Raw genomic sequence first — 72,089 nt, forward strand, 5'->3', positions numbered from 1 at the left:
ATTGTCCATACGTGCCCCCGTAATAATAAATTATTGAATGCATTCGTTGTACGGTGTGACAAGCTCAACTAACTTCTACTATGTTAGCGTGTGGATAAAGTAACTTAAAAGTTAGTATATGTCACTTCATAAAGCGTGCAACCTTTTCTCAATTTTTCTGCTTTTTCGTTTGATATTTTGGTGTGGCACGTTGATTTGTCATACTTATTTTTAGTAGTACTTTGGAATTCAAATCAACTCATATAGAAATCCAATCATGTCTGGCTTGACTATTGAGAAAGAGAAAAAAATATGAGTAAATGATGCGAAAAATTGACCCAAATTTCTTTTGGATAAAACCAAATCCTCTTGAAGGAGATAAACAGACAGAGAGCAAAGAAATTGGTAGTTGCTTTGACCCGCTATCGCACAACAAAATATCATTTTTAGATCATTTTTTATTTTATTGTATATATTCTTCTACATTGCATTTGACAATGGAGTTCTTTTATTTTTGTCTACTTTGTTGAATAAATTTTTTTTTTGGAATGATAATTTTGAGATTTTCTCTTGTGGTAATGTTATTTCAGAATATGGATATAAATGGCAGGTTTTATTTATTTTTTTTTCTTTTAGAAATTTTTAGTTTAATTTTTGAATTTTCATGTTCGTTATTAATTTTTTGTGGAGTTGAGACGAGCACTACAATTATTTGTCCAAGTGAAAAAATATAAGAATTTTAGACTTTTATTGATTATTATTTTGTTTCAAAATTTAATGAAAATTGGATTTTTTTTTATTTTTTATTTCCAAATAACAAAGCAGAAAGGGTTACAAAGACCGAAGACCGAGAGATACAATCAAAATCCAAGGTTTGACTTTGCCAAGGAGGCTTAGATTTCCAAACAAAGAGAAGATCCTCTGAGAGCCCAACGAGCAATAATACCAAATCGAAGAGAGAGAAAAGCTGAACTAAAACAATTCAATCATTGTTTGACCACTACTTTATTTAGACACAATATTATTTAGACACAATATTATTTGTTTTTACCTTTTTTGAACCAGTGATTTTTCAAATGATCACCCACTTGGACAAGAGACTTTTCAGATGTAACCCATTATGGTACTATTATAAAGTAAGCAAGGTTAACTTTGTAGTACTAATAAGTTATGACCATCACGACTTTAAAACATGTTGTATCATAAAAGGGTGTTAAATTTTACATAAATATAGCACTTCACCTTTCCCAGGTAATGTGAAATTATGACACCCTGTAATTTGTAACGTGATAACTCGTCTAGTATCTCACACCCACCCACAAAGATCGTCACACACCCCCACCACAGTTGACAATGATGATGATTGACAATCTCCCTTAGCCACAAATGACTGAAACCCCAATTTTTCATAAACTATAGGCCTTGTCTAAGAACAAGGGCCTTAGCAAACCCCCCTCCATAAAATTTTTAGAAAAATTGGCAACTTAGCTTTGATCAATGAGCCCAGGTGGATTCACTTCGAATATAGCCCAACAGTTTACTCGTTAGACTTTTTTTTTTTCGCTGAACTTTAGAATTTAACAAGCCCAAGATCTAAGGTTCGAGTCTTGTTAGGTTTTCTTTATGACTTGCTTTCGCTGCTCTTACAGTGACTTATCTGGCCCGGGTGGGGAGGAACCCTTCTAAGTACTCGGAAATTAGACGGATTATTGAGGGACCTTAAGAGTTGGTACCATCCCGAATACTATGAGTTAATTAGAAAAAAAAATAAATGAGCCCAGGTGGATCCTCAAAATAATGCCCCTGCCACGTCACTTTCGAGTGTGATAAAATGCAGCATTGAAATTAAGTGGCCTCCTATGAATTTTAATAATAAAGGGTTAATTACAATGACACCCTCTGAAGTTTGCCTTATTGACAGCTATATACAAGTTAATCATTTTTCAGACAATGACACCCCTTGTCACTATTTTGATCCAAACAAACCCTTTAAAAGTTTGAAAAGACAATATTACCCATCAATATATGATTGATTTTAATTGTAAAATATAAAAGGTTTGAACAGACACTTTTGCCCTTTCTCACCTAAGCCATTAATTTAATCTCTTTCTCAAACTTTCAGAACCAAATGTCTATTCATTTCTCTCTCCAACTTCTGCAATAACATAATGAAACCCTAATCCCTAGTTTTTAACCCGAGTCGCACTGATGGTGGACGAACCTGATTAATACAGAATCTAGTTATGGGGTTTTTCATTGGCAGTGGAGCACGGACTGGATTGTGACTCCGAGGAGTCCTCTGTTTTTGGGTAGTTGTTCACCGCCGGTGATCTTCAACCTGGCCAGCAGCTGCGTATTTCAGATTCCAATCGTTGTTGTTATTAGGGTTTCATTTTAAAATTTTTGGTTTGACTTTGTAGATCCATTGGGTTTTATATATATATATATATATATATATATATATATATATATATATATATATATATATGTTCATATATGTACATAACAGAGATGATCAGTTTACAGTTCTTGTTCAGTTTAGATTTATATTACATATATATAATATAAATCCATTGGGTTATATATATATAAATGAGTAGATCCATTGGGTATAAACGCTGCCCCTTTGTGCTCACCATGCACACACAGCAGTTATTATACCCTCCACCTTCACCACCGTGGTCTTCTTCTTCCTCCTCCTCCTCCTCCGCCTCCATTTCCATTATTTCATCATCATGCATCATATATGCCAAACCATCTAACCCCATTTCTCTGTCTATCTCCGCCAACAATGCCATCAATGACACCCTCACCGGCGACTCCCCACCCCCCTCCACCGCCACCGCCTCTATCGATGACTCGCCATCCTTTGTTATTCGGAACTGAATTTGTTTCCACCAATCCGTTGTTAATTGCCGGGGACGTTGACATTTGGGGTTGAATTTGATTTTGCATGTTCACAAAACTAGTTGAGTTTTGCCGAGATACTATCACTCTGTTCTGAACCCGAACGTCGGAGCGCGGAACTGGAAGGGTGGAGATCCAGGCAGCGCCGGCGCGGCGGAGTCGGAGCTTGTTCCTAAAGACTTTCCAGCTCTTCTTGTTGTTCTTGAAACCGCCGTTGGGGTAGTCTCGGATGATGTCGAGGAGCGTCCGGTTAACCGGCGCCGCTCTCTTCTCGCTCTCCAGGATTGTGCTTAGAGTTAGTCCGGCCAGCGAATTACGGCTTTCTTCTTCGTCTCTCACTCGAAAGTTCAATGAGTCGATTCCTTCGCCCAAGTGCGATCTCATTCTTCGACCACCATTGGGTTATATATATATATATATATATATGTATATATATATATGTACATAACAGAGATGATCAGTTTACATTATATATATATATATATATTTATATATGTTCATATATGTACATAACAGAGATGATCAGTTTACATTGGGCCTTGTTCAGTTTGGATTTCTCGCCCGTCCAATATCCATTGGGTTATATATATATAAAATTTCACAGTTCTTGTTCAGTTTGGATTTATATTATATGGGTATGGCGAACTATGATACAAAGAGAAAGGTCTATATATATGGGTCATTTTTTTTGCATGAAAGGTTTACATAGGGTTATTTTTGTCCATACATATAGTTTGAAAAAGGTTAAAAGAGTAATTATATTATTCAATTAGGTCAATTAACAAGTCAAAGGGTAATAGTGTCAATTCACTATGTGTCAAAGGTAATTGGGGTGTCTTTGTTAACTTTATAAAACTTAAGGGGTGTTTTTGTTAAAAAATAGGTTAACTTATATATGACTGTAAATAGAATAAATTTCAGAAGGTGTTATTGTAATTAACTCAATAATAAAAGTACCTTACTAGACGGGGAAATTTTAGAGATTTTAGAGAAAAACAACCTAAGTTTCGACAAGTGTCAATTTGAGGATTTAATGGTGATGATAAGATGGTGATTGGTTAAATCGAGAACCAATGCGGGTCGCGAAGTCTAATCGTGCAACTAGTCGAGCTTTGGCCAACCGTTTGAGTCCATTTGAAATTAAATTGATAAGAACAACCATTTTGGTTTGACCAAATGGTACTTCATTCCCATTTTCTATTCCACGTAAATTCTCTTTTTTGTTTTATTTTTTCTGTCACTTTATATACATATATAGTATTAACAGAAAATGAAAAAAAGAAAAAAAGAAAAAAAAAAAAGAAGACAATGTATTAAATGATCAAAAGAGGAAAAAATTAAAATCTTAAAATTCAACGATCAAAAGAGGAAAAAGTAGCATCAAGAAAGACATCATTGGTTGACAGAGAAATAAGTTTTAATTATAACATGATAGGGTGAGATTTTTAATTTTTGAAAATTTTCCAATGAACCATGATATTTATTTAGAATTGTTTGGCCGAAGGTTTTGACAACCATTGGATATTCTCTCAAAATTTTATTTGTTCAATATTGATATGCTTTTGTATGTACGGAAACTGATCATTGAATTTATAGTTGCAAGTTCATCTTTGTTTACATTTTTGTCATGATTTTTTTATTCCAAAAAAATAAAAAAAGGCAGTCCAATGCACAGAATTTTGTTAATGTGAAATCTAATCTATGCATGTGAAAAGATTATTTTCTATTTCAAACTCGATGACTTCAATATTATCTTTGTGCGGTGGTGATATAATACATTTGGGCCATGATTTTTTCGGAAATTGAATTGAATTTTTTTTTTTGGGAAATTATTTTGGCTATGATTTGTGTACATCTTACTGATTGAATTAATGCCCATAAAAGGAATTCGTATGACTCTTGTTCAATGGTAGTTTTGTATCCAATTTCTTAGAAATAGATAGGAATTTGTGTCCATATTTTAATTGGTTATCATTTGTGCTAAACTATAATTTGTTGTTAATGTACAACGTAGTTATTAGAAGATAGGCACATTAGAGCATTTCCAACAATTGTGTATATTTTATTTTATTTATTTATTTATTTTTGTGTAAATCTAATGTGTCATGATAAATTTACACAAATTTTGGATTATTTATTTTTAACTCCAGCGATTATTTTATACATTTTGTGTATAAATATATCCTTAATAATAACCAACCATGTGTCATTTCAGGACCCATATAACTTTTATAATCCTACTTAATATAGGGTTGATTCTTAGCATCCATTGTACATATGCTTTGATACTTACCTAATATATATGTATGCATATATATATATATAAGGGGTCAAGTATATAAAATATCTTTATAGTACGCTTGCTATGCATATCACACTCCTCATTTATAGAAAACACCTAAAAGTTTCAATTTGGTGCAAATAGGGTTTTTTTTTTTTTTTTGAAAGGTAAATAAATTTTATAAAAGCAATAGAATTACAACTGAGTAGTTAGCCTGGGCTAACCCAACATACAAGCCCAAAGGTATGAGGCACACCACAGAGGCAGCCTATACAGGAGCAACAAAAAGTAAGGATTGCCCAAAGCAGGACACAAGCACTATGAGGTGAGCATGGAGACAAGATCTCGCCCTTCAAGGTTTAGTTGTTGTTTGGAGGCTTCGCCGGTGGCCGTATAACAGAGGCTGGAAGTTCCCACTCTTCAATGATGCGTCTAGAAACTGGAGAATCTGAGAGTGAAGATGATAAAAGCTTCTGTCTAATTGTATCTAAGACTTGCTGCAGAAGTGCATTTTGGGATAAAAAGTTCTTCTTGAATATTCTCCTATTATGCTCCATCCAAATGTTGTAGACAAGTGAGCTTAGAGCAAGCTTTGCCACTGAGTTGCTATAGAACCCTCTGTTATTTCTCCAATGGTGAGAAGCCCAAGTGATGGGGGATTGCCATGAGTTGGGATGGATATGGAAGCCATACCTTGATTGGATGAAAGACCACACGGGCCTTGTGTAGTCACACTGGAGAAAAATATGGTCATGGGCCTCCAAGTGAGAGTTGCACAGTTGGCAAATGGTGGCATTGATGTGGGATGTGCATTTTCGATTCAGTGTAGGTAATTTCTGTTGTATGGCCACCCATAGGGTAAATGATTGTTTAGGGATTGAGTTCTTAAACCAAACAAGGTGAGTCCATGGTGGACTTGGCAGATGGAGATTGAAATGCTTAAGGGTTTGTGCTATTGAGAAAGCTCCATTGGGAGAAGGGATCCACAACACTCTATTTTGTTTCTCTGGACATGGCAGTGTCAAATTATTGGCTTGCAAAAGTTGAGGGATTAATGTGGTAATGGCAGGAGGGAAATACCAATTGGAGTTTGATATAAATGAGCATAGCTTTGTTTTTGTATCAAAGCAAGTATCTCTGAGCTGCTGTAGGTTGATTAATTGATGAAGAGGTCCAAGACTGCACCAGTTGTCAAACCAAAAATTGGTGATTGAACCATTACCAATTTCATGTTTGACAAAAGGCTTAATTGAACTTCTTAAGCTGAGAAGCCTTCTCCAGTTCCAAGAGTATTGACCTGGGATCTTGATTTCCCAAATGCTCCTCCCTTTGAGCAAGTATTGATTGATCCATTTAACCCATAACATCTGTTTGGAGTTGATGATGTGCCAGAAATGCTTCATTACAGCAACTTCATTCCACAGTTGTAGGTTTGGAATACCAAGACCTCCAGCCCTCTTAGGCAGACAGCATAGATACCAAGCCACCTTTGAACCTGTTTTCTTGAGAGAGGGACCTGACCACAAGAAAGATCTAAATAGGGAGTCCATTTCATGGATGACACTCATTGTAGTATGAACTTTGAGCTCCAGTAGAGTTGGGTAGAAAATAGCACTGCTTTAATAAGTTGTAGCTTGCCAGCAAAGGAAAGGTCTCTACTTGTCTAGTGAGCAATCATCTTGGTGATCTTGTCAATTAAGGATCTGCAGTCATTTGCTTTCAGCATTGTAGTGATCAGAGGCACACCTAAGTACCTTACAGGGAGAGTCCTTTTTTCAAAGCCAAGAAGAGATAAGATGTTGGACTCCAAATTTTCATTAACACCTGATAAAAAACATTGGCTCTTGTTGTAGTTGATTTGAAGTCCAGAGAGGGCACTGAATGATTCAATAGTGTGCTTAAGAGTTGTAATGGATGGAATACTTGCATGCGTGAAGAGCATAAGGTCATCTGCAAAGATGAGGTGTGTGAGCTTCAAGTGTTTACATCTTCAATGGTATTTAAATGGCAAGGTAGATGTAGATTTGTTCACCATCAAAGAGAAGACCTGCATAACAATCACAAAGAGGAATGGTGACAAGGGGTCACCTTGTCTTAGCCCCTTGACACTATTAAAAAACCCATTAAATTCACCAATGATAGAAATGGTGAAGGAAGGGGAGGTAACACAAGATTTAATCCAGCCAATGAACACCTGAGGAAATCCCATTAGCATTATAGCTTGGAAAAGGAAATCCCAAGACACTAAGTCGAAGGCTCTTCTAAGGTCAATTTTAAGAGCACATCTTGGTGAAGCTGTGTGCCTGTGATACCCATTCAAAAGCTCCTGAGCCAAGAGCATACCATCATCAATTTGTCTTCCAAGGATGAAAGCTGATTGGGCCTGGTCAATGATTAGAGGAAGAGTAGGCTTGAGCTTGTTTGCTATAAGCTTGGATATGCACTTGTATATAGTTGACAATAGGAAATTGGCCTGAAGTCACTAATGGTTATAGGTTTTGGAACCTTAGGAACAAGTGAAATGTATGTGCTGTTAACCTCTTTAAGCAACTTCCCAGTGGAAAAAAATTGACTGATAGCCCTTGTAACATCATGACCTATTACTGCCTAGGACTTCTTGAAGAAATGAGGGTTGAAACCATCAGGGCCTAGAGCCTTGTCACAGCTTAGGGAGAACATGCAATCTTTGATCTCAGCATAAGTAGGGATGGAGCAGAGTGATTCAGTTAAAAATGCATCATTTTATGAAATAACGAAAATGATCATTTGTTACATGAGGGGTGTAATACACAATGTAAGCATATTATAAGGGTGTTTTCAACACTTTGTCAACTATTGTTGTTTTGAATATTTTGATCTTAACGTCTAAATTTAATTGAGAACGTAATTTTATCGCGATTTGAATAGTATGATGACACTATATAATTGAACACCCAATTTTTATTTTATTTTATTATTTATTTATTTCAATAGCAATAAATTCTAAAGTGTGAAAAATTAATATTGTTTATATATAATAAATAAGTATCTTTAATTTAATTTCTTAATTATATATTTAATGAAAACTGGATAATTATATTAAAAAATAAATTGTAAATAATTTTTTTTTCTTATTTATAATTATAAAAGGAATTGAAGTTTTCTTTACATATGATAGACTTTATATTAATCTGACAATTGTGATATATATATCTTTTTAGAGATAATACATTGTTAGCGTAAATATATAGAGACAAATTATTTTTCAAAAAGGTGAATGAAAATCTTTAAAAGTGGATTAAATATAGTTAACGTGCACATAACACCTCTATACTATGAGATTATTAGGATATATACCTCCTTGGACATTTTAGGAAGAGTAAAAGGACAAAACAAGTATTATTGCACTATTTTATATATGTCCGGTTTCTGATTGAAGGGTGTTTTTGCATAATTTTAAAAAGATTAAAAGTGTTACGTAAAATATATATTAGATATATTTTTTGCACTAGGCCCATAAATATATATACAGAGAGAGAATCTATATATATATATATAGAGAGAGAGAGAGAGAGAGAGAGAGAGGATTTGGTGGTACTTGAAGAAATGACAATCTGTTGAGATGTTTCTTATACCACTTGCATATGAGACTGAGAAGAAGCTCCAAATCGATAGAGGCATTCGTATCCGGAAACTAAAAGATGACTTGAAAATTGAAGTAATGATGTATGTGTTGAAAAATTTACATGATTTTGGTGTACTATGTGGACTCTTCCGTGTACTTGGCCATTTTGAACCGGTTCAAGAAATGTTAAGATTGAAAAACAAATTGCAACATTCTCTTATATATATAGAATGTGACAACACACACAAAAATATATATATATATATATATATATATATATATATTTTTGTGTGTGTTGTCACATTCTGTCAAGAATGAGACAGTGAATTAGGCACTTCGATGTGGTCCTAAGCTTGTGATGGTCTTAACTTGAGTGTCTGAAAATCGCATAGATGCTTTAATGGTCATTAAAGTAGTTCATGGTATATTAGTAATTCTCTTTTCTTTTAATTAACTATGATTGTTAACCACCACCTTTATAATACACACACAAACTATTACCTTATTAGAAAGTTTTGGTGATGTCAACATTGATGTTAATCATGTAATAAAATATTTCCATGTCTCTGTCACGCGTGCACACACGGAATGGGTAATGCTTTTTTCTCCTAACGGTATCATGTTTCTTTTTAGAATATTCAATGGGGGAGTGGGGGAGGGGGCTCCAGACGTAACATTTTTTTTTTTTTTTTTTGATGATAAAGAAAACACAGACACATTTTTTTTACCTACGTTGGGACTTGAACCCCTCCCTTCTTTTTCAAAGATATAAATGGATGAAACAGTAAATATTTTTCTTTGGGTGAACTATACCCACTGTGTGGTCATGAGTTCGAATCCTTTTAACTATACAAGTTTGTGATTTAACCCTAAAAGTATTGAGGAGTCAGATGTAATTTACCTTATAAATATAAGTCTAAAGTGGACAATGGTAGAATAAGAAGGCAGTCAAAAAATAGAATAAAATAAAACTCCCACGGACTTAAATCGTCCACCTTTTACTTTGAAATGAAAAGAATGAGTTACAAACTTGGTTGAAATCATTATTACAGCATGAAGTTGATAACTACGCCACAATTTATCATTATTATAATTATTACCACAATTACTATTAAACCTTGTTTCACTTCCCCTTATTTATTTGCTTCGTAATTTATTAATTAATCAATGTATGTAACACTGATAGCAACCCTCAAAATAGTTATCATCATATAAATTTACAAGAGTAACGTTATGTCTTATTCTTTAACTCTGAACTTGTTCAGTTGACATCCCTATTTTTTTTCAATTTACGAAGTTCTCTTCGATCCTTTCTTCCTTGATTGTATCTTTACCCCCTAGCAACCAAACATACCCTTACAATTAATTATACATATTAGGTTGATGAAGTTCAACACCAAATTCATATAATTAATCGTCATCTCCAATTGCATGCATATTATAACATTGAATGTGATATATTCATATATATATAACAGGCGATCAAAACAATGTCGTTGTGATGGAACTAATATATACCATTGCGTTTAAAAAACTCATGACAACTTTTCCAAGCCTCAATAATAGAAAATCACCTATTTCAATAAATTGACAACCAGAACAATCAAAAAGATGAAACACTAACTACAAGATATGACAACACCTAGGTTGTCCACATGATTGCTGCACTATATTTTTTTTTCTAGAATTAGGTTGATTAGCACCAAGATAATGTTATTAAATTTCTATTCACCTGTCATTAGCATTTAAACATTCTTCTAATCTTTCACTAAATCTAATGTAATATATATATAGCGATTAGGTTCCTCCCCATGGAATTCAATTCTATACCGTATACACTTGGTGTTGTATTGTCTTGTACGCATCTAACACACTTAGTTGAAATATGTAACACAATTATTTTAAAAAATGCAACACACTAGTTCGAAGAGTGAAATATTTTCTTAGTTGAATAAGTAAGCTTGTGTAAGATAAAAGAAAATATGTATAATTAATTGTATTACAACTTTGATTTAGTCGTCTTCCATCATTAAAATAATTGAATATTTTTGAAGTTTTTTATTTTTATTTTTTATTGTATGCTCAAAATAAGTGTGTTGCACATAGGGTGGCAATTTTTACCGCCCAGTCCCGTCCCGTTAATAACAGATATGGAAACAATTTTTATACCGTTGGGACGGGTATGTAAACAAATTTTGAACCAGTCACAGGACGGGAACGAGTTTTGATACATACCCGCCCCACTCCGCCGCGCTAACATATAATTCTATTTAATATATATATTATATTTAATATTAATAACTTATGTGTACATATATATATATATACATATATATATATATATATATATATATATATATATATAAGTGTTATAAGCAGTGACAGACCCAGAAAATTTGGTGAGGGGGGGCGAATTTTTAATTTGTGGGTACAAAATTATATGATGGGTTTATTTTTGTAATTTTAGTAGGGTTTTTTTCATAAATTTTAAAAAAATTTAAGTATAAAATGAAAAAAAAAAAAATCAGTGGGGCAAATTATAATTATAGTGGGGGCATCTTCATAAATTATCAAAATTTGAAGTATAAAATGCTAAAAAAAAAAGAATCCAGTGGGGGCGAATTGTAATTTTAGGGGGTCATTTTCATAAATTTTAAAAACATTAGGGTATAAAATGAAAATATTAAAAATTTAGGGGGGGCATCTGCCCCCCCTAGTCCCTGCTGGGTCCGTCCCTGGTTATAAGTTACAACCCTAACTGAAGTGATACTATACTATAGCAAGAGTCGCATCAAGGTAATCTGTCCTCTCTCTCTCATGACTTGTGGTTCTAATATTGTAATTGGTCACGCAATCTTTGTGGTTGCCCTTACCTTAACATATTATTTGGTTGGCAGTGAAACGAAAACTTGGAACGAAGTTAGGTAGTACTGTTTAAGCAATCTTTCTTCATCTTCCAACGCTAAGCCCTAATTATATATCTTTTTGGCTTTTCAAGTTGCAATCTTCAAACTATTCATTAATTTGTAATGTAAATTATGCATTTTTGGTTCATTAATTTTATAGATGAAGATCTGTTCTTGTGATATATAACAGTATGCATATATAGTTATTCCTAATTTTTCTGCTTGTATTAAATATCAAATTTAAACAAAATACGCCTATCTTTTTTTTTTTAAAAAAAATTATAAATCTATAAATCTTGAAATTTCATGTTTTATTTAGCAGATTTATTCATTAAAAAAATAAAAAAGTTAGTGAAAATTTTTGTTAGCGGGACGGGCACGAAGCACAACATTTCCAACGGGGCGGGGATGAATATGAAAATCCAACCTGTCGTGAAGCACGGGACGGACATGAACTTGTCAATAATTAAATAGGACGGGAATAAATTTAAGTAAACCCGTTATAAATTCGCCCCATTACCATTTCTAATGGTGAACTACACCATTATAATGCATGGTAAATAATTTTTAGCTGTGTCTTACAAACTTCATATTGTCTTTGCCGTCTCTTTATCAGTACTCTATCTCTCTATTTTTTCTCACTCTTTATATATATATATATATATATATATATATATATATATATATAGTACTATAGATACATATAATATTATATATAGGCATGAGCTGAGAATTGCCTATTGGCCTGCGGGCTATCGTTGTCCGTAACCAACAGGGCTCACCACAAAAGAACCGTTTGATTTGGATCCGGACAAAAGCCCCCAACATGGACCTTGCTGATCTGGCTAGTGTGGGGGCCACCTGTCCCCTGCTGTTAAGCCATGCTGACGTGTTGTGGATCCCACGTGTCCCCCCTTCACCATACCTATAAAATAAAAAAATTCATATGTCAACACCAAAAACAATGCTTTGTCAATGTCCTTCCAAGGAGATATATATTCGTCCGGCCCTCCACGTGTGATGGTGACGTGGCAAATTGGTAAACAAAGTTGAAAAATGTGAAAAACAAAACCCTAGTTGAGCTCTCTCTCATTTTTCTATATAAACCATGCTGGTTCTCATATGCTAAGCCACACTACTCTTCAACAAAACCATTTGATCTTTCAATAGCTAGCTCTCTCCTCCATCTTCTTCAAGTTTCAATCATGACCGTTGATTCCGGTCTTGCTTCGCCTCTCGGACCTCCGGCATGTGAGAAGGATGCCAAAGCTCTTCAGTTCATTGAAGATATGACTAGAAATGTAGACTCGGTGCAGGAGAAGCTTTTGGCTGAAATATTGAGCCGAAACGCCAAGACCGAGTACCTCGGCCGGTTTGAACTTGGTAGTTCAACCGATCGAGGCAAGTTCAAGTCCAAAGTACCGGTTGTCACTTATGAAGATCTCCAGCCTGATATCCAACGTGTTGCTAATGGCGACCGCACTCCTATTTTCTCCTCTCACCCCATTTCGGAGTTCCTCACTAGGTAACTAACCTATATTCTTTATGTATACATACATACATACATACATATATATATATGATTAAGAAAATAGCCTCTCCGAAGTTAAGGCTGTGTATATCTGGACCTTTCAAAACCATTTTAATATTGGAAGTCTCAAGCACTGAGTTTGTCCTTTTTATGATGATTAACATGGCACTACAAACAAGCTTCTGAATTCAAATTTCACCATTTCTTGATAGTTATAGTACTTCTAATTAGTTCATACACAAACTGAATTTAATTGGTGACAAGTGGAGGAAACTAAATTTTTTAGAGCACATGTTGGTTAGCATATATAGAACTGCATTTATAGTTTTGCAGCTGTCAATATTTTGTGTGTGTAATGTGTATGTGTGTGTGTATATATGTGAATGTGTCTTTGCATGAGTTGACTATGGAGTTTTGATCATCTGCAGTTCCGGGACATCAGCTGGTGAAAGAAAACTCATGCCAACAATTCATGAAGAGTTGGACAGAAGACAGAAACTATACAGCCTTCTCATGCCTGTGATGAATCTGTAAGCAATTTTTTTTTTCAATACATAGTGTACATTATGTTACTTATAATTTGACTGCCATCTAATCTACACACCCTTTTCATGCTTGTGTTAAGCCTTGTAAGTTTTTTTTTTTTTCCTAAAACCTTGTAAGTTGATCAGCCTTCGTTTAATCTATACATTTTACTACTAATTACCTCAAAAAAAAAAAATAGAGGACTATTTGATGATTAAATTAATCATGAGTATATATGACTGCAGTTATGTACCTGGTCTGGACAAAGGGAAGGGTCTATATTTCCTATTTGTGAAGGCAGAGAGCAAGACCCCAAGCGGCCTAGTTGCGCGGCCGGTCCTCACCAGTTACTACAACAGTGACCATTTCAAGACCAGGCCATATGACCCTTACATGGTCTACACTAGCCCTAATGAGGCCATTCTCTGTGTTGACTCTTTCCAGAGCATGTACTCTCAAATGCTCTGTGGCCTCCTCATGCGCGAAGAAGTCCTCCGAGTTGGTGCTGTGTTCGCCTCAGGCCTTCTCCGCGCCATCCGGTTCCTTCAGCTCAACTGGAAGCAACTGGCGGACGACATTGAATCAGGGACCCTAAACTCTAGGGTGACTGACCCTTCGGTCCGGGAATGCATCTCCAACATCCTCAAACCCAATCAAGAACTTGCTAAGTTCATCACCAAGGAGTGTGAAGGTGAGAATTGGGAGGGCATTATCTTAAGAATTTGGCCAAACACTAAGTACCTCGACGTGATCGTCACCGGAGCAATGGCTCAGTACATTCCCACATTGGATTACTATAGCAATGGCTTACCACAAGCTTGCACTATGTATGCTTCTTCTGAGTGCTATTTTGGGCTTAACCTAAAACCAATGGTTAAGCCCTCTGAAGTTTCTTACACCATCATGCCAAACATGGCCTACTTCGAGTTCCTCCCTTATGACCCCTCAGCTCCCCCTCCGTCCCGTGATTCGCCTCCCCGGCTCGTTGACCTAGCCGACGTTGAAGTGGGGAAAGAATACGAGCTCGTGATCAGCACCTACTCCGGTCTGTGCCGGTACAGAGTCGGTGACATCCTCCTTGTCACCGGATTCCACAACGCAGCCCCACAGTTCAAGTTCATAAGGAGGAAGAACGTGTTGTTGAGCATTGACTCGGATAAAACCGACGAGTCCGAGCTGCAAAAGGCCATTGACAATGCTTCTCTACTTCTGCGTGAATTCAATGCCAGCATAGTCGAGTACACTAGCTATGGTGATACCAAAACCATCCCGGGACACTATGTGATCTATTGGGAGCTGATGATTAAAGATCCAGCTAATTTGCCGAGTCACGAGGTGTTGGAGCAATGCTGCCTAGCTATGGAGGAGTCAATGAACTCAGTGTACCGGCAAGGCCGAGTCGCGGACAACTCAATTGGACCGCTGGAGATTAGGGTTGTGAAAAATGGCACATTTGAGGAGCTCATGGACTATGCCATCTCTAGGGGTGCTTCTATCAATCAGTACAAGGTCCCAAGGTGTGTGAACTTCACACCCATCACAGAACTACTCGACTCGAGAATGGTCTCGGCGCATTTTAGCCCCTCGGCACCACACTGGACACCGGGACGCCGACATTGACAGTAACTTGGAAGGAAAGGAAAGGAAAGGAATAAAGATCTGAAAGATCTGGTTAACATGTTTCTTGACTATGGATCGACCAAAAAAAAAAAGGTCTAGGTATTTTCTGTATCTGTGTCTCTCTTGATTGTGATCGATCTTGTAGCTGTGGAAAGTGTCTTTGGATTTCTTTTGAAATTTGCAGTGTTTGTTTTTGTGTAGGTTCAAGTAATCTGTGTACGCATGTTGTAGTTGTCATTTGTCACTAATGATATTGTTGTCGATTGTATTGTTGTCTTTGTTTTCAACTTTTGAGAAAGTTGGGGAAAAGACTTGGAAGTGTAATAATAATGAACATATATATATATACTGTTCCTCTCGAGTGGATTTTGGTGGGAGGTTGTAAATAAGTGCAAGTTTGGAGTGTATCGTTGTCTACTTAATTGGCAAAAGACATGTGTGTTTCATATGTCTGCATAACGTGCTACAAATTAGGTCTTTAGTTTGTTTTTCTCTAATTTAGGGTTTCATTATTTCTTGAATTGAAATGCTAAGTAGCAAGTTAACAAAAATTAATGAATACTTAGTTACTTGGGTAGTGTCTAATATACTAAATGCATATAGGCGCACATATAACAATGTATGTAAAAATAGCTAGAAATAATTGATTATTTTAATGTTTAAGGAGATGAGAAAAAATCTAGACTCCTCGACACGGTAAGAGGGGATGTAAGGTCAATAGCTCATGCCTCCTCCGTCATTGTCAATGTCGAGTCATCATAGCATGGGTATCATTACTCTTTAAAAAAAAATTATAAAAAATAAAAAGTTATTCGAAATCATTTACTGTTTTATACTTGATAAGGGATTTTGTGACAACTATAGGTCACTCAACTTCTTATGGTTATTGGTGTATATCAATTCAAGAGGTGAATTTTCTTTTCCTTTTTCTATTTATTTAATTTAAATTAATTTTTTAGTCAAAAACTGACAAACGAGAAAATTGAGCCATAATCTATCACATCGATCTTTGTTGAAAATTTACGCTTGAAGATTAATTTAATTAATATATGCCATAAAACTAATTTAGTGTTGAGATCTCATTGGTTTACCAGTTATATGAACCAAAATCCTCTCCGCTAAATACAAAGACGGTGAAGGCGCGATCATTCAATTTATTAGCAATGTAGGGTTTACTATGGGAGTGATCTCCACCATTACATTTCACTAGATCGATGTTGTAAATGATTATGTTCCAAACCACATCAACATCGATTTTTTCACAAAGAGGAATCGCTTTCGGGTGGATCTAGAAGTAAGAAGGGTGAACATCTAGTAAGAAAATATTCAATTTCCCGGATCACTCGTACCAGATTAATTATATGCCCCAAGAATATTTGTAAAGTTTTTTCTTCTACTACACAATTATTTACCAAAAATTAAAATTTAAAAAATAAAAACTTCTCTTTCAATAGCCGTTACTAGCCGTTACTAATGGCAATTCAAAAGGAGATACTGGTTTGGGCCTTTAAGATTTGGGCCATGTCCTTCTCAATTGTCCGGGCTTAAGCCGGGTCTCAAAGAACTGTTAATGTTTTGGGTCTCCCCTTGTGGGCTATTCTGTACTTTGGCCTTATTAAATCTAGTGCCCTTGTAATTACGTCTTCAATTGTTAACCTTTTGGGAAATGAAAAATGCATGCTATTTACAATGTGACATTTGCACTTGATTGATCTATGAACTAGAATCTTTTCTACTAATTAACATAAAGTGCTATATTATATATTTGCTAATGAGTGAATAAAAAAATGTGGCTGGATAATATATTTGAGTTTTATTATTGCACGAGATTAAGCGCCCGTTTGGATCACGATAACAATATATATTATGGTTTGGTATAATATGAAAACAACCGTTTTAGTATTGGTATGTTTTTAAGTAGAAATTGGAACCAAGTTTGGTAACGACTGTTTTGTTTTTGATAATTATATATCAAAAATTCAAAAACAAAATACGTTTGGGAAATTAGTTTTGTTGTCAAAAATTCTAAATCAATAACAAGATACCTATTTGGTAAAGACTGTTTTGTTTTTGTTTTGCATAATTATATATATGAATACAATTATAAGTTTATATGTAATAGTCCATTTTTTTTTTTTTTTTTTTATATAATTTGGGATAGTTTGTTAAAATAAAAAAAATATTCTCCATTAAAAAGTTGGAAAAAAAAATAATGAATAAATAAGATCATGTGGGATATTTATGAGGCATAAACATGATTAATGGCAACCAAACCACAAATTTAACTTTGTAATAATCTTTTAATGAGAGGAAATCTTTGCACTCCATTTATCTTTTTCTTTTGGCTTGCACTCCATTTAACTTTGTTTTGTTTCATATATATATATATATATATATATATATATATAAATTCATTATGAATAAGAGAGAGATCTTTGTAATTGAAACTAAGAAGAAACAAAGGCAAAACGTTGATCTTCTTGAATTGGTCAATGTTGAGGTTTACTTATGGTCGACATTAAAGCTTGTGAATGGTTTTACTTCACTGATATTAGTTCGAAATTTTCTGGTGGAGATCCTTCAAAGTGCTAATATTTTGATTGTTAACTCATGAGACCATTTCCCCTTTTGTTGAGTATTAATTTTGATAACTAACTTCTGAATATTTCGTACAATCTCCCACCATAACCAGAATTGATAAATAGGAAAAAAGATTAAAAGCAAGCAATCAAGAAAGATCCCTCTCTTACAAGACTGAACAATAAATCACCCCGAAAAAAATAAAAAAATAAAAAGAGAGGCATGCCATCAAACAACCTGCTAGAAAAATTATTGCCATCCAAACAAGTACTTGAAAATATTTGGTAGGATTTTAATCAATCCTAAATAACACACCAAACCACAAGTTTTTTTGTACATCACAAACTTCATAAATTGTTGTTGCACCATTCACATATATAGTTGCACATATAGGGAGCTAGACATTCCTTTGTACACACACACTTCATTATACTTGCATAAATGTACACACAATTGGAGATCACTAAAATTCATTTCATAAAATGTACACACATTTCTTTATACTTGCATTGGCCTCCATTTGATTAACTTGGGGATCACTAGCTTCCTGGAGTTGCAGCAATTGGAGAATGCTTCCTATAAATCCCACTGGTGCCACTACCCATAACTTACTGCCATGTCCTTCAATCTACTGCTAGTTGATGACTAGCGTCAGGATCCTCCCCAAAACAGCAATCCACACAAAAAAGAACTACCTTAAGGAGGACCTTGGAATGCCAAATAGCCTTCCATGGGCCCTAGATCCTGACATCAAAGGTCCTCCTTAAGGTAGGTGAAATTGACTCACGAAAAAAAAAACATATATTTTTTAATAGTTAGGTGAAATTGATTCACGAAAAAAAACATAATAGAAGTGGAACAAATAATAATGTCAACAACGACAATAATAGCAACTTGTGACATGTGCTTAATAACATTTTTTAAGTTTTCAAACAATAGTTCAGATGTCATACAATTTTTACAAAAAATTAATAATTGGTCTCATCATTCCATTTCCAAATCTTATGACATATATTTTATTCGTTGCAAGTGAGGAAGAGGGGTAAAAAAGGTATTAATAATTTCATTGCATAATATCTTCTTGTCATTACAAATAACAAAGAAAAGTATGTCAATATCAAGGTCATACCTTCTCTTGCTATTCGCATTATACAATCAAAATTGATTTGCAAGAACCATAGTGAAGCACATCATAACATTAAGATATCTAAATAATTTTGGACAATCATTATAATGCAACAATTGCAAGAAGGCATCCAAAAGCTGTTTCCACAACAAATAAATTTATAAGGGAGATTAAGTTTATAACGAGGCTTGATCAAAATAAAATAAAATAAAATAAACTTGGTATTGCTGAATTTGGGACGCAAACATACTGCATGTACAAACTCTCACATACAACATTGGGAAAAAAAAGTTCCCTGTTCAAGTGAAATTTCTGTACTTAATGGTTTAAGAAGGCATAATCTGATTTCAGTTAAAGAGGGAGAGACAGAGAACTAATACTGAATTTTTACAATCTATATTGTTTTGCCTTTTTGCTTTTTAAAATGATATTCTCCATAGGATTTCATTTTCATCAATGCAATATCAGACCAGTGTGATTTTAATTTTGCCCTCTTAATTTAGGGAAAATTTTATACCAGAACAAAACTAATAATAGACAATCAAGCATAATATATGAGCATGAAAGATGCAACTCTATTAGTGAAATCAACACTCCACTCAATAATTAATTACCAATAGCGATTGTTATCGATCCATTATTGCATCCAATGTCTAGACAATCCTTGCCTTCAAAAAGTTCCTTTCTAAAAACCTTTAACCTAGGATCTTCCTTCAAGTCCTGACAAACCTGAAATTTCAAGACACCAGTAAAAATTAATCCCCATAAAATTAACACATACTTAGAAAAAGAAATTTGAAGTTAAGTTCGTTCTTAATGCGAAGGCCGAATAAGAATATATATATATATATATATATATATATATAACTCAGTTCCAACATGGAGAAAATACACCAATCCCAGATTATGTCAAAATTTATCCTGAAGATTTACTTACAAACTTAGACAAGTATCCAAAAACACTTTTATACACATGAACAAATACACTAATATATATTAGATATTTTCAGAAAGGAGTAGGAGAAGAAAAACTTACACGATAACCATAGTAGTTTCTGTAATTGCCGAAAATAGCAACCTCTTTTCGTTTTCTCTTCTGAACTGATCGTTCACTTGTCAATTCGTATTCTCCGTTGAGAGAGATGAAATTGGTGTTTGCTTTTGAAATATTTGCAGACAAAAAGGCTTGATCTGCAATTATCCAACCCCGATCTGCAACAATAGAGAAAAATGAGAGGCGCAAATGAAATCGCCTCAACCGACCTGCGAGAAGACAGACAACCGAGAGGCGAAAATGGAAGGAGGTAGTTGGTGGAGGAGATCTGCCAGATCGATGGTGGAAGAGTTTGTGTATGGAGTTATCGCCTCTGAAATCGCCTCCAAGGAGCTGCGCGAAGAGAGAGAAAGTGAGGCTGAAAAATGGACTAATTCTGATATGCGAATCTTTTATAGTTGATATCAAACGAGGGTGATATATTTTTGGTTTGGGTTGATATCGCGGCTACAGGATATCATATCACCCAATATTACCAATTCTTTGATTTGGGTTTTGTCCCAACTCTAATAATGTTTTGATACTATTCAATACCACATCAGCCCACTCCAAACATGATATTGGCCCAAAATTAAAACCAAAACATCAAAACAATATCAGATATGAACTTCTAAATAGGCCCTAAATGTTAACAGATAATGATTATGTTTTGCTTTATGTATTACAGTATATGAGAGAATCTACAATGCCAATGGTCCAAGCCATAAAATACAATACATAGGCCCATATAAGCTCCCAACCTTTGAATAAAATTTTGTTTTGATAACAAGCAAGAGTCATTCAGACTAAAATTTATGAGATATATTTTATTATTGGCTAATTTCATTTTCAAAATAAGTCCAATCGAGTTGTAATTTTTCAGTTCAAAATTTCAAATATTGAAGATCGGATGCGGATTTGAAGAAGTTCAAGTGTTCATGGGTTGCTACACTCCGAGATGATGAGAACAATGCTTTAAAAAGTTATGTGAGTGAGTGAGAACACTTTAGAGAGTTTAGGAGGGTGAATGAAACAGAGAATACGTTTCTGGGCATTGGGAATCGATAGCATAAACTTTGAACCGGTAGCAAACTTGGTTCAAAACAGGTTTTGTTCACTGCCAATATAGAACCGATACCACATTTAGGAACCAGTACCAAATTAGCGTTGGATACCATTCTGATCGTTGGGAACTGGTACCAAGGTCTGGGAACTGGTTCCAAGAGTCCTAACAGCATCAGGTTTTAAGTTTCCTTGTTCTGTTGGTTTCCTTTTTGATCCCAATTTCTTTCCAAGTCCTATGCACGAAATTTTTCATATTTTCAGAGGGATTAGGACATTCTAAACTCTATATAAACCTTATTAGACTTCTAGGTTTATTCATGACTTTAGGGAAAATCAATTCTATATTTTGAGAAAGCCTTTTAGAGAGAGAAAATTCTGAAAGTCAAATCTGATTATTCTAAATTTATTTTTGAAAGTACACATATATATTCATGAGTGATTTAGTTGTGTTGTTCTCTATCTCATCGAAATTGGAGCTATATTGAAGATTCAGATATTCCATATGAAGAGCAGGATTTAATTCTTCTACATCGAGTTCAGATCTTGAAGAACTGAAGTAAAAGCGATCACACTTTGAAAGGGTTGGAGCATTTGAGAAGTGTTGTCTGATCTACCTGTTACTCTTTTTCAAATATCAAGCATAAGCCTGAGGTCAAGTTGCTGTTGGACGGGGAGTCGTAAAGCTAGAGATTGTCAGCAATTGGTGTTTGGTAAAACGATAGGGTGTGAGCCAGGGTCGAAGTTCAGTGTACTTTGTTTCAAACATAGTGGATCAGTTTACTTTGGACTGAATAGTCCACGAGATTTTTCCTATGCAAACAGTTGACGTATTTTATCAACTAGGGTTTCCTCACTAAAAATCCTGGTGCAATCTCTCTAAACTTTTACTTGCTTTACTTTATATATATTTGTGATTGTGGATGTTTAAATTGATCATATAATTTTAATCAATCATAAATTGAGCAAGTTGACCTAATAATCAAATCTAGGTTATTAAAGGAGGTAATGACAATTAAAATCAACTAACTATTTTCGCACCCCGCGTAACTCTATTTTCACAATTTGGTATCAGAGCTGGTTACTCGATATATAGAGTAGATCATATTTGTTGATTTATTGTTGATTATTTTTGCATCATGTCTGAAAATTCATCTGTTGTTGCTTTACCTCCTGTTTTTGATTCTGTTACAAGCATGCAAATTGAGTGGTCAAAGTTTAAAAAGGATTTTGAAAATCTATTAGAGAAATTGAATCTTGCAGAACTTGATAGAGATATTTATAAGTTAAGAAGTTTCTATCTCTAATAAGAATTTGGAAGAAATTGGCCATAAGAATTTGAATCTTCTTCATAAAATTGATTTTTTGGAAAAAATGAGCTTAAGAAGGTAAATTTGTTTGATAAATCACTGGAACTTAAAATTGATAATTTGAGTAGTGAATTTGTTAAGTCAAAACAGTCTTTTCAGAAAGTTAATATTGACACTTGCAAAATTGATAAGTTGAAAGTATTGTTTGAGAATATTAGTCATAATAAAGAATTGGTTTCAACTTCAAAGGATTTGTATTTTCAAAAACCTAAAGATATTTTGTGAAAGTTGAAACCAAACCTTGTGTTGTTTCTAATTCTCCTAAACTTATTTCGACACGTCATTTTTGTGGTAAAAAAAGGCATATCAAGTATAAGTGTCAGAAAAAAAAAAAAAAAATTAAACTAGGACAGAAATTGAAAAATTTAGAAGGTTCAAATTTTAGGAAGAAGAGGATATGAACAGTTGAGCCTTGTGACATTTTGCCTAGAACAATAGGGAAATCATTGCATAATGAATCTAAAACTGTTTGGGTAAAGAGAGAATTTTAAATGCCTTGCCATGCACACTGTATTTAGAGCACTTGGTCCATGTGGTTGGTACTTTGATAGTGGTTGCTCTAGGCATATGACAGGGGATAAAATATTGTTTACCACTTTTAAGGAATATTGTTCAGTTGGTACTGTTACTTTTGGTGATGGTAATGCTTCTACTGTATGTGGTAAACGTAAGATCAAATTTTCAGGAATTGGAGAGTTAAAGAATGTTTTATATGTTAAAGGTTTAACTGCTAATCTGTTGAGTATTAGTTAAATCTGTGATGAGGAGTTTCAAGTCAATTTTACTCAACAAGGGTGTTTTGTAACTAATGAAAAAGGTAAATGCATCTTGAAAGGAACTAGAACTTCTGATAATTGTTATGTTGTTTTTTTCAGATCCTTCACTAATGTGTTTTTCTGCAGTTACTGATGAGGCTGTTTTATGGCATAAAAGATTTGGACATATAAATTATAATGATTTAGTGAATTTGTCTAACAATGATCTTGTTTGAGGTTTGCCTAAAGTGAAGATGCCTAAGAATGAAATATGTGGTCCATGTCAATTAAGAAAATAAACTAGGGTGTCACATAAGAGACTTATTCAAAAAGTCACTTCTCGACCTTTAGAATTGATTCATATGGATTTGATGGGTCGCATAACACCTGATAGCATTGGAGGAAAAAGAAATATGCTTATTATGGTTGATAATTTTTCTAGATTTACTTTTGTTGCTTATTTGAGAGAAAAATCTGATACTTTTGCGAATTTCAGGTCTATTTGCTAACTTATTTAGAATGAGAAGGGATATCGAATTAATCGGATTAGGAGCAACAATGGAGGTGAATTCGAACCTAAGGAGTTTATTGAATATTGTGATAAGACTGACATTAAGTATGAATTTTTAGCACCTAAAACACCATAATAGAATGGTGTAGTGGAAAGGAAAAATAGGACAATTGCGGGTATGGCACGTACTATGCTTCATGAGAATAAAATTGCAAGTCATTTTTGGGCTGAATCGGTACGTACTGCTTGTTATATCTTAAATAGAGTTTATCTTAGGCCTGGAACTAACAAGACTTCATATGAATTGTGGTATGATAGAAAGCCCACTGTTAAATACTTTAGAGTTTTTGGAAGTAAATGTTATATCCTTATAGATAAGGAACACTTGGGAAAATTTGACTCTAGAAGTGATGAAGGTGTGTTTTTGGGTTATTCACAAACAAGTCAGGCTTATAGGGTTTTTAATCTTAGAACCAAAGTAGTCATGGTGTGACGACCCTAGATTTTTCAACCCAGTGTGTCCTATGATGACCTAAAACTGGTCCAAGATACAGAAGCAGAAGAAGCAAAATGGCCTCAAGGGATGTACGTTATCCCTAAGGCACCAAGATGACTCCCCATGAAGTCACGGAACTCAAATGAGTCAAGCAATGAAGTAAGAATGCTAAACCCAAAAAGAAATGAACTAAGGGCAAAATGATCATTTCACATTGAAATAGGTGCCACCGTGCACACCATTGGAAATACAATAAAAAATGAACGAAGTTAGACTTAAAAATCGCTTGATTTTGAGTCCGGATGAAAAAAATATGAAATTAAAACAAAGTAGCCTTCTCCGTTTAAGAGTTACCACGAACCTATCTCACTAAAACTGGAATACCTCACACTATAGATGAAGTTTTGATGAGTGGTCGGTACCATTGGGAAGCTAACTTCAAGATTTTGAATTTAGACTCAAGAACGAACCAATTTGGATTAGAAATGAAAGAGATATGACCCTCTGAAGTCAAAACAACTAAGCTATCCAAAGAAAGCTGAAAAGGAAGGGTTCTAGGGAGGTTTGGTCGACCGACAACAAGGGTCAGCCAGCTGAAACTTAATCATCAGCTGACCAAACCCCAATGATTAGCTGGCTGAAATGATGTTTTTCAATAAAAGGTTATTGGAATGGTCTCGAAGGCCTTGTCAGCCGGCTGATGGATCCTCATCAGCCGACCGACACATCTGCTGTAGCTTAGAAAAACTGCTGCAATGTGTGTGTGTGATGCCCGGTCCATCTCTAAGGCTCTACATGCATTTTATATGATTCGAACAAGTTTGAAAACATTCCCTAGCGTCATACAAGGATCCAAAACATGCCAAAGCAAAGAGGAACTCAAAATGATACCCCAATGCATGAATTTTTCATAAAAAATCATAAAATCTCCCAAAAATAGGTCAAAAGTTGAAACTTTAGAGTTTTGTGAAATGTAGACATGCATGCAAACGTAAAAAGACATTTAAGACGCGTCCGAATGGTCCGCGGCATCAAAATGTCCTAGATGCAAAATATGACCTCTCAACGGCCAAAAATACCTTAAAACGTAATAAATGAAACCAAAATGCAAAGCCTAAAACAAAATGGTGTTTGGTCCTTGGCCACACCTCATTCATGATCATGGAGACCCTATGAAAGAAAAAAAAGAATGGAATTCACACAGCCGATGCAAACATGGTGAAGCAAAGACTTAACATTTTTCAATATTTTCATAGTGAACCTTGAAAACGAAAGTACATAGAATACATATTTGATGCCATTGGCCTACAGCCTCAACTCATACATATCAAATACATTAAAAAGAGTGTACTTACGTACATGTTACATATATGGAATCAAAGATACAAGTTTTAATATATAAGGTTACAAAATGACATTTCATGCTATCATTTGCATGAAATGGAAATTTAAAAGCTACAAATCATTCAAGGAATGATGAGCATCACGAATCAAGTCTTCATACCTGAAACAAATCCCCAGTAATTTCGAGGTGAGTAATATAAAACTACTCATAGAAATGAGCATGCATAGATATAACATTTTACAATAATATCACCTTAAGGTGAAACATGTTAAAGAGCTCATGCCACCTAACGTCTATGTCAAGATGAGACTTAGGGAGCATCCTAAGCTACCTTAGAGTGTAATCAACAAGAATCATGATACATATACATATATGATGAAACGAATCAAGGTTGGGATAATCCAAGGAACATGATAGGAAGGATACTTGAATATAGATCAATATGAATTGCATTATCAACACAATTTAGCAAGGTTTGGAATAATCCAAACAACATGGCAAGAAGGGTACTTGGATATAAGTTAATAAAAATTACATTATCAATGCAATTAACATGATTGGAGCATTCCAATTAACACGATAGGAATAATATATGAAATCAAGGATATGGCATAATATCTATACAATTAACAAGATTGGGGCATTTCACATAACACGACAAGTTTTAAAATTTCAAGGAATAACAACTTGAAATTTAAAGAGTGAAATCAACCAATGTGGAAACTCGAATATCGCCCGGATTAAAACCGTACTCTTGGGATCACTTTAGGGCTACTAACCCATGGGTACCTTCCCCTAGTGCGCACTACATTGTAGGGAGCTCTCTATCTCCCATACTAGAAACAAGTCCTAGCCATGTTAAATCTTGATTAATATCCTAAGTCCCAAAATCAACAAGTTGTGCAACCAAGAGTGTATTAAAATACAAGTAATGCATTAAACCACTTTTCATGCACAACCAATATTTTGGAACACACAAGTCATGCCCTAAGTTCTCAATTATGATGGCATGTGAAATGTTACGAAATCATAGTGTGCATCTATATAGATTAGAACCAAGATATATAACACATGAAATCCATTGATGTAAATATACTACAAGTATAAGATTAATGATTTAATTATTTTATTAAGCAACACATGAGTAATCAAACTATTCCAAGACAATCGTGTAAGTTCATTAAGTACATTAATGAAACCAAGTTACAAGGGGTCATGATGCTTGATAAAAAGATACAAGTCCATGTAATACGAGTCCGATTCATAAGTTTAACAAGGATTCAAAATCAAGGCATGATTAACTCGATGCAAGCATAAAAGGGAATCTAATCTACTTAAGGGATTAAGTTCTTAAGATTACAAGCAAGTCCAACATTCTACGAACAAATTATATCAAGGATCATGTCATGGACAAGTTCAATATCAAGTTACAAGTTCATTTTATACAAGACACAACAATGTGAATTAAGTTCCATACAAAGGAAATAAATAAATGTAAGTCTCAAAACTTATCCATTCATTCTCAAACTAATACACGTGAAGGAACTTGTCAAGAAAATCATGAATACCAAGTTAGAACTTAATCAAGTTCATAGAACTATTGAATGGATTTTAATTAATTCATTTAATCAAAATCTCTAGATTTTGAAACTCATCTAAATGATCTCAAATTAATATATGTTATACATTATGTCAAGACTTGATTTAAAAATATGATACAAGTGAATTCCATGCAAGATACGACCATGAGTATTAAACTTTAATACTAGAAAATAATTAAATGAAAGGTTTCAAAACTTAATCAAATATTCCCGATTTAATATATATGAAAGTATATGGCATGCACATCAATAAAATGAAGTCGAAAATCCAATGGAGTGAATACTGCACTTGGAATAAAATTAATTAATCTAATTAATTAATTATTACTAGATTTTTAAAACACCTCCGATTACTCTCAAATTCATATATGTTGAAGAGTATACTAGGGCCTAATATAATATGATATCTCATATTAATTTCAAACTAGATAAGGCCACATGAATTAAATTTTTCATTCAAGAAAAATATTAATTAAAATCTTTAATACTTGTTCAAATGCTCTCAATTTAATATATGTCAATAAACATATCAAGGGGTAATATAATTCCTTGCCACATATTTAAACCAAGCTATAATCAACCGGAAAAATCAAATCTCATACAAGAAAAAAATAATAAAATTTCTAAATTTGATACCAAAGCATATAAATAAGTTGCATAAACATCAATAGCATGCAATACTTCAAGAACATAAACTATAACACCCCCTACCTCAATTTGAGATGGAAATCTGAAATCCCCACCAAAAGAAAAGTGCTCCGAATCCGATGATACTTCGGGGTTTCGTCGGGGACAACATGATGATCATTAACCCCAAGAAAGCCCCATGAAAATCACAACTTGACTTCAAACTTGAACTCACAAAATGGTTAGAAATGGGTTCTAATAAGGGGGAAAGGTGTGCGTCGTCAAGGCGAACACAAAACACTAAGGCACTACGGCAATTTACACGAGGGAAGATCTTCAAAGGAGGAGTGAGAAGGTGGCAGCCATGGCTGCCATGGAATCCGGCCAAGAAAGGGGAGGAAGATGATGAAATCTGATTTTTTGACTTAAGACCCCCTATTTATAGAAAAACTCAAAAAAATGCCCCGAACGGGTCTTGTCGGGTTCAGAAAAGTGGAATTTGAGCAGACGCGCTCAAACGGTGAAACTTTGTGAATGAAAAAGAACCAAGATGATAAAATATGAACAACGGAAGAAACAACATTAAAAACCGAGTCCCGAACAGAGAGATATGCTCCAAACAAGTTTGGCAGCAACTAGGGCCAAAAACTCTGAAATTGGAGAAAAATGACCAGAAGGAAATTCTAAGAGTACATGACTTGATGAAATATGAAAATAAATCTTGTACGAGGATCCAAGCTCAAGACGAGGTATTTTGTAATAACTTTCGTTAATTGCACAATGGCCCCTCCAAAAAGGGTTAACTGCACTAATGACCCAGAATGAAAATATCTTCCAAAAATATTTTCTTAAAAACCTCTGAAATAAAATATCTTCAAAAGATATTTATGAAAAACACCCCAAGAAAAGAAAAAGATTTTGAAGAACTGTGCATTCATGCCCCTATGGACACCAGGAGCAACCAAAGTACTTTTTTGCAAAAGTAAAGATACGTATTTCATGGAAACCACTTAAAATGAAGATACGTGAAGTCAAAAATCAACTCTGAGCACGAAAAGTGAGGTTATGCCAAAAAGTGACAAACGGGGAAAAAACAAAATAGGAAAAATGACGAAAAGTGAATAGTATCCAAAAAGTGAAAATGCGGAAATGACTCGGTCCTTAAAGACAGTTGTCAATCCAAAGGAAAGAGTCTCGGAAACCATTTCCAAACACTCGAGATGACTCCCAGTGATGAGAAACAAAACTCGGAAAAGAAAATTAATTGGAAAAAATTTATCCATAAAATTTAAGAAAAATGAAAGAGAGGAAAATGACCGGGTCATTATAACCTACCCTCTTTAAAGGAATTTCGTCCCCGAAATTAGGAACATACAGGAACAAACAGAACATGGATAGAACAAATGGTCAAACCAAAGGACAGCTCATAAAGCACTGAAGGACAACTCCAGATGGCTCAAGATCAACAGAAGGAACACGAAACCACGAACTGAGACAACATCTCATACGAATTGGCACGTTAACTCAACGTCAACCACCGACAGAATCCCAAGACAATGAAACGTTGAAACACGATAAAAGAAAAGAGTGACAAGGCAATACGAACAACGACCAAAACCCGTCCACACTTACTCGTTAGTAAGGTAGCATGACAGTATAAGGCACTAGTTCATAATCTGCCCCGACCAGGTCAACTCGGAAAACCTATCGATACGAAGACATCAATGTCAAAAATGATCATTACCAAAAGCACTATGAGAACCAGACATCTACGAGAATTGGGGTAGCTAATCCCAAAACTCTGACAACAATGCCATAGGCACTGCTATGCTTAAGGCCTTAAATCCTCAGTGCAAGTAAAGGTAATGGCTCCTACATTGCAAAACACCCATGACACTCCCCGACCACGTCGTGAAGCCACGAAGGAAGAAGAAATGAAACGGTACCTCCCTGGCCCGCGTCTCACTCTACCAGATAAGGACTGTGATTCTACGCTCACATGAGCTTTACTCGCATCAACCGTCAGACTAAGGTTTCGAAACATCCAACCAACAAAACAGGTTCCCGACATGGGTCCTTACAGAATAAATTTCTCCTATCCAAGGAAGAACTTCGTAAAACAAGAATGCACCCAAGGGATATGATAGACCCTAAGTGACAATATCAAAACCAGACATGAACAGGAAACAACTAGCATGCAACATAGTAATGGACTATCTACTCACACAAGTAGTAAGATCATACAAAACATGTTAATGTATACAGGAGAAGAAGGTAAAGCATGACAATATGCTGCATACAATCATGTCAAAATGAACCAACGTATATAATGTACTCAGGTAGATAAGCATATACTAGATGCTAAAATAACAAGCAGGTACTATGTGCTAAGGTAAGCAAGCATATATTTTATGCTAAGACAGTCAAGGTAAACTTCTAAATAAGTTGCCACATAAGCAAACAGACATGTTATCAAGTCAAAACATGTTATCAAGAAGCACGTAAGTATATGGTACTACAATACACGTGAATGAAAAGCGTAAGGTATGCCTACATACATCGCATACGGTCATGTTAGCATAAGTACGCAGACATGATATCACACCAGGACATAATAGTAACCCAGACCATATTATCAGGAAGCATATATACACATAAAGTATGCTTGACAAATAATAGATATCTCAAAATACCTGAATATGTGAATATGTTATCATACAAGACATGTTATAAAAAAAAGACATGTTATCAAGATACTGATGACATATCAAAGTAAAACACCGTGAGCATGATATGCACCCAAAACCCGTCGTCCAAGGTATTTGAACCCGGACGCTCTGACACCACTTGTGACGACCTTGGATTTTTCAACCTAGTGTGTCTTGTGATGACCCGAAACAAGTCCAAGATGCAGAAACAGAAGAAACAAAATGGCTTCAAGGGATATACGTTATCCCTAAGGCACCAAGATGACTCCCCATGAAGTCACGGAACTCAAATGAGCAAAGCAATGAAGCAAGAATACCAAACTTGAAAAGAAATGAACTAAGGGCAAAATGGTCATTTCACACTAAAATGGGTGCCACCGTGCATGCCATTGGAAATACAACGAAAAATGAAAGAAGTTAGACTCAAGAATCGCCTAATTTTGAGTCCGGATGAAAAAGATATGAAATTAAAACAAAGTAGCCTTCTTCGTTTAAGAGTTACCATGAACTTATCTCACTAAAACTGGAATACCTCATAGTATAGATGGAGTTTTGATGATTGGTTGGTACCATTAGAAAGCTAACTTCAAGCTCTTGAATTTAGACTCAAGAATGAACCAATTTGGATTAGAAATGAAAGAGATATGACCCTCTAAAGTCGTAGCAACCAAGCTATCCAAGGAAAACTGAAAAGGAAGGGTTCCAGGGAGGTTCGGTTGACCAACGGCAAGGGTCAGTCGGCTGAAGCTTAATCATCAGCCAACCAAACCATAATGATTAGCAGGCCGAAACGATGTTTTTCTATAAAAGGCTACTGGAATGATCTCGAGGGCCTTGTCAGCCGGCTGATAGATCCTCATCAGCCGACCGACACATCTGCTGCAGCTTAGAAAAGCTGCTGTAATGTGTGTGTGTGATGCCCGGTCTGTCTCTAAGGCTCTACATACATTTTATATGATCCGAACAAGTTTAAAAACATTCTCTAATGTCATGCAAGCATCCAAAACATGCAAAAACAAAGAGGAACTCAAAATGATACCCAATGCATTAATTTTTCATAAAATTTCATAAAATCACCCAAAAATAGGTCAAAAGTTGAAACTTTAGAGTTTTGTGAAATGTAGACATGCATGCAAATGTAAAAAGACATTTAAGACGGGTCTGAATAATCTGCGGCCTCAAAATGTCTTAAATGCCAAATATGACCTCTCAACGGCCAAAAATGCCTTAAAACGTAATAAATGAAACCAAAATGCAAAGCCTAAAACAAAATGGTGTTTGGTCCTTGGCCACACTTGATTCATGATTATGGAGACCTTATGAAAGAAAAAAAGAATGGAATTCCTACACCCGATGCAAACATGGTGAAGCAAAGACTTAACATTTTTTTATATTTTCATAGTGAACCTTGAAAACGAAAGTACATAGAATACATATTTGATGCCATTGGCCTATGGCCTCAACTCATACATGCCAAATACATTGAAAAGACTGTACTTATATACACATTACATATATGGAATCAAAGATACAAGTTTTAATATACAAGACTACAAAATGACATTTCATGCTATCATTTGCATGAAATGGAAATTTAAAAGGTATAAGTCATCCAAGGAATGATGAGCATCACGAACCAAGCCTTCGTACCTGAAACAAATCCCCAGTAATTTCGGGGTGAGTAACATAAAGCTACTCGTAGGAAATGAGCATGCATAGACCTAGCATTTTACAATAATATCACCTTAAGGTGAAACATGTTAAATGGGCTCATGCCACCTAACGTTTATGTCAAGATGAGATTCAGGGAACATCCTAAGCTACCTTAGGGCCTGTTTGTTATGTGTTTTACTTTGGTGTTTTTTTTGCAGAGCTTCATTTTAGGCCCAAAAACATGTTTGGTAACACTTATTTTGTTTTAAACAGTACAAAAATATTGTTTTAAACAGTGCTGAATTTGGGTCCAAAAGTGAAACACCAAAATGGTGTTTTTAGTTGTTTCAGTACTGTAGCCCAATAAAAAACACTATAGCGGATGAAGTAAGTTGGTCCAATACTGTAGCGGATGAAGTAGCTTTAAAACGGATTTGCAACATTTTGGCCCGATGTTTTCTCTCTCCTCTGAAACCCTAGAGAAGCGATTTGGGAGGCGATTGGCGACAAAAAGGAATTGCGATATACTGTGAGTACTGTCTTCTATTTCCCTTTCTTTGTTGTTTCCTTTGATGTTGTTTCCAATTCTGCAAGCACGAAGTCCATATCTGTAAGCTTGCACGCAGTCCACGAGATGATCTAATTCCACACCCTCGTCTCGTCTTGTCCCCCCACTCATCGTGCCCACTCTCTCTCTCTAAAACCCATACTCTAAACAAACAATTTCTCTCTCTATAAGACAGCTCTGCGACTGCCCATTACTCCAAACCACAAAATAATCCTATATCATATTTCAGTCTCTATATATATATATCATTGTCACTGTTTATCCATATATAATTTTTCTTTTTTGTTTCATTTTGAATTTGAGAATCAGAAATTCGTTCAAAGTGGGGCTATGATGGCTCTGAATTTACTCTCTCCAACAGAAATCAAGACCATTTTGTTTCTGGACTCCTCTAAATCCAATCTTCACCTCTTCAAGCTTCAAGGTTCCCCCCCCTCTCTCTCTCTCTCTCATGTCTCTCTATTTTGAGTTAGTGAATGATTAACATTCCACTACATTATGACTACTTGCACTCTTAGAATAATTTAATTTCTGTACCTTCTGTAATTATTATTATTTTTTTTTATTTTATGATTTTCTGTTTATACCCACTAAAGAAAGATTATGTTTTTGTTGTTTGTAGGAGCACTAAATTAGTTGCTGTTTTATGGATTAATTCAAAGTGGGTGCTTAACAGCTGTTGATTTTTATGTTTTGTGGTTATGTTTTGAATATATATGCTGCTAAAATAATGGGTTGCCAGAATTTTTTGATTCCCTGATGTCACTGTTATATCTTGGTATTTTGATACCACTTTGGTGGTTTTGGTCTGCAAATATATTGGATAAACTACATTTTTTTTATCATGTGGAGAGGTGGGAGTACACTGGCTTTTGCATTTGATTCTTGTTTTGTTTATTGGTTTCTTACATATGAGAGGAGGTGAAACAAGGACTTCTCGAGACTTTCTTGAGTTCACTCAATAGATTTTCATAAATACAATCAATCTCTATTCATCAATAATAATAATAATAATAATAATAATAATAAATCAATCTCAGGAATATCAAAGTACAATCTTATGATTTTTGAACTCTGTATATTTTAAAGTTTTCTTCACAGTATACAATAACCTGAATTTTAGAGTTTTATAAAATTAGTTTTCTAATATTTTCATATACTTTAAAGCTTAATTGTGTATATCACCTTTTTTATTGGTATTATTCAATTCTGCTTGGTTCTAGGGATTCAAGTCTTTTAGTTTGTTGGGTGGAGCTGGGTACAATCATAATATATTATGTACAATTCTAACATGTAACAATGATTGTATTTGCTTCTTTATGTTCCTCTGTTGCAAGATTTGATTGTGGGAATTCTGAAGTATGACTGGTAATTTTCTCCTTTCACTTAGTAATTTAAGTTTATCTCATCATGTATAATTTAAAATGTGTGCATGATGCAATCTGTCTTACCAAGAAAGGACGATCAAAACATTGTTTACAACAAGATTGAAATTGAAAAGTAAAGAAAACAGCCAAAAAAAAGAGAGGAATTAAATGAATCTAAAAACTGAACCAGAAAACTGATTTAATAATGATTCTCCAAGCCTTAGGTAGCTTAATATATAAGAATTTTTCTATGTTACATGGACTTGGATATATGTACCCGTGCAAGTGTGTGTCCATGTGTTGGACCTCCCTAAATCCCAAATCTTAGGATATATGGAGCTGCCTTGAAATGGGTCCAAAATTTGGATACATTACATGGACACATCTTGTATATTTAAATACATAATTTTCTATATAATAGCGTAATATATGATGCAGTTTATTATTTAAAATTATACTCCATCGTATTCAAGTTAAATAGAATATGGTGAAAAATGGAGGATTCCATCTATCCCAAAATTAGGGAAGACGTTTTTGCATGTTCGATTTGAATACGTGTGTTGGACACATCCTATACTCATATCATGTCCTATTGTGTCGGTGCTGAGGGTGCGACTGTTTGTCCTGGTGTTGGACCTCTCTAAATCCCAAATCTTAGGGTACATAGAACTGGCTTGAAATGGTCCAAAATTTGGATATGATACATAGGCATTAGAATTACAATTATTTGGTTTGCTTTGCAGAGTAAAGAGGAGGAACAAGAGGTGCACAATAACGCAAATCATGTATTCAGTTTACAGAAGGATACATTACATAACAATATATAATAAGCCCTAAACTAATAAACTAAGGAAAAGACAATAGTAACCTTAAATACTAAAATAAATCGTACTTTAACCCCCTTAAACTCACGATGTAACAGAGAGAAGCATTGCGAGTTTGCCTAGAAGAAAACGAAAACACATGATAGTGTGGGACTTTGTGAAGAAGTCAGCCAACTGCATAGTAAAAGAAACAAAGGGCAGAGAAATAGTGCTAAGTTGAAGGTGTTGGCGCACAAAATGACAAGCAATCTCTACATGCTTCATGCGCTCATGAAAGACAATTGTGTGCAATCTGAATTGCAATCTTGTTTTCACAATACATAGGAATAGGAACAGAAAGAGTAATACCCATATCACCAAGCAACCATTGAAGCCAAACTATCTCTGTTGCCATGGCATTATACTCAGCAAGGAGCGAGCAACAACTGTCTGCTTCTTGCTTTTCCAAGATATGAGAGAGTCACGTAGAAAAATACAAAAGCCAGTAGCGGACTTACGATCGGTTGGAAATCCGGCCCAGTCAAAATCAGAAAAAGCTCGAAGTTCCAAAGCAAAAGTGGAGGAAAACAACAAACTCTGATTTAAAGTACCCCGAAGATAACGCAAAACTTGGAGAACTGCAGCCCAGTGAAGTGTAGTAACAATGTGCACTGCATATGTAAGATCAGCATCAGCCTGATGACATATTTGATGGTAATGATCCTCCTCAAAGTGATGGTGAAGATGATGAGATTGTTGAGCATGTGCCTTCGGCTCAGCTTCGAGAAATGGATCAGTTGCGTAATACTATTGCTGATCAAATTTGGAATTCTCTTCAGCACTCTTGATCCTTCTGAAAGTGATGGTATATTTTTTCTTTTATATGTAATATATTTGTTGCTATTGTGAGCTTGCAATATATATATGTAATATAAATATTTTTTACAGATATATAATTCAACTTAAATGCTATTATTGCAGATATGAAGTGTGTTGATGCTCTCTTGAAGGCCACATGTGCTGTTATGAAGATGATGTGTCGTTGCCATTGTTATCCACTTTATGAACTTCTTATCAATTTTTAGTGACAACTATGTATTGTTAATGCTTTGTTCCAAACATTTTATGTACAACTTAAACTTGTTTAATTTGTTGGTTGAATATTTAAGGACTTGTAAATGTTATACACTCTATTTCAATTATGCTTTCAATTGAGTTTGTTTTTATTTTAATGCTGTGTTGGACTATACAGGTATCAGGATAATAAAATTGAAGCAGGTTATTGCAAAGAACTTGTAAATAGGTTATTGCAAATTTTTTTTACAAATATTGACTCTCATGTAGTATTGTAAAATGTGACTAGAGATTATTTATTTTTAATGTTGAGTTGGACTATACAGGTATAATCATAATAAAATTGAAGCAGGTTATTGTAAAGAACTTGTAAATAGGTTATTGCAAATTTTTTTACAAATGTTGACTCTCATGTAGTATAGTAAAATGTGACTAGAGATTATTTATTTTTAATATTGAGTTGGACTATACATGTATAATGATAATAAAATTGAAGTAGGTTATTACAAATAACTTGTAAATAGGTTATTACAAAAATTAATATATATATAATTTGGTGGGGGTTTACATTTTTTTTACAAAAGAGAAGGCAAGAATCTGTATTTTGGAGTTAAATTCCCACCAATGCAGACTTATAAGAGTCGAAAATTATTATCAGAGCTGTGTAGTATTTTTTTTTTCTTCTTTCGCTAATGCGAAAAATGAGCAAAATGAATGAAACACAAACCTATGGACAATCATCACCAAAGGAACAAACTATACCAGGAAATTTCAAATAACTTAAAGTGTAGTTTCAGATCAAGATAACATGCTGTGTGTGTGTGTGTGTGTGTGTGTGTGTGTGTGTGTGTGTGTGTTTGTGTGTTCAAATTTTAATATATTTATTAAAAATATATAGACTATTTAGAAATAAATTTATAAATAAATTTAAAATTTATAAAAATAAATTAAAAACAATGATAACCAAACATGTTTTTTGTTTCTGTTTTATTTTGTTTACAACAGTTGGAGCTACCAAACATGTTTTGTTTTTAAAATTCTTGAAACGCATGACTTACCAAACATGTTTTGCATGTTTTTGTTTTCGACATTTTTACAGCAAAAGATCGTTCCCAAACGTGCTTCCGATTTTTGCCAAAACACTCCAATAGTAAAATTGCTATTTCTGTTTTAGCCAAAAACAAAACGCCTAAAGTAAAACGCATGCCAAACGGGCCCTTAGAGTGTAATTAACAAGAATCATGATACATATACATATATGAAACGAATCAAGGTTGGGATAATCCAAGGAATATGATAGGAAGGATATTTGAATGTAGATCAACATGAATTGCATTATCAACACAATTAAGCAAGGTTTGGAATGATCCAAACAACATGACAAGAAGGATACTTGGATATAAGTTAACAAAAATTACATTATCAATGCAATTAACATAATTGGAGCATTCCAATTAACACGATAGGAATAAAAACATGAAATCAAGGATATGACATAATATCTATGTAATTAACAAGATTGGGGAATTTCATATAACACGACAAGTTTTAAATCTTCAAGGAATAGCAATGATGAGCGCTGAAAAGTGCGCATTTAAACTCCTTAAGCTTGAACATTCTAGGACCTTTATCTATCTTATTTTTCTGTTTTATTATAATTTTGTGTTATTTCCCCTTTCAGGTTAATAAAGTTAAAACGGGCTAAAAATGGTTTCTTAAGGCCTTTTTGGAGTTAAACTAAGTCTTGGTGAGAATCTGGAGCAAAAAGGAGGCTGATGCTGAAAACTGCCAAGTGAGATCGATCGCAGAAAAGTGAGATCGATCGAACCCAGATCGATTGAAGAAAAGTGAGATCGATCAAACTGTTCGCGAAAGTTATTAAAAAGCAGATCTAAAGCTCATTTCGACCCAACTCGGGCTGTGCTTGAAAGAGGAGATCCTAGGGCAGAGTTCTCGCATTTTTGGGCTCTCAAAGCCTTGTATATATGAGAGATTGAACCATTTTTGTAGGGAGATTCATATTTTTAAATTGTAATTTCTATATTTTCATTAGCTTCTCTCTCTAGAAAGTTAGAGATTAGAGTTAGAAAAAAAGAGAGAAATGGAGGCACATTTCAAGAACCCATCTCTAGATCCACATACTCTCTTTCTCTAGAGCTTTAAAGAAGAAGAAGAAGAAGAGGAAGAAGAAGATGGAGCCATGTTTGGAGCTTACCCTTGAGGGTTTCATGACCGCATCCACCTCCTCCATAATTGGCTAGATCTACACTTAGGGCTTGGATGAGCCCTAAGTCTTGTGTAATCTAAACCCTTGGATTTCTATTTTTGGGGATTTATATATATATTGTTGTGATTAGTGGTTAGCCTTGTGATTGTTGATTTAATTCTTCCTAGTGATTCTCTATTTTAATTACATGTTGTCTTATGTGTGATTATTTGGGGATTGATTTTTACACTAGATTCTCTATGTTGGTTGCATGTCTATGTGTGATTAATTAAGGATTTAGTGATGGCTAAGTATGGGTTTTCATTGAATGGGTTTGTAAACTAATTTGATGGATTATACTTACACTTGATGGGTTGTTCTACTATTTAATTCATGTTCGTAGGTAGGTAGACAATCTTTGCTTGGTTTGATACTCCACACTTATTATTGCAAATTCCATTATTCTCTAGATTGATGTGTGCTCTCATTAGACCCATTTGTTAATTAATTGATGGATTATGCCTTTTGTCTTGGTGGGTTATTCTACACTTAGTTTACTTGTTGGTAAAGTAGACAATTCACTCTTGCATTAGATAGTTCACACTTTTATATGCAAATTGTGTTTATGTTTGTGGCCATATCTTGATTGCAACAATATATTCCCCATTAATGGAAAGCAAGTGGTTAATTACATGAGTTTAATGGTGATTCCAACACCCTAAGACCTCTCTTCATATCTCTTAAATCCCTATCTCTTACTAGTTTACTCTAATTGCATTTTTATTTAATTGTTTTCTAGAGTAATCAACTAACCCAACTCTCTCTCTTTTGCAATCTTATGATCCACTAGAGTCGAAATTAAATTCCAACACGTATAATCCCTGTACACGATCCCTACTCGCTATACTTAATTAGTTGTAGTAGTGGTTTTTATAAATTTAAATTTGACTAGAAAGGCTTCTGAAACCACAATCATATTTTGACCTTGAGAAGCGACCTCTCGCATTAAAAAGTCCATTTTCTAAAAACTTGGAATGAGGCCCCACACCAAGTTTTGGCGCCGTTACCAGGGATTGATTTGGCAACGTAGTGTTTTGGAAACAATTAGGAATTAATACTCTTTTGATCGTGTCTTTATTTACTTTATTGTTAGTTACTTATTGTGTTTGTTCTTGATTGGCTAGGTGAATTGAGCAAAGTAAGTCAAGTAAAGAAGAATTGAAAAGTAAGGAGCTAAGCTAAGCATAACAAGGCTGAAATCTAAAAATTACAAGCTAAGCGAAAATTGAAAAATGAATTGAAGTTGCTTAAGGACCCTATGTGAGCTCTTTCTTAACTCAATCTCCAGTTAAATCGTCGGCCCGCGTGGTGGCAAGTTCTTAAATTCTTAGACAGATTGTGAGCCCGCGTGGAGGCAATTTACTTTTCTTTGCATATTGTTCAAGCATGGGAATATAGGATCATTGTATGTGGAGATTTGTTGTGGGGGTGAGGTGATTGCTATCTGATTTTTATTTATTTTGTTAGTGCATGCATGGTCGTAGGTCATTAAATCATACCCTTGTCCTACTCGATTTCCATCTTGAATCGGTTGTTCGTAATCCTAGGGAAAGAGGTAGTTCTCATCACTCCATTTCATCAATGGAGGAGTAACATGACGACCATGTGGAGGACCTTGGTCACATTGACCAACAAAGCATCCTCTACCTTAATATGCATCATGATAACATCCAAGTACCATTAGGTATGCCTAGACCATTCATTCCACCATAAAAACAAGGCTAAATTCCATTGGGAATGCCTCAGCTAATTTTTGCTCCACAACCTCCCATGGTTCAAGTTAATCACGGTGTTCGTTTAGCACCACCGGTTGAGAATCCTCTCATTGTTTTGCGTGATCATTATGTTCCAAATGAATACAATGCATTGACATGCATTCAATTGCCCCCATTTAGAGCACATCACTATGAGATTAAACCACAAACCATTCAAATGCTTCCTAACTATCATGGACTTCCAAGTGAAGAACCGTACAAGCATTTGAATGAGTTTCTTGAAGTGTGTTCCACCGTGAAATACACGGACATGCCAGAAGAAGTGGTAAGACTCAAAATTTTTCCTATTACCCTTAAGGACAAAGCAAAATATTGGTTCAACAATCTTAGGACTTTTTCGATAACTTTTTGGACAAAAATGCAACAAGAGTTCTTGAAGAAGTACTACCCGGTATCAAAGACCAATGCTATGAGAACTTCTATTCGTGAATTTTATCAAGGGGAAGGGGATTTGTTTCATGAGGCATAGAAAAGATTTAATGACTTGCTTAGGAAGTGTCCACATCATGACATTCCTAAATGGCAATTAGTCCAATACTTCTTTGAAAGCTTGCCGTATAATCAAAAGGGAATGGTAGATGCATCTATGGGTGGTTCTTACCTTGATAAACATGAGAATGATGTTTGGCAATTGTATGAAAGTATGAGTGAAAATTCCATGCATATGTCTTTGTCTTATAAAAATGGTAGAATTCTAGGTGGAAGGAAGAATGTCGGCTTATACCAAGTTGACAATTCAAATGACATAGCCGCCGAGGTGAAATCCTTAACTCAACGGTTTGTTCAATTTTTGGTCAACCACAATTCGGCAAATCAAATGTCTTCCTCCCCTAATCATGTTTATCATGCATCTAATGAATCTTGTATGACTTGTTCTAGTGTCTTACATACTACTTCCAATTGTCCCCATGGACATGCGCAAAGTGAGCATCATGAATAAGTTAATGTTGGATTTTTCAACCAAGGGAATAATCCCTATGGCTCACACTACAATCCCGGATGGAGGAACCATCCAAACTTCTCTTGGAAAAGCCAAGGGAAAGGCTCAAACCCTCCCCAAGGTGGTTTTCAAGGCAAGTATGTTCCGCCTCCAATGCAAAGCCAAGGTTCCCAAGGTTATAGATCTTCTTTTCAATCATCTCATGGAAACCAATTTTCTAATTCTCATTTTCCTAATCAATCATCTTATTCCTAAGAAAATTCTAGGAGTCCCGCTTTTGAGGAGAAAGTGTTGACTGCTTTGGGTACTCTAGAGGCAAACACTCAATTGCTTCATTCCCATTCTCAATCCATTACTAAGCTAGAAACCTAAGTTGGGTAAATAGTTAGTACCTTGAATGCTAGAGAGAAAGAGAAGATGCCTTTAAATGCCCCACCAAAGCAACAATTCGTTGTAGAAACCAATGAAGGTCACACAATTGAATATGTCAATGCGGTGACGACCTTGAGGAGTGAAAAAATTGTTGACAATCAAATTTGTATTTCTAATGAAGAGAGTGAACCGGTGCAACCCAAGGTTGTCACCCGTCCCGTTTCACATTCTATTCCTCCTTTGTTGCATGTGCATGATCCTCTTGTTGAGAAAGTGATGAAAAATGATTTGAAAAGTGATTTGAACAATGATTTGAAGAATTCTTGTGTTGATGATGTTGTGACAAAAGATTTTGAGCCAAGAGCTCCATTTTCGGACGCCTTGAAAGGATCCATTTCAATTGAAAAGCAAAAGACCAAAGTGAATGAAATAATTAAAGTGTTTAGGCAAGTGAAAATCAATCTTCCACTTTTGGATGGAATTAAGCATATTCCGGCTTATGCCAAGTTTTTAAAAGACCTTTACACCCAAAAGAGGAAGAACAAAAACCAAGCACCAAGAAAGTGGTCTTGACCGAGCAAGTAAGCTCTAGCTTGCAACAAAATACTCTCCCAAAGTTTAAGGACCCCGGTTCACCTACTTCTTCTTGCATCATTGGTGACCATGTCATTAATCGGGCTCTTTTAGATTTATGAGTAAGTGTTAACCTTCTTCCATACTCGATATATATTAAATTAGGCTTAGGAGACTTAAAACCAACGTCGGTAGTTTTGCAACTTGCCGACCGATGCATCAAAAAGCCCCGGGGTATCATTGGGGATGTTTTGATTAAGATTGATAAGTTCTTTTTGCCCGTTGATTTCGTTGTCGTTGACGCGGAACCGGTCCCAAATCCCAAAAGCCAAATTCCTGTTATCCTTGGCCGTCCCTTCTTGGCAACCACAAATGCCAACATAAATTGTAGGATGGGGATAATGAAAATATCATTTGGGCATATGAAAGTGAAGTTGAACATTTTTAATCCAACCCCGAATTCAATGGATAAACATAAAGAAGTTTGTGTTGTTGAAAAATGTGTTGAAAATGAACTTGATAAGGTTGAGTCTTTGGTTGATGTTGAACATTCCCATGGTTTGCTTACCAAAAAGAGTTCAAAGAAGAATGTGTGCAAACCAAGTGTTCCAAGGGCATGGAAGCCCAAGAATTGCATGGACAAAGGATCATTAATCTCCTTTGAGTCAAATCTAACGAGTTCCTTAGGGAACAATTTGTTGGGTGGGATTTAAAGTGCCATTTACCTCGTTAAGGAGGGGATGCACAATAAGATTTTTGAGCCCGGCTAAAAGAGCCGAACGTCTTGCTAGAGACGTTAAACACTAGTGCTTCGTAGAGTTTTCAACTCTATTCCTCCCCCATTTCTATTTTACCTTTCATTTCTTGCGTCGTCTAGATATGTTTTGGGTTCATACACATTGATAAGGACTTTGGTTGAGAATGCATGCACTATCATTTTCAAATTATGAATTTTGTGCCTGTTCGATTGATCGAAGTGCCAACCTTGTATCCAATTATCTCTCTGTCCCATTGTGTGTAATTTTCCTGCATATTTCAGCTCTCTGTGTATCGTGCGAACTTCATTTTCGATCGATCTGAGTGTTTCAAGATCGATCGAGATTTTCATCAGATCAATCTTCATTCCATGCTTAGAAAATTTTTTGAACCCATGAAAAATCACCTCTCTGTGCATCGATTGAACTTGTCTGCAGGCTTTCAACTATTAGATCGATCGAACTTTGATCGATCTGAATGCCTCCTATTTACTTTGACTTCTTTTTGAATTTTGTTTTTAATTTTAATTTAGAAAAAAAAAATTTGAGTGAAACGAATAGACGCACCTAGAACAATAAAGCTTTAATAAAAGGTTCACTCTTTAGCTTAATGATCGGTACTAGATTTGTGTGCTAGTTTGAGGGTAAGGATGTGATCATTTCTTTTGTTGGCTTAGATAGCAACATACTTGATGCCGGTCCACTCAAAAAGGATTCTGGAGTTGTTTTGATTTACAAGATCATTTTCTTGATGTGTGGAGGACCATATTGCTTGCTTGATGTTGAGATTTTGGGCGATTACTTGGAAATGGTTGAAAAATTGCATACTTAAGGTAGTTTTCTCCTAATGCTTGTTTGGAATATTGGTGCCTCTTTAGTGAGAAAGAGCTTAATGTTTGTGGGTATCATTTCTGGAAACCCTAATGAGACTTCACTCGTCCACTAGGGGTAACCTAGGGGTTTAAAAGGCTTGTTGCATATGCCAAATGCAATCATGTTGTAATGACCCAATTTTTATTCAACCCGGTGCGTTTGTGATGAATCGAAGATTAACCCGTTAACGGATCTAGATGCGGAAGCAAGAAACAAGACATTGGTCTCCCAAGGCACAACACACCTCTAAGATCCTAAGATGACTTTCCATGAGGTCATAGAACCCAAAGGAATAAAGTGTGCAGGCAAGTGATAGTAAAAATATCAATTAAGCCCCCAGGGGTGAAATAGTTATTTTTAAAAATATGGATTCGGGTGCCATCAAGCACACCACTAGAGAGAGAATGAAAAACTAATCAAGATGGACACAAGAATCGCATGATTCGGAGTCCGAATGAAGAAGAAACAATAAGATGAAGAAAAACGAGCAAAATCCGTTAATCAAGGGCATAATGGTCATTTATAAATGAGAAGGGAGATTTGATTCCAAGTAAGTCAAATGAGGTCCGCACAGCCTAAACTAATCATTTCACAACATTCTAAGAGGTTCTAAGAGCTTTGGACAAGAGTCCTACAAGAAGCCTTTTTCCGGTTCGAACCAAATCCTAACACTATTTCACTAAAACTTGAATAACTTTCTCTGTGATTTGAATCTAAGAATGGTATAGGTACCATTGGAAAGATGACTCAAAATCCTTGAGTTTAGGCTTAAGAATCACCCTATTTGGATTAGAAATAAAGAAGTTATAATCGTTTGAAGTCAGAACATCAATTGTGAAACAAAATCTGGAAGGGCTGGGGTATGAGATCCATTTCGGTCAACCGAACAGGACAAAAACTTTTTAGAAAACATATTTTTGAGGGGAGGTTGCTTTGGTAGACCAAAATAAGGCATCGATCGACCGAAATGAGCATGAACAGTGAAAATGGCTACTGGAAAGTGAGATTTTAATGTTCAAATGGATTAAACAAAGAACCGGTTGACCAAAAGAGGTCGAAAACATGCAAACCAAGCCTGTTATGCACCAGAATTGAAAAAAAAGCCTTAAGTCTCATTGGAATCCCCCATGGCATGATCAAATTGCATTATATGCTATTATGTGATGATGTGAACATACACACAAGTGTAATATGGCATTTTAAACATGTTACAATGGCCTACAGCCTCATTATATTTTATTTACAAAATTTGACATGCCAAACCTCTAAAATTGAAAAAATTACATTTTTAAACAAAAGGTGGCGCTAAATGAGTACAAGTGCAAATATAAACATGCTTGGCATTTGGCCTTATGTCATACATATCAAATATATCACAAAAGGTGTACTTATGTACACATTACATATTTAAAACAAAAATACAAGTTTTGTCATAAGAAGCTACAAATCACCCAAGGCAAATGAAATCTTCAAGTCTTGAATCCTGTAATTGAAAAATACCCTAGTAACTTCGGGGTGAGTAACATAAAGCTACTTGTAGGAGATGAACATGCATAGATCTAACATTTTACAATTATATCACCTTAAGGTGAAACATGTCAAAGGGGCTTATGCCACCTAACGTCTATGTCAAAATGAGACTCAAGGAGCATCCTAAGCTACCATAGAGTGTAAATCAACAAGAACCATGATATACATATGAAGCGAATCAAGGTTGGGACAATCCAAGGAACATGATAAGAAGGATACTTGAATATAGATCGACATGAATTGCATTTTCAATATAATTAAGCAAGGTTTGGAATAATCCATACAATGCGACAAGAAGGGTATTTGAATACAAGGATCACATTATCAATGCAATTAACATGATTGGAACATTCTAATTAACAAGACAAGAAGTATACTCGGATATAAGTTAACAAAAATTACATTATCAATGCAATTAACATGATTGGAGCATTCCAATTAACACGATATGAGTAATACATGGAATCAAGGATAAGGCATAATATCTATGCAAATAACAAGATTGGTGTATTCCATATAACACGACAAGTTTTAAATCTTCAAGGAATAGTAACTTGAAATTTAAAGAGTGAAATCAACTAATGTGGATATTCGGATATTGCCCAGATTAAAACCGTACTCTTGGGATCACTTTAGGGCTACTAACCCATGGGTACCTTCCCCTAGTACGCACTATAGTATGGGGAGCTCTTTATTTCCCGTACTAGAACCAAGTCCTAGCCATGTCAATTCTTGATTGATATCCCAAGTTGTAAAATCAAAAAGTTGTGCAACCAAGAGTGTATCAAGATATAAGTAATGCATTAAACCACATTTCATGCACAACCAAGATTTTGGAACACACAAGTCATGCCCTAAGTTCTTAATTATGTTGGCATGTGAAATGTCAAGAAACCATAGTGTGCATCTATATAGATTAGAACCAAGATATATAGCACATGGAATCCATTGAAGTAAATATACCATAAGTATAAGATACATGATCCAATTACTTACTAAGCAACACATGAGTAATTAAATCATTCCAAGACAATTGTGCCAGTTTACTAAGTACATTAATGAAACCAAGATACAAGGGGTCATGATGCTTGATAAAAAGATAAAAGTCTATGAAATACTAGTTCAATTCATGAGTTTAACAAGAATTCAATATCAAGGCAGAGTTAACTCGATAGAAGCATAAATGGAAATTTAATCTACTTAAGGGATTAAATTATCAAGATTACAAGGCAAGTCCAAATGTTCTACGAACAAGTTATGTCAAGGATCATGCCAAGGCCAAGTTCAATGTTAATTTACAAGTTCATTTCATACAAGACGCAACCATGTGAGTTAAGTTCCATACAAAGGAAAATAATTAAATGTAAGTTTCAAAACTTATCTGATTATTCTCAATGTGATATACGTGAAGGAACTTGTCAAGGAAATCATGAATACCTAGTTAGAAACTTAATCAAGTTCATGGAACCATTGAATAGATTTTAATTAATTTATTTAATTAAAATCTCTAGATTTTGAAATTCATCCAAATGATCTCAAATTAATATATGTTATACAACATATCAAGACTTGATTTAAAAACATGATACAAGTGAATTCTAAGCAAGATACGGCCATGAGTATTAAACTTTAATACTAGAAAATAATTAAATAAAAGGTTTCAAAACCCAATTGAATATTCCCGATTTAACATATGTGAAAGTATATGACATGCGCATCAATAATATCAAGTCGGAAATCCAATAGAGTGAATAGTACACTTGGAATAAAATTAATTAATCAATTTAATTAATTATCTCTAGATTTCAAACGTCTCCGATTACCCTCAAATTCACCTATGTTGTAGAGCATGCTAGGGCCTAATATAATATGATATCACATATCAATTTCAAGTTAGATAAGGCCACATAAATTAAATTTTCATTCAAGATAAATATTAGATAAAAACTTTAATACTTGTTCAAATGTTCTCAATTTAATATATGTCAATGACCATATCAAGGGGTAATATAATTTCATACTACATGTTTAAACCAAGCTATAATCAACCGGGAAAATCAAATCTCATACAAGAAAAATAAATAATAAAATATCTAGATTTTATCTCGAAGTATGTAATTAAGTTGTATAAGCATCAATAACATGTAATACATTAAGAATATAAACTATAACACCCCCTACCTCAATTTGAGATGGAAATCTCAAATCCCCACCGAAAGAAAAGAGCTCTGAATCCGACGATACCTCGGGCTTTTGTCCGGGACAACATGATGATCATTAACCCCAACGAAGCCCCATGAAAATCACAACTTGACTTCAAACTTGAACTCATAAAATGGTCAGAAATGGGTTCTAATTAGGGGGAAAGGTGCGTCGTCAAGGCGAGCATAAAACACTAAGGTACTATGGCATTTACCACGAGGGAAGAGGCCGGAAAAAGAAGAAGAAGGGTGGTATCCCCTTGGTTGCCATAGCTACCGGCCAAGAGAGGGGAGAGAGAGAGAGAAAAATTTGACTTTTTCTCTTAAGACCCCTATTTATAGAAAAACCTTAAAAGTGCCCCAAAAGGGCCCAGCCGGCTCCGGAAAAGTGAAATTTGAGCAGATGTGCTCAAACGACAAAACTCCAAGAACGAAAAAGAACCGAAATGAGAAAATATAAATAACGAAAGAAAATTGAGTCCCAAGCAGAGAGATATAGCAACCGGGGTCAAAAATCCCTAAAATTGGGAAAAACGTCTGGGAGGAAATTCTAAGAATTCACAACTCGACGAAAAGTGTAAATAAATCCCGTGCGAGGATTCAGGCTTAAAACGAGGTATGCAATAACTTTCGTCAATTGCACAATAGCCTTTAACAAAAGGGTTAACTGCAAAACTGCCCCAGAATGAAAATATCTTCCAAAAGATATTTTCTTAAAAACCCCTGAAATAAATATCTTCAAAACATATTTATGAAAAATACCCCAAGAAAAAGAAATATTTCTGAAGAACTATGCATCCATGCCCCTATGGACACTGGGAGTAACCAGAGTACTTTTCTGCAAAAGTAGAGATACATATTTTAAGGAAATCATATAGAATGAAGATACGTGAAGTCAAAAGCCAACTTCGTGCTTGAAAAGTGAGGTTGTGCCAAAAAGTGACAAACGGGGAAAAGACAAAATAGAAAAAAGGACGAAAAGTGAATAGTGTCCAAAAAGTGAAAATGTGAAAATGACTCAATCTTCAAAGGAAGTTGTCAATCGAAATAAAAGAATCTCGAAAAATAATTTCTGAGCACTCAAGGTGACACTAAGTGACAAGAAACAGAGTTCAGAAAAGAAAATTAAATAAAAAAAATTAATCCGTAAAATTTAAGAGAAAGGAAATAAAAGAAAATGACCGGGTCATTACACGTGTTCCTTACGAAAGTGGCGTTATCCATTTATTGTTTTCTAGTTCATAGTTATTTAGTTGTTCATTTCATTCCTTTACTTCGTAGTTCATTGCTAGGGACTAGCAATATTTAAGTTTGGGGGTGTGATGAGCGCTGAAAATACGTATTTAAGCTCGAGTGTTCTAGGACCTTTATCTATCTTATTTTTTCGTTTTAGACTAATTTCGTATTATTGCCCTTCTTAGGTGCTTACCCCCAAAATAAGTCAATTTAGCTAAATTAGAGCATAAAAGAAGCAATCTCAAGTTGAACGGAAGAATGGAGCAAAGAGGAAGCAAAGTGGTGGAAATCAGCAATCTTTGATAAATCAAGAATATTTTCGATCGATCTCACATTGATCGATCCAGCCTCATCAAGATGGATCTAACCTCTTGTCCTTATCCTCAAAGAATTTCCATCTTTGATGGATCCAACTTTTTTCAGATCGATCGAACTTCCTTGATCTTATCCCCACCTACCACTTTTGTCTTTTTCCTAAAATATCCCAAAAATATCTCAAATTTGTCTTATTCCAAAAAGGTGTCGCCAATGATTGATCAATCTGGCCTTAATTCAATGGATCTGGCCACAGTTCGATCGATCTCAACTGAATTAGATTAATCGAAGGTCCTCAAGTCCGAAATAAAATGGAGTCCAGCTCATTAAAAGAGGGCTCGTGGTGCAATCATTGGAAGGGACCCTAGTGCACGAGACCTGACCATTAGGTGTGACACTTAAGCTACCTATATAAGGATTTTGCGCCATTCTTACATCATAACACATATATCATAAGAGAGACATAACTCACATATCACATATCTTGGAAAGAAGGATAGAGCTTAGAGAGACATACACTATTTTGGGAGTTCTTCCATTCTTCTAGTGTTTCCATCAAGAAGAAGATCATTCCTACCATGGAGATGGCCCTTGAGGGTTGGATGACTACATCAATGAGTGGCTAAACATCTTCTTGGGGCTAGAGTTAGCCCTAAACATGCCTTCTAGACCTTGATGTTTTGTATTTTGAGGGGATTTGTGTTGTAATCTTGTTTTGACATTCGATTTATATATGAATATAGTTTTTACAATGATTTGTGTTGATTAATACTTCCAATTGATCATTTCATTCTATTCATATGTCTATGTATGCTAGAATAGATGTTCATATGTTTATCTCTTGGTTTTGTGATATTGATGCATGTCTATGTGTATTGATGCTATGAATCTAGAGATTGTTAAGGCATAGTGCTTAAATAGAATACTCTTGTGATTTGTTTGATGGTTCATACTCATTTCTTAATGGGTTATACCTCTACCTTAGTTTAATTAGTTTAATTTTCATGTCCTTAGCTTAGATGTAGTATAGTTGGTTTACTTTCTTAGATGTGAGAACAATCCATGCTTGTTGTTTGATGTTCTATACTTATGAATGCAAGTAGTACAATTCGCTATCTTGTTAGTGTGTTGATTATGAGCTTAAAGGAACGATTAATGGTTTAGTTTGATATATTGTGCTATTCACTAAGTTGTCTAGATAATGTATACTTAATTAGTCAATCCATGCTTGTTGATTCAATCAATCACACCTTTTTGTATTGCAACACATATTTCCCCTCATTTATTTCACATTGAGTGTCTAAAATGGTGATGTTTAGTGGTGACCTCTAGATCCCAAGACCTCTTTCTCTTGTTCTCTACCCTTTATTTACTTCAATTACTTTGTATTGAATTTATTTACATTGTAGTTTAATTAACCAAACAAATAATCTTTTGATCACTCGACCTACTAATCCAACCTTGTTTCCATTTCAAGCACGCACCCAATCCCTTGGGACGATCCCTACTCACCCTAACTATATTAGTAGTTAGAGTTAGTAGTGACACTTTATAAATTTAAACTTGGCCACACTTTTATTACAACTTGTTGGTCGGCACGACTAGGGCCACACTAAGTTTTGGCGCCGTTGCCGGGGATTGATTTGGCAACGCCGTGTTTTAAAAACAATTAGGAATTAGTACTCTTTTGATCGTGTCTTTATTCACTTTATTTTTAGTTACTTATTGTGTTTGTTCTTGATTGGATAGGTGAATTGAGCAAAGGAAGTCAAGCAAGGGAAAATTGAAAAGCAAGGAGCTAAGCTAAGCATAAAAAGGCTAAAATCTAAAAATTGCAAGCTAAGCAAAAATTGAAAAATGAATTGAAGTTGCTTAAGGACCCTTTGTGAGATTTCTCTAACTAAATCTCTAGTTAAATTATCGGCCCACGTGGTGGCAAGTTTTTAAATTCTTATATAGATTATGAGCCCGCGTGGAGGCAATTTACTATTCTTTGCATATTGTTTAAGCATGGGAGTATGGGATCATTGTATGTGGAGATTTGTTGATTGATTTGTTGTGGGGGAAAATTGATTGCTATTTGATTGTTATTTGTTTTGTTAGTGCATGCATGGTCATAAGTCATTAAATCCTACCCTAGTCCCACTCGATTTCCATCTTGAATTGGTTGTTCGTAATCCTAGGGGAAGAGGTAGTTCTCATCACTCCATTTCATCAATGGAGGAGCAACATAACGATCATGTGGAGGACCTTGGTCACATAGACCAACAAGGCATCCTCCACCCTAATGTGTATCATGACAACATCCAAGTACGATTAGGTATGCATAAACCATTCATCCTACCACAACAACAAGGCCAAATTCCATTGGGAATGCCTCAGCCAATTTTTGCTCCACAACCTCCCATGGTTCAAGTTAATCACGGTGTTCGTTTAGCACCACCGATTGGGAATCCTCCCATTGCTTTGCGTGATCATTATGTTCTAAATGAATACAATGCACTGACATGCATTTAATTGCCCCCATTTAGAGCACATCACTATGAGATAAAACCGCAAACCATTCAAATGCTTCCTAACTATCGTGGACTTCCAAGTGAAAAACCGTACAAGCATTTGGATGAGTTTCTTGAAGCGTGTTCCACCGTGAAATACACGGACTTGCTAGAAGAAATGCTAAGACTCAAACTTTATCCTTTTACCCTTAAGGATAAAGCAAAATATTGGTTCAACAATCTTAGGCCTTTTTTGATAACTTCTTGGGCAGAAATGCAACAAGAGTTCATGATGAAGTACTACCTGGTATCAAAGACCAATGCTATGAGAACTTTCATTCGTGAATTTTCTCAAGGGGAAGGGGAATTATTTCATGAGGCATGGGAAAAATTTAATGACTTGCGTAGGAGGTGTCCACATCATGACATTCCTAAATGGCAATTAGTCCAATACTTCTTCAAAAGTTTGCCGGATAATCAAAAAGGAATGGTAGATGCATTTATGGGTGGTTCTTATCTTGATAAACATGAGAATGATGTTTGGCAATTGTATGAAAGTATGAGTGAAAATTCCATGCATAGATCTTTCTCCTCTAGAAATGGTAGAATTTTAGGTGGAAGGAAGAATGTCGGCTTATACCAAGTTGACAATTCAAATGACATAGCCATCAAGGTGAAATCCTTAACTCAAAGGTTTGATCAATTTTTGGTCAATCACAATTTGGCAAATCAAATGTCTTCATCCCTTAATCATGTTCATCATGCATCTAATGAATCTTTATGACTTGTTCTAGTGTCTTACATACTACTTCTAATTGTTACTATGGACATGCGCAAAGTGAGCATCATGAACAAGTTAATGTTGCATTTGTCAACCAAGGGAATAATCCCTATGGTTCACACTACAATCCCAGATGGAGGAACCATCCAAACTTCTCTTAGAAAAGCCAAGGGGAACGCTCAAACCCTCCTCAAGGTGGTTTTCAAGGCAAGTATGTTCCGCCTCCAATGAAAAGCCAAGGTTCCCAAGGTTATAGATCTTCATTTCAATCATTACATAGAAACCAATTTTCTAATTCTCATTTTCCTAATCAATCATCTTATTCCCAAGGAAATTCTAGGAGTTCCGCTTTTGAGGAGAAAGTGTTGACTGCTTTGGGTACTATAGAGGCAAACACTCAATTGCTTCATTCCCATTCTCAATCCATTGCTAAGCTAGAAACTCAACTCGGGCAAATAGCTAGTACCTTGAATGCTAGAGAGAAAGGGACGACACCTCTAAATGCCCTACCAAAGCAACAATTCGTTGTAGAAACCAATAATGGTCACACAATTAAACATGTCAATGCGGTGACGACCTTGAGGAGTGGGAAAATTGTTGACAATCAAATAGGTGTTTCTAATGAAGAGAGTGAACTGGTGTAACCAAAAGTTGACACCCGTCCCATTTCACATTCTATTCTTCCTTCATTGCATGTGCATGATCATCTTATTGAGAAAGTGATCAAAAATGATTTGAAAGGTGATTTGAACATTGATTTGAAGAATTTTTGTGTTGAAGAATGTTGTGACAAAAGATTTTGAAAAAGACTTTAAGCCAAGAGCTCTATTTCCGGATGCCTTGAAATGGTCCATTTCAATTGAAAAGCAAAAGACCAAAGTGAATGAAATAATTATAGTATTTAGGCAAGTGAAGATCAATCTTCCACTTTTGGATGCAATTAAGCAAATTCTGGCTTATGCCATGTTTTTAAAAGAGCTTTGCACCCAAAAGAGAAAAAACAAAAGCCAAGCACCAAAGAAAGTGGTCTTGACCAAGCAACTAAGCTCTATCTTGCAACACAACACTCTCCCAAAGTTTAAAGACCCCAGTTCACCTACCACTTCTTGCATTATTGGTGACCATGTCAATAATCGGGCTCTTTTAGATTTAGGAGCAAGTGTTAACCTTCTTCCATACTCAATATATGTTAAATTGGGCTTAAGAAACTTAAACGACGTCGGTAGTTTTGCAACTTGCCGACTGATCCATCAAAAAGCTCCAAGGTATCATTGAGGATGTTTTGATTAAGATTGATAAGTTTTTCTTCCCTATTGATTTTGTTGTCATTGACACGGAACCAGTCCAAAATCCTAAGAGCCAAATTCCCGTTATCCTTGGCCGTCCCTTCTTGGCAACCACAAATGCCAACATAAATTGTAGGACGGGGATAATGAAAATATCATTTGGGCATATGAAAATGTAGTTGAACATTTTTAATCCAACCCCGAATTCAATGGATAAACATGAGGAAGTTTGTGTTGTTGAAAAATGTGTTGAAAATGAACTTGATAAGGTTGAGTCTTTGCTTGATGTTGAACATTCCCATGGTTTGCTTACCAAAAGAGTTCAAAGAAGAATGTGTTCAAACCAAGTGTTCCAAGGGCATGGAAGCCTAAAACTTGCATTAAAAAAGGATCGTCAATCTCCTTTGATTCAAATCCAACGAGTTCCTTAGGAAACAATTTGTTGGGTAGGATTCAAAGTGCCATTTACCCCGTCAAGGAGGGGATGCACAATAAGATTTTTGATCCAGGCTAAAAGAGCCCAACGTTTTGCTAGAGACGTTAAACACTAGTGCTTCGTAGAGTTTTCAACTCTATTCCTCCCCCATTTCTATTTTACCTTTCATTTCTTGCGTCGTCTAAATATGTTCTAGGTTCATACACATTGATAAGGACTTTGGTTGAGAATGCGTGCACTACCATTTTCAAATTAAGCATTTTGTGCCTGTTCGATCGATCTCGAAAAAGGTTTGATCGATCGAAGTGCCAACCCTGCATCCAATCATCTCTCTGTCCCATCGTGCGTAATTTTCTTGCATATTTCAGCTCTCTGTGTATCGTGCGAACTTCATTTCCGATCAATCTGAGTGTTCCAAGATCGATCGAGATTTTCCTCAGATCGATCTTCATTCCATACTTAGAAATTGTTAGATAGATCGAACTTTGATCGATCTATGTTCCATCGATCTGAATGCCTCTTGTTGACTTTGACTTCTTTTTGAATTTTAGTTTTAATTTTAATTTAAAAAAAAAATTTAAAAAATCCAAAAATTTTTTATTTTTATTTTCTAAAAATCCAAAAACATTTTGTTTTAATTTCCAAAAACTCCAAAAATATTTTTAATTTTCAAATTATTTTTATTTTCAAAAATTCAAAAATTTTCAAAAATACTGTGTCGTTTTGTGGATTCGATCGATCTGAGTTCCTTCCTGATCGATCGATCTGATTTCTTAGTGATCGATCGAACTCGTCGAGAATAGTTTTTAAAAATACAACCTTAGGGTTATTTGGATCGATTTCAAGATTGATCCAAGACCCCATCTCTCTTCCCCCGTTGTTCATCATCTCTCCCACCTTCGGCGAACCTCCGACGACTTTCTTCGAAGCTTCCAATCTCTTACTCGCTTCAGATCTACTCTCTCTCTCTCGGTTTCCACTTTTCTCATTCCATTTTGGTAAGTTTTATTCTTGTTTTTCAATTTCGAGCTTTAATCTAGTAAAGTCCATGATTTCCATGTTTAGATCTAAGCCTTCCATGATTGATTGTTTCCATTTTTGAGTTGATGAAGCATGTGTATATATATGTATATATATTTATATATATTTCATTCTGATTTCAATTTAGGGGGTTATGTGCTTATATAAGTGACCAATATCGATTTGTTGAGGGACCCACGAGCTTGCTCGGGTGCCCCCTCGTGTTGTCCACGTCACAGATATGTGACTTTTCGTAATTTTGTAGAGTTCGATCGATCACGTTTTTCTCTGATCGATCTGAGAAAGATCGATCTCACCATGTCCAAATCGATCCAACTTGGATCGATCTCATCTTTTCTTGATCGATCGAATTTCATCACTTTGCATTTTCATATCTCTGCACCCTCTACAGTGTTCATGCTAGTTTATTTTTGCCCAATGCCTGTGTTTTCCACATTGGATGCATTCCATACTTATATTGTTCAGCATGCTTCACTTATGTGAACATTCACTATTCATGCCTGGCCGCATTACCACTTGCATATATTCATGTTGATTCATTCTGAATTGTCTATCTTACCTGACAAACATATTTCTATTTGTGTGCTTTCAATTTTGTATTTGACATATTATTCCTGTTACTGACTCTAGTTGCAAGTGTTTTTTTTCTTTTGCAGACCATGGCCCGAGTTAAAACTGTGGCCAATTGGCAGTATGTACGCCGAGTGCGATATCGTGTGGAGGAGCATGAGGAGCTAACTTTAGCTCAATCTGAGCGCTCTTTTTCTTTTGCTTTTGTATTTTCTTCTTCATCGGCCGATGAGGCTAAGCATGTTCCACCTCTTTCACCACCACCAGCACTGCCAGGCTAGGTCTGAGATAGACCTAGCAGGAGATATTCACGCCTTTAGGTGGCGTATGAGTCGGTCTTTGACATTGCTTTCTTTTCTTGGTCAATTCTAACCCAGGCGGCCTTTGATGATATTGAGCAGCGGGCCATTTCAGCCATTTTTGTTCTAGTCAAATACCCGGTTTACCCGAGGCTCGTCCAGTTGTTCTACCAGAAACTCCGGCCGGCCTCGAGTAACCTATCAGAGCTGCGAACTACTATTGATGGCCATCTCATCCGCATTACTGTTGAGTCATTGGCTACATCTTCTCAATGCCCGCATGTCTGCCCTCCCGGCCTTCATTATCCTATTTCCAGGCGGCCATTTGACGCAGATATGGCCGTTGCTCTGATTGGCCATTTCAGTGATGGCGAGACGTTCACCACTCGGACTTATCTGCCTGATGATTTATAGTTCTTTGATTCGGCTCTGTACCGAAACATATTTATGGCGGGCTATAAGATTCAGAGGCGCTCAGACTTTCTAGCTGCTCTTTATGCCTTATACACAGGCCATTGGGTCTCTGTTCCTGCACTCTACTGGAGTGTTATGATGAGGCTATATGCAAGCTACATTAGCAAGGCCAAGCCTGGCCGAGCCAATTTCCTCCCCTTCGGACATCTTATTACTTAAATCCTCTGAGATCAGCACTACCTTTTCTATCCAGCATAGAATACTGAGTTAGGGGCTTGCCACTACGGCAAGAAGGATTGGAACAAGAGCTACAATACTCTTATCAAGAGTTTAGAGCAGGAGGCCATCTTAGCAGCAGAGGAGGCTGCAGAGGCAGAGTTAGCAGAGATGGCGAAGCAGGCAGCAGCAACAGATGATCTAGCAGACCCACCGGCCGCTGTGGGTGTGCATATGGGTATAGATCTAGTGCGAGAGGCTCCAGAGGAGTCACCACATCACTCTCCGGCAAGGTCGCCACTACACTCTTAGGAGCCTAGTCAGGATATACCTCAGTTTCATGATCTAGTCATCCTGACGCTCCAGTTCTGACACCTACCCTAGGTGAGCGTATCCAGACATTAGAGGATGTGGTTGTCTCTCTCTGAGCAGTTGTGACATCTCTCCGCTCTGATATATTGATTGCGCTGCAGGGTATTTCTAGAGATATCCGGGGATCACGTCTCGTTCGCCCGACCTACTTTGCTTGATCTATCTCTCTATATCTCTACCCTCATTTTATATTTCTGTGATATTATATTGTTACTGTTAACAGTGATATTGTTATTTTTATGGCCAGTCTGTTGGCCCAGACACTCTATATCGTACACATGATATTTTTGGATGTCAGATTCTTATATTGATATATTTATCTGTGATTGACTCCATTATTAGGTGCATCCCAATGACTTTAGTGAGAGAGTGCGGCCCAAAATTCTTCAGGACCATCCTTTTTTCCTCTCTTCTTAGTTCATTTATTATCCCATTTACACTTGCATGTCTACTGTGCACTGTTATTATCCTTTTTGTTATCTAATAAGCTTTTCTCCCAGTGCCATCTTTTCAGGACCACAGTCAATCCCAAGTCTAAGGGTTGTACCACCCACTTTGGATACTTGTGTCCCAGCCATTATTTGCCTTAGCCGAACAAGTATACTCTTTCCTTTGTTCTTTTTGCACATTGAGGACATTGTGCCGTTTAAGTTTGGGGGTAATGGGTGTTATTTGCAGTGTTTGCTTTTAATTCAAAATTTTGAGCATGACTTGTGTATTTGAGGGATTTTCTATGATTGGTCCATGATTAGCTATGATTTTGATCTTTTGAGGACTATATTGCTTAAAATTTAAAAATTGATTGACTTGAGAGTCCAATACTCTTTGTATGCCTTGTGGATGCCATTTAGGACTAATTTTTTTGAAAAATTGATATCTTGCTTGCATTTGTGGTCCACATCATCTTGATTTTGTGATTGTTTTGAGATTCACTCTAGGATTCTACACTAGCACAGGCGCACACTAGTATTCATTTTTGGGGTACATGCTTTGTTAACTATTGAATTGGTTATATCCCAATTTGGCTAGTAGTGCATTGAAAGCTTTCATTCTTGATAAAGGTGGATAACAAACCCTTTTCATTGAATAGTCAGGATTCTAGCCTCATTAAGCATTGAATTTTCTCGAGCTGAAAAGTGGAGAGACCAAACTCTAGGTTAATAATTGAACTTGAGAAAAAAAAAAAAAAAAGTTGCAAAAGCAATAAAAAGTGAGGACTTCTTTTAAAAGGTGAGAAGCGGGAAATGATTAGATGGAGGCTGATTTGATTTGTAGCCTAGTTGATTTGAGCTTGTTAGTCTTTAGGGGTGTTTTAACACTTGTGCCCTAAAGCCATCTGGTTTGGGAGTCATTGACCTAACGCTCGACCTCATGGATCGCTAGAAAGCTTAATAGATCAACACATTGCACTATGTTTCCATCTTCGATCCTTAGAATTAGAAAAAAAAAAAAAAAATCGAGTGAAAAGAATAAGCGCACCTAGAACAATAAAACTTTAATAAAAGGTCCACTCTTTGTCTTAATGATTAGTACTAGATTTGTGTGCTAGTTTGAGGGTAAGGATGTGATCATTTCTTTAGTTGGCTTAGATAGCACCATACTTGATGCCGGTCCACTCAAAAAGGATTCTAGAGTTGTTTTGATTTGCATGATCATTTTCTTGATGTGTGGAGGACCATATTGCTTGCTTGATGTTGAGATTTTCGGAGATTGCTTGGAAATGGTTGAAAAATTGCATACTTGAAGTAGTTTTCTCCCAATATTTGTTTGGAATATTGGTGCCTCTTTAGTGAGAAAGAGCTTAATGTTTGTGGGTATCATTTCTGGAAACCCTCACGAAACTTCACTCATCCACTAGGGGTAACCTAGGGGTTTAAAAGGCTTATTGCATATGCTAAATGCAATCATGTTCCTTACGAAAGTGGCGTTATCCATTTATTGTTTTCTAGTTTATAGTTGTTTAGTTATTCATTTCATTCCTTTACTTTGTAGTTCGGATTAGCAATATTTAAGTTTGGGGGTGTGATGAGGGCTGAAAAGTGCACATTTAAACCCCTTAAGTTTGATTGTTCTAGGACCTTTATCTATCTTATTTTCCCGTTTTAGACTAATTTCGTGTTATTGCCCTTTTCAGGTGCTTATCCCCAAAATAAGTCAATTCAGCCAAATTAGAGAATAAAAGAAACAATCTCAAACTGAATGGAAGAATGGAGTAAAGTAGAAGCAAAGTGGTGGAAATTAGCAATCTTTGATCGATCAGGAATATTTTCGATCGATCTCATATTGATCGATCCAGCCTCATCAAGATGGATTAAACCCCTTGTTCTTATCCTCAAAGAATTTCCATCTTTGATTGATCCAACCTTTTTCAGATCGATCGAACTTCCTTGATCTTATCCCCACCTACCACTTTTGTCTTTTTCCAAAAATATCCCAAAAATATCTCAAATTTGTCTTATTCCAAAAAGGCGTCGCCAAGGATTGATCGATCTGGCTTAATTCGATAGATCTGGCCACAGTTCGATTGATCTCAACTGAATTCAATTAATCAAACCTCCTCAAGTCTGAAATAAAATAGAGTCCAGCTCATTAAAAGAGGGCTCATGGTGCAATCATTAGAAGGGACCCTAGTGCACGAGACCTGACCATTGGGTGTGACACTTGAGCTACGTATATAAGGATTTTGAGCCATTCTTACATCATAACGCATATATCATAAGAGAGACATAACTCACATATCATATATCCTGGAGAGGAGGATAGAGCTTAGAGAGACATACAGTATTTTGGGAGTTCTTCTATTCTTCTAGGGTTTTTATTAAGAAGAAGATCATTCCTACCATGGAAATAGCCCTTGAGGGTTGGATGATTACATCAATGAGTAGCTAAACATCTTCTCGGGGCTAGAGTTAGCCTAAGCATGCCTTCTAGACCTTGATGTTTTGTATTTTGAGGGGATTTGTGTTGTAATCTTGTCTTGACATTTGATTTATATCTAAATCTTGTTTTTACAATGATTTGTGTTGATTAATACTTCCAATTGATCATTTCATTCTATTTATATGTCTATGTATGCTAGAATAGATGTTCTTGTGTTTATTTCTTGGTCTTGTGATATTGATGCATGTTTATGTGTATTGATGCTATGAATCTAGAGATTGTTAAGGCATAGTGCTTAAATAGAATACTCTTATGATTTATTTGATAGTTCATACTCATTTCTTAATGGATTGTGCCTCTACTTTAGTTAATTAGTTTGATTTTTATGTCCTTAGCTTAGATGTTGTGTAGTTGCTTTACTTTCTTAGATGTGAGGGCAATCCATGCTTGTTGTTTGATGTTCCATACTTATGAATGCAAGTAGTACAATTCTCTATCTTGTTAGTGTGTTGATTGTAAGCTTAAAGGAAGGATTAGTGGTTTAGTTTGATATATTGTGCTATTCACTGGGTTGTCTAGACAATATATACTTAATTAGTCAGTCCTTGCTTGTTGATTCAATCAATCACACCTTTTTGTATTGCAACACATATTTCCCCTTTATTTACTTCAATTGCTTTGTGTTGAATTTATTTACATTATAGTTTAATTAACCAAACAAACAATCTTTTGATCACTCGACCTACTAATCCAACCTTTTTTCCATTTCAAGCACACACCCAATCCCTTGGGACAATCCCTACTCACCTTAGCTATATTAGTAGTTAGAGTTAGTAGTGGCACTTTATAAATTTAAACTTGGCCACACTTTTATTGCAACTTGTTGGTCGACACGATTAGGGCCACACCAAGTTTTGGTGCCGTTGTAGGGGATTGATTTGGCAACGCCGTGTTTTGGAAACAATTAGGAATAAGTACTCTTTTGATCGTGTCTTTATTTACTTTATCGTTAGTTACTTATTGTGTTTGTTTCTGATTGGCTAGATGAATTGAGCAAAGGAAGTCAGGTAAAGGAGAATTGAAAAACAAGGAGCTAAGCTAAGCATATCAAGGCTAAAATCTATAAATTGTAAGCTAAGCAGAAGAATTGAAAAATGAATTGAACTTGCTTAAGGACCCTTTATAAGCTCTTCTTCACTCAAACTCTAGCTAAATCGTCGGCCTGCGTGGTCGCAAGTTCTTAATTTCTTAGATAAATCGTGAGCCCGTGTGGAGGCAATTTACTTTTCCTTGTATATTGTTCAAGCATGGGAGTATGGGATCATTGTATGAGGAGATTTGTTAATTGATTTGTTGTGGGGGCGAAGTGAGTGCTATTTGATTGTTATTTGTTTTGTTAGTGCGTGCATGGTCGTAGGTCATTAAATCCTACGTTTTTCCTACTTGATTTGCATCTTGAATCGATTGTTCATAATCCTAGGGGAAGGGGTAGTTCTCATCACTCCATTTCATCAATGGAGGAGCAACATGACGACCATGTGGCGGACCTTGGTCACATAGACCAAAAACGTATCCTCCACACTAATATGCATTATGACAATATTCAAGTACTATTAGGCATGCCTAGACCATTCATTCCACCACAACAAGAAGGCCAAATTCCATTGGGAATGCCTCGGCTAATTTTTGCTCCCATGGTTCAAGTTAATCACGGTGTTCGTTTAGCACCACCGGTTGGGAATCCTCCCATTGCTTTACGTGATCATTATTTTCCAAATGAATACCATGCACCGACATGCATTCAATTACCCCCATTTAGAGCACATTACTATGAGATTAAGCCGCAAACCATTTAAATGCTTCCTAACTATCATGGACTTCCAAGTGAAGAACCTTACAAGCATTTTGATGAGTTTCTTGAAGTATGTTCCACTGTGAAATACACGGACATGTCAGAAGAAGTGTTAAGACTCAAAATTTTTCCTTTTACCCTTACGGACAAAGCAAAATATTGGTTCAACAATCTTATGCCTTTTTCGATAACTTTTTGGGCAGAAATGCAACAAGAGTTTTTGAAGAAGTACTACCTGGTATCAGAGACCAATACTATGAGAGCTTCAACTCATAAATTTCTCAAGTGGAAGGGAAATTGTTTCATGAGGTATGGTAAAGATTTAATGACTTTCTTAGGAAGTGTCCACATCATGACATTCCTAAATGGCAATTAGTCCAATACTTCTTCGAAAGTTTTCCGGATAATAAAAAAAGAATGGTAAATGCATCTATGGGTGGTTCTTACCTTGATAAACATGAGAATGATGTTAGGCAATTGTATAAAAGTATGAGTGAAAATTCCATGCATAGATATTTATCCTCTAAAATAGGTAGAATTCTAGGTGGAAGGAAGAATGTTGGTTTCTACCAAGTTGACAATTCAAATGACATAGCCGCCGAGGTGAAATCCTTAACTCAAAGGTTTGATCAATTTTTGGTCAACCACAATTTGGCAAATCAACTGTCTTCCTCCCCTAATCATGTTCATCATGCATCTAATGAATCTTATATGACTTATTCTAGTTTCTTAAAAACTACTTCCAATTGTCCCCATGGACATGTGCAAAGTGAGCATCATGAACAAGTTAATACTGTATTTATCAACCAAGGGAATAATCCCTATGGCTCACACCACAATCCCGGATGGAGAAACCATCCAAACTTCTCTTGGAAAAGCTAAAGGGAAGGCTCTAACCCTCCCCAAGGTGGTTTTCAAGGTAAGTATGTTCCGCCTCCAATGTAACGCCAAGGTTCCCAAGTTTATAGATCTTCATTTCATTCATCACATGGAAATTAATTTTCTAATTCTCATTTTCTTAATCAATCATCTTATTCCCAAGGAAATTCTAGGAGTCTCGCTTTTGAGGAGAAAGTGTTGACCGCTTTGGGTACTCTAGAGGCAAACACTCAATTGCTTCATTCCCATTCACAATCCATTGCTAAGCTAGAAACCCAAGTCGGGCAAATAGCTAGTACCTTGAATGCTAGAGAGAAAGGGAAGATACCTTCAAATGTTCCACCAAAGCAACAATTCGTTGTAGAAACTAATGAAGGTTACACAATTGAACATGTCAATGCGGTGACGACCTTGAGGAGTAGGAAAATTATTGACAATCAAATTGGTGTTTCTAATGAAGAGAGTGAACCGGTGCAACCCAAGGTTGTCACCCGTCCCGTTTCACATTGTATTCCTCCTTAATTGTATGTGCATGATCATCTTGTTGAGAAAGTGATGAAAAATGATTTGAAAAGTGATTTGAACAATGATTTGAACAATTCTTGTGTTGAAGATGTTGTGACAAAAGATTTTGAAAAAGACTTTAAGCCAATAGCTCCATTTCCGGATGCCTTGAAAGGGTCCATTTCAGTTGAAAAACAAAAAAACAAAGTGAATGAAATAATTGAAGTGTTTAGGCAAGTGAAGATCAATCTTCCACTTTTGGATGCAATAAAGCAAATTCTGGCTTATGCCAAGTTTTTAAAAGACCTTTACACCCAAAAGAGGAAGAACAACAAGCACCAAAGAATGTTGTCTTAACCAAGCAAGTAAGCTCTATCTTGTAACACAACATTCTCCCAAAATTTAAGGACCCCGGGTCACCTACTACTTCTTGCATCATTGGTGACCATGTCATTAATCGGGCTCTTTTAGATTTTGGAGCAAGTGTTATCTTTCTTCCATACTCGGTATATGTTAAATTGGGCTTAGGAGACTTAAAACCGACATCGGTAGTTTTGTAACTTGCCGACTGATCCATCAAAAAGCCTCAGGGTATTATTGAGGATGTTTTGATTAAGTTTGATAAGTTCTTCTTCCCCGTTGATTTCGTTGTCATTGACACGGAACCGGTCTCAAATCCCAAGAGCCAAATTCCCGTTATCCTTGGCCGTCTCTTCTTGGGAATTGTAAATGCCAACATCAATTGTAGGACAGGGATAATGAAACTATCATTTGGGCATATGATAGTGAAGTTGAACATCTTTAATCCAACCCCAAGTTCAGTGGATAAACATGGAGAAGTTTGTGTTATTGAAAAATGTGTTGAAAATGAACTTGATAAGGTTGAGTCTTTGCTTGATGTTGAACATTCCCATGGTTTGCTTACCAAAAAGAGTTCAAAGAAGAATGTGTGCAAACCAAGTGTTTCAGGGGCATGGAAGCGCAAGAATTGCGTGGAGAAAGGACCGTCAATCTCTTTTGAATCAAATCCAACGAGTTCCTTAGGGAATAATTTGTTGGGTGGGATTCAAAGTGCCATTCACCCCATTAAGGAGGGGATACAAAATAAGATTTTTGATCCGGGCTAAAAGAGCCCAATGTCTTGCTAGAGACGTTAAACACTAGTGCTTCGTAGGGTTTACAACCCTATTCCTCCCCCATTTATATTTTACCTTTTTTTTTTTTTTGCGTCGTCTAGATATGTTCTGGGTTCATACACATTGATAAGGACTTTGGTTGAGAATGCATGCACTGTCATTTTCAAATTAAACATTTTGTACCTGTTCGATCGATCTCGAAAGAGGTTTGATCGATCTAACCTTATCCCTGTATCCAATCGTCTCTCTGTCCCATCGTGCGTAATTTTCCTGCATATTTCAGCTTTCTGATCGAACTTTATCCCTGCATCCAATCGTCTCGCTGTCCCATCGTGCGTAATTTTCCTGCATATTTCAGCTCTCTGTGTATCGTGCGAACTTAATTTCTGATCAATTTGAGTGTTCTACGATTGATCGAGATTTTCCTTATATCGATCTTCATTCCATACTTAGAAAAATTTTTGAACCCATGAAAAATCACGTCTCTATGCATCGATTAAACTTGTGTGCAGGTTTTCACCTGTTAGATCAATCTAACTTTGGTCGATCTATGTTCGATCGATCTCAGTGTCTTCTGTTGACTTTAACTTCTTTTTGAATTTTGTTCTTAATTTTAATTTTTTTTTATATATATATATATATATATATGTATATATTCAAAAATCAAAAAATATTTTATTTTTATTTTTATTATTATTATTTTTTTTTTCCAAAAATCCAAAAACATTTTGTTTTAATTTCCAAAAACTCCAAAAATATTTTTAATTTTGAAACTTGTTTTAATTTCAAAAAATTTCAAAAATACTGTGTCGTTTTGTGGATTCGATCGATCTGAGTTCCTTCATGATCGATCTGAGTTCGATCGATCTAATTTTTTAGTGATCGATCGAACAGGTCGTAGATTATTTTTAAAGAAATAACCTAAGGGTCATTTGGATCAATTCCAAGATCGATCCAAGACCCCATTGATAAGCGCTGAAAAATGCGCTTTTAAACCCCTTAAGCTTGAGTGTTCTAGGACCTTTATCTATCTTATTTTCCCGTTTTAGTACTTATTTGTGTTTTTGTTTATTTCAGGTCAGTAATGTTAAAATAGGCTAAAAATGGTTTTTTAAGGCCTTTTTGGAGTCAAACTAAGTCTTAGTGAGGATCTGGAGTAAAAGGAAGCTGATTTGGAGCAAAAAGAGGCTAATGCTGAAAAACTACCACGTTGGATCGATCCAACTTTTTCTGAGATCGATCGCTTATTCTGAGATCGATCAAAGTTGGATCGATTGAAAATCAAAGTTGGATCGATCAAACTTTTCTCTGATCGATCGAACTTTTTCTCTAATCGATCGAACATTTGCTGGCAGCGAGCTATCTTATTCCCTTGCACGCCCAAAAGTCCACCTACCACATAGTACGGGATTAGATATTTTTGGAGCTATATTCCTAACTTAGTGACTAAGAAAAGGACATTCTATATAAAGGGAACTGACTCATTTTGCAAAGAAGCTTTTTATCTTTTTATTTTTTACATTGTATTTTTTATTTCTCTCTCTAGCAAAGTTAGAGATTAGGGTTAGAAGGAAAGAGGGAAGTGGAGGCACATCTCAAGATCCATCTCTAGACCACACCCTCTCTCCATCTCTAGATCTTCAAAGAAGAAGAAGAAGAAGAGGAAGAAGAAGATGGAGCCATATTTGGAGTTTGATTCCATAACCACATCCACCTCTTCCATGATTGGCTAAATCTATACTTAGGGCATGAGCCCTAAGTCTTGTGTAATCTAAACCCTTGTATTTCTATTTTTGGGGATTTATATATATATATATATATTGTTGTGATTAGTGTTCTAGCCTTGTGATTGTTGATTTAATTCTTCCTTGTGATTCTCTATTTTAATTACCTGTTGTCTTATGTGTGATTATTTGGGGAATTGATCTCTACATTAGATTCTCTATATTGGTTGCATGTCTATGTATGATTAATTATGGATTTAGTGATGGCTAAGCATGGGTTTTCATTGAATTGGTTTGTCAATTAATTTGATGGTTTATATTTATACTTGATGGGTTGTTCGACAATTTAATTCATACTTGTAGGTAGGTAGATAATCTATGCTTGCTTAGATATTCCATGGCTTATTATTGCAAATTCCATGATTCTCTAGATTGATGTATGCTACAATTGTTACTAGTTAGATGGGTCATGCTTAAAATTGATGGGTTGTGCTACACTTAGTTTAGGTAGACAATTCATTCTTAAATTAGATAGTCCATGCTTAATATTGCAATTGGTAGTCGCATTTTGTTCACAATAATGAATTCCCCATTAATGGAAAGCAAGTGGTTAATTACATGAGCTTAGTGGTGATTCCAACATCCTAAGACCTCTCTTCATATCTCTTAAATCCCTATCTCTAACTAGTTTACTTTACTTGCATTTTAATTTCATTGCACCTTAGTTTAATCAAACCAATCTCTCTCTTTGCAATCTTATGATACATTAGAGTCAAAGTTAAATTCCAACACGTATAATCCCTTGGGACGATCCCTACTCACTCTTGCTACTTTAGTAGTAGTGTTGGTAGTGGTTTTTATAAATTTAAACTTGACCCAAAAGGCTTTTCTTGAACCGCACATTCATTACATTATTTTGGTGTATACAAGTGGCCTCGTCACCCATCTCTCTCCGCCTGTTGTTCATCATCTCTCCCACCTCCGGCGAACCTCCAACGACCTTCTTCAAAGCTTCCAATCATTTCCTCACTTCAGATCTACTCTCTCTCTCTCGGTTTCCACTTCTCTCATTCCATTTGGTAAGTTTCAATCTTGTTTTTCAATTTCGAGCTTTAATCTAGTAAAGTCCATGATTTCCATGTTTAGATCTAAGCCTTCCATGATTGATTGTTTCCATTTTTGAGTTAATGAAGCATGTGTATATGTATGTATATATTTTTATATATATTTCGTTCCGATTTCAATTTAGGGGGTCACGTGCCTATATAAGTGACCAATATCGATTTGTTGAGGTGTACAGGGACCCACGAGCTTACTCGGGTGCCCCCCCGTGTTGTCCACGTCACAGATCTGTGACTTTTCATATTTTTGTAGAGTTAGATCGATCATCAAGTACTGAATTTCTCACGCCGAAAGGTGGAGGGCCCAAACTCTAGGTTAATAATTGAACTTAAAAAAAAAAAAAAAAGTTGCAAAAGCAATAAAAAAGTGAGGACTTTTCCCAAAAGTGAGAAGTGAGAAATGATTAAATAGAGATTGTTTTGATTTGTAGCCTAGTTGATTTGACCTTGTCAGTCCTTAGGGGTGTTTGAACACCTAATGCCCTAAAACGATCTAGTTTAGGAGTCATTGACCTAACACTGGACCTCATGAATCGCTAGAAAGCTTAATAGATCAACACATTGTACTATGATTCCATCTTTGATCCTTAGGGATTAAAAAAAAAAAAATCGAGTGAAAAGAATAAGCGCACTTAGAATAATAAAGCTTTAATAAAAGGTCCACTCTTTGTCTTGATGATCGGGACTAGATTTGTGTGCTAGTTTGAGGGTAAGGATGTGATCATTTCTTTAGTTAGCTTGGATAGCAACATACTTGATGCCGGTCCACTCAAAAAGGATTTTAGAGTTGTTTTGATTTGCATGATCATTTTCTTGATGTGTGGAGGACCATATTGCTTGCTTGAGGTTGAGATTTTGTGAGATTGCTTGGAAATGGTTGAAAAATTGCATACTTGAGGTAGTTTTCTCCCGATGCTAGTTTGCAATATTGGTGCCTTTTTTGTGAGAATGAGCTTAATGTTTGTGGGTATCATTTCTGGAAACCCTCACGAGACTTCACTTGTCCACTAGGGGTAACCTAGGGGTTTAAAAGGCTTGTTGTATACGCTAAATGCAATCATGTTCCCTATGAAAGTGGCATTATCCATTTATTGTTTTCTAGTTCATAGTTGTTTAGTTGTTCATTTTATTCCTTTACTTCGTAGTTTATTGCTAGGGACTAGCAATATTTAAGTTTGGGGGTGTGATGAGGGCTGAAAAGTGCGCATGTAAACCCCTTAAGCTCGAGTGTTCTAGGACCTTTATCTATCTTATTTTCCCGTTTTAGTCTAATTTCATGTTATTGCCCTTTTCAGGTGGTTATCCCCAAAATAAGTCAATTCAGCCAAATTAAAGCATAAAAGAAGCAATCTCAAGCTGAATGGAAGAATGGAGCAAAGTGGTGGAATTCAGCAATCTTTGATCTATCAGGAATATTTTCAATTGATCTCACATTAATCGATCCAGCCTCATCAAGATGGATCAAAACCCTTGTCCTTATCCTAAAAAAATTTCCATTTTTGATTGATCCAACTTTCTTCAGATCGATCGAACTTCCTTGGTCTTATCCCCACCTACCACTTTTGTTTTTTTCCCAAAATATCCCAAAAATATCTCAGATTTGTCTTATTCTAAAAAGATGCAACAAAAGATTAATTGATCTGGCCTTAATTCGATGGATTTGGCCATAGTTCGATCGATCTTATCTGAATTCGATCGATCGAACATCCTCAAGTCCGAAATAAAACAAAGTAAGCTCATTAAAAGAGGGCTCGTGGTACAATCATTGGAAGGGACCCTAGTGCACTTGACCATACCATTGGGTGTGACACTTGAGCTACCTATATAAGGATTTTGAGCCATTCTTACGTCATAACACATATATCACAAGAGAGACATAACTCACATATCACATATCTTGGAGAGGAGGCTAGAGCTTAGAGAGACATACACTATTTTGGGAGTTCTTCCATTCTTCTAGGGTTTCCATCAAAAAGAAGATCATCTTTACCATGGAGATGCCCATGAGGGTTGGATGACTACATCAATGAGTGGCTAAACATCTTCTTAGTGCTAGAATTAGCCATAAGGATGCCTTCTAGACCTTGATGTTTTGTATTTTGAGAGGATTTGTGTTGTAATCTTGTCTTGACATTTGATTTATATATGAATCTTGTCTTTACAATGATTTATGTTGATTAATACTTATAATTGATCATTGAATTTTATTCATAAGTCTATGTATGCTAGAATAGATGTTCATGTGTTTATTTCTTGGTTTTTTGATATTGATGCATGTCTATGTGTATTACTGCTATGAATCTAGAGATTGTTAAGGCATAGTGCTTAAATAGAATACTCTTGTGATTTGTTTGATGGTTCATACTCATTTCTTGATGGATTGTACCTCTACCTTAGTTTAATTAGTTTAATTTTTTTGTCCTTAGCTTAGATGTAGTGTAGTTGCTCTACTTTCTTAGATGTAAGGACAATCCGTGCTTATTGTTTGATATTCCATACTTATGAATGCAAGTAGTACAATTCTTTATCTTATTAGTGTGTTAATTGTGAGCTTAAAGGATGGACTAATGGCTTAGTTTGATATATTGTGCTATTTACTAGGTTGTCTAGACAATGTATACTTAATTAGTCAATCCATACTTGTTGATTCAATCAATCACACCTCTTTGTATTGCAACACATATTTCCCCTCATTTATTACACATTGAGTGTCTAGAATGGTGATGTTTAGTGGTGACCTCTAGATCCCAAAACCTCTCTCTCTTGTTCTCTACCCTTTATTTACTTCAATTGCTTTGTATTGAATTTATTTACATTGTAGTTTAATTAATCAGACAAACAATCTTTTGATCACTCGACCTACTAATCCAACCTTGTTTCCATTTCAAGCATGCACCCAATCCCTTGGGACGATCCCTACTCACCCTAGCTATATTAGTAGTTAGAGTTTGTAGGGGCACTTTATAAATTTAAACTTGGCTACACTTTTGTTGTAACTTGTTGGTTAACACGACTAGGGCCACACCAACTTTTTGTACCGTTGTCGAGGATTGATTTGGCAATGCCGTGTTTAGGAATTAATTAGGAATTAGTACTCTTTTGATCGTGTCTTTATTTACTTTATTTTTAGTTACTTATTGTGTTTGTTCTTGATTGGTTAGGTGAATTGAGCAAAGGAAGTCAAGCAATGGAAAATTGAAAAGCAAGGAGCTAAGCTAAGCATAAAAAGGCTAAAATCTAAAACTTGCAAGCTAAGCGAAAATTGAAAAATGAATTGAAGTTGCTTAAGGACCTTTTGTGAGCTCTTTCTTACTCAATCTCTAATTAAATCGTCGGCCCGCCTGGTGGCAAGTTTTTAAATTCTTAGATAAATCGTGAGCCTGCGTGGAGGCAATTTACTTTTCTTTGCATATTGTTTAAGCATGGGAATATGGAATCATTGTATGTGGAGATTTGTTTATTGATTTGTTCTAGGGGCGAAGTGATTGCTATTTGATTGTTATTTGTTTTGTTAGTGCATGCATGGTCATAGGTCATTAAATCCTACGCTTGTCCCACTTGATTTCCATCTTGAATCGGTTGTTCGTAATCCTAGGGGAAGCGGTAGTTCTCATCACTCCATTTTATACATGGAGGAGCAACATGACGACCATGTGGAGGACCTTGGTCATATAGACCAACACGGCATCCTCCATCCTAATGTGCATCATGACAATATTCAAGTACCATTAGGCATGCCTAGACCATTCATTCCACCATAACAATAAGGTCAAATTCCATTGGGAATGCCTCGGCCAATTTTTGCTCCACAACCTCCCATGGTTCAAGTTAATTAGGGCGTTCGTTTAGCACCACCGGTTGGGAATCCTCCCATTGCTTTGCGTGATCATTATATTCCAAATGAATACAACGCACCGACACGCATTCAATTTACCCCATTTAGAGCACATCACTATGAGATTAAACCGCAAACCATTTAAATGCTTCCTAACTATCATAGACTTCCAAGTAAAGAACCTTACAAGCATTTGGATGAGTTTCTTGAAGTGTGTTCCACCGTGAAATACACGGATATGCTAGAAGAAGTGTTAAGACTCAAACTTTTTCCTTTTACCCTTAATGACAAAGCAAAATATTGGTTCAACTATCTTAAGCATTTTTCGATAACTTCTTGGGCAAAAATGCAACAAGAGTTCTTGAATAAGTACTACTCGGTATCAAAGACCAATGTTATGAGAACTTCCATTCATGAATTTTCTCAAGGGGAAGGGCCATTGTTTCATGAGGTATGGGAAATATTTAATGACATGCTTAGGAAGTGTCCGCATCATGACATTCTTAAGTGGCAATTAGTCTAATACTTCTTCAAAAGTTTACCGAATAATAAAAAAGGAATGGTAGATGCTTCTATGGGTGGTTCTTACCTTGATAAAAATAAGAATGATGTTTGGTAATTGCATGAAAGTATGAGTGAAAATTCCATGCATAGATCTTTGTCCTTTAAAAATGGTAGAATTCTAGGTGGAAGGAAGAATGTCGGCTTATACCAAGTTGACAATTCAAATGACATAGCCGCCGAGGTGAAATCCTTAACTCAAAGGTTTGATCAATTTTTGGTTAACCACAATTCGGCAAATCAAATGTCTTCCTCCCCTAATCATGTTCATCATACATCTAATGAATCTTGTATGACTTGTTCTAGTGTCTTACATACTACTTCCAATTGTCCCCATGGACATGTGCAAAGAGAGCATCATGAACAAGTTAATGCTGCATTTGTTAACCAAGGAAATAATCCCTATGGCTCACACTACAATCCCGGATGGAGGAACCATCCAAACTTCTCTTAGAAAAGCTAAAAGGAAGGCTCAAACCCTCCCTAAGTTGGTTTTCAAGGCAAGTATGTTCCACCTCTAATGCAAAGCCAAGGTTCCCAAGGTTATAGATCTTCGTTTCAATCATCACATGGAAACCAATTTTCTAATTCTCATTTTCCTAATCAATCATCTTATTCCTAGGAAAATTCTAGGAGTCCCGCTTTTGAGGAGAAAGTGTTAACCGCTTTGGGTACTCTAGAGGCAAACACTCAATTGCTTCATTCCCTTTCTCAATCAATTGCTAAGCTAGAAACCCAAGTCGGGCAAATAGTTATTACCTTGAATGTCAGAGAGAAAGGGAAGACTTCTCTAAATGTCCGACCAAAGCAACAATTCGT

The 72,089-nt window shown here is 35.6% G+C and overlaps 1 protein-coding gene and 1 long non-coding RNA gene across 4 annotated transcripts; one reads left to right on the top strand and one right to left on the bottom strand.

The window, feature by feature from the left end:
- The first annotated feature begins 11,166 nt into the window (after positions 1-11,166).
- LOC132267629 (probable indole-3-acetic acid-amido synthetase GH3.1) lies at positions 11,167-15,353 on the top strand. Of its 2 annotated transcripts, XM_059768761.1 has the most exons (4): positions 11,167-11,382; positions 12,947-13,202; positions 13,637-13,738; positions 13,979-15,353. In XM_059768761.1, the coding sequence occupies exons 1-4, from the start codon at positions 11,280-11,282 to the stop codon at positions 15,351-15,353; spliced, it is 1,836 nt and encodes a 611-aa protein (XP_059624744.1). In that variant the 5' UTR covers positions 11,167-11,279. The 2 variants fall into 2 exon arrangements, with proteins under 2 accessions (XP_059624744.1, XP_059624745.1); XM_059768762.1 differs by lacking the exon at positions 11,167-11,382 and having other exon boundaries at positions 12,883-13,202.
- A 2,594-nt stretch (positions 15,354-17,947) lies between these two features.
- Positions 17,948-20,507, bottom strand: LOC132266948 (uncharacterized). Of its 2 annotated transcripts, XR_009468777.1 has the most exons (3): positions 20,096-20,507; positions 19,674-19,788; positions 17,948-18,677 (listed from the first exon to the last, which is right to left on the bottom strand). It is a non-coding gene; the product is annotated as an uncharacterized LOC132266948 (long non-coding RNA). The 2 variants fall into 2 exon arrangements; XR_009468776.1 differs by lacking the exon at positions 17,948-18,677 and having other exon boundaries at positions 19,258-19,788.
- Positions 20,508-72,089: the final 51,582 nt, after the last annotated feature.

The sequence above is a fragment of the Cornus florida genome, unplaced genomic scaffold, assembly GCF_030987335.1.
Source record: "Cornus florida cultivar Cherokee Brave unplaced genomic scaffold, ASM3098733v1 CherokeeBrave_3.0.0_Hap2_Chr07, whole genome shotgun sequence".
NCBI lineage: Eukaryota > Viridiplantae > Streptophyta > Magnoliopsida > Cornales > Cornaceae > Cornus > Cornus florida.

Coding starts and splice junctions, on each gene's coding strand:
- LOC132267629 (XM_059768761.1), top strand. CDS start 11,280: ATGAAAAAAAAAAAAATCAGTGGGGCAAATTATAATTATAGTGGGGGC. Junction 13,203..13,636: donor ATTTCGGAGTTCCTCACTAG/GTAACTAACCTA, acceptor GATCATCTGCAG/TTCCGGGACATCAGCTGGTG. Junction 13,739..13,978: donor CTCATGCCTGTGATGAATCT/GTAAGCAATTTT, acceptor ATATGACTGCAG/TTATGTACCTGGTCTGGACA.